Here is a 72089-nt window from a genome sequence, read left to right on the forward strand (position 1 = left end):
CAATACAATTTCAATGATTAATTCTTATTTTATTGTGATAATGGAGATTGGTTTCAATTTTTATAATTAGAGTTATTCAAATTACAAAATATTTTTTTAATTAAAAGGGGATAGTGGGATGTAACAGTTTTTTTGTCCCTTAAACTTTTAGAGGACACAAGTTGTGACAACTTGATATATTTAAGATTATTCCTCAATTATTTTTTGTTATAAAAAATTGAACTATTAAAAGATACTAGTCAATTGGATATGACATCCTAATAATCCTTAAAGCTCTAAGTCACAAGTTGTGATAATATGATGTCTCAATTTTTCTCTCTAAAATAAACATGTTGAAATCATATTAACTTGCTTTAGGAATCGACCTTGGTGTGACACCTCTATCGAGTCAATTTTTAGAATATATGAGTTGTGACGACTCAAAAACCCTAAAATAACTAAAACATATATCACAAAATCAAGAACTGCATGGACTTTGATGCTCTATATTGCATCGGGAGATACGTAGGACCAGAAGACCATCCCTGTGAAATCCTATAAAATAAAACAAAAAATTTCACCAAATGTAAATTATGGAATAAATTAATTCTCATTTTCTAATTCTTAATTGTGTTTTAGAGTGAGAAAAATATTTTAATAGTAATTAATAATTTACTTAATTATTTAAAGGTAACATTCTTTGAACGAACTTTGTAGGGAGCTAATAACTTTTCTATGCACAATCAACTTTTGAACCTAATTTTAGCTTTTGAAAACTATTTTCTTTAAAATGGATTTTCCAATGTTTTCCCAATAAAAAATATCGACAGCGACTCTACTTATTTTGCAAAACGTATTGATTTGAATTCTTGTCCTCCGTGATTGCAACACCATTATTATAAAATGTTTTTTTTGCTTAAAAAAGTATCTTCTACAAAGCATAATCTCAATTATTCCAGCAAAAATAATTTATAATCTAATAGTATCAAATTTTCTAGTAGAATTTATTTTTATACGCAAAGCTCAAAATCAAAATCTTAAAGAAATCAAGCAAGTATTACTGTCAAGTAAATGCATTGTTGAGCAAAAGATTCGCTCCCCTTCACCAACAGTCAAACTAGGTCAACTTGGATGCATGTCGCGTTCTAAAACGTACCTCATACAGATGCTTCCAAAGTGGTAGGCTGCTGCTTAAAGCTTTTCGCCAAGAGGCTCTGCATATAATTAGGGACCACTATAGTTTAAATCAATCTTAATATAACCAGTAATTGAATATTATTAATTCTAGTTGTAAATTGTCAATTATATATCACAGAGATTAGTTGAAATTATAAACATGTAGTCCGGTAGCTTTCACTTATGTACATACATTCAATTAAATTAGAAATACTTTATTTTTGTTTAGAGACAATCTTGAGACTAAAATATTTATGGCTATTATTTTTCACTTATAATTTGTTCCGCTTTTTAGAAAGGATTTAAGTAAGGACAGACATAAATCTTAATCTCAGTCTCTTCTTCCACAATTTATTTAAATAAAATTATATGAGTAAATTATACTTTTGAAAATTAAATATATTTGGCAGTGGCAGAGAAAAACCAAATTGAAAGGACCAAAATAATTAAATCTATAATGTACAAATTAAAATAATGATTTTTATAATCATTTCTTATAGTTAATTTTAAGCATTTAGCGATAATATTCAAATATTAACTATTTTCTTAATTAATCGGCTTTTATAATATTAAAATAGATTTCCCCTACTTTATTAATAGCACTCCTATGGGTTTTTTTTTACAATTTATCAGGTACTGAATATAAAAAAATGGAAAATTTATTTATAATTTCTTTTTTGTGGAAAATCTAAAAGAATCTTTTTTATAAAAAAAACTTTGAAAAAACTTGTGCAGAAAATTAAAAATTTTATTAGAAATTTTTAGTAAATTTAAGGAAATTTAATATCACTCCTAGGGTTTTTTTCACAATTCATCGGGTACTGAATATAAAAAATGGAAAATTTATTTGTAATTCTTTTTTTTTTTTTGTAAAAATCTACAAGTTTCTGATACAAAACAAATTTTGTAAAAAGTTGTGCAGAAAATAAATTAAATTTTCTACGAAATTTTTAGCATAATGAAATAATCATATTTCTTCCCAAATTATAGTAAATTTACTACTTCTGCTGCTATCGAATATTTTGTAACTATCATTAAACTTGGAAACAAAATACTTTATAACGTGAGGCCCATGCCATTAAAAAAAAACTCGGTGAGACCCTAAGCAAGAAAGGCTATTTCAATAAGAGCATCCAAAATGTCTATATGAACCCAATTCATTATTTCTCGATAATAATTAGAACCAAAAGACATCTATTAGTTAGGCATGGCAATGAGACTCGACGATGGCAAGTTTAGTCTCCCTGCCCTTCATCTCCAACTCCCTAAGTCCTCCTCGTCCATGCCCTCGCCCTTGCCCCTTATCCCCGATGTGTCCAAAAATTATACTCATCCCCACCCCCGCTTGGGGATCAAGTTTCCCAACCCCACCCCCGATCCTATCTTGTTTTCTTATTCATAAAAAAATGAAGAAAACAAGACATTTTTTTAATTGGACTAAATCTATTATAGCATGCTAAATTGAAATTTCAAATAAAAATTGGTTGATCTTATTTATTTTTGGATATCTTAAAGAAATAGTGATCATGACACCTTGTTTACAAAGGTTGAAATTCCAAGTGCTTAGCAACAAATTAAGTAAAAATTGTTTTCTCTCGTTTATTTTTTGAGCTCAACATAAAATTAAGTAAAAATTGTAGACAATTATAAGGAAAGTAATAGTTTCATGCATAAAACAAGCATTAATCCATTAAAATTCTAAGGTTATAATAGTAATTTAAAATATTTCTTATATCATAATAGCAGTGGGGCCAGGACCATCATACCCGACCCCATTCCCAAACCCAATTTTCTTAATGGGGAAAAACCCGAACCCAACAACGATCAACTCAATTTTTCCCTATCAAAGTTAGGGCGGGTCCGAATCGATCCCCGCGAGGACAGGTACACTTGTCATGCCTACTTTTAGTCATAACTAAACAATTTTTCCATCTATTCCTAACAATCCAAGGAAGAACCACAAAATCAGAAGAAAAGACTTGAACAACAAGCATAGAATCACACTCCAACCACAAACTATGCCTACCTTTTTTGAAAGCAATCTTTATAGCTAACATGGCTCCAATTAATTCAACAAAAAAAAGCATGCTCAAAACCCAACACTACTAAAAAATGGGCTTTCCACGACGCAGTTTTTACAACAGTCATGACGTACACGTCTTAAAAATATACGCAGTGGCATTTTCATAATTTGAAGCTGCTATACGAAGACGGTGTTACTCAAATCCGTCTTAAAATTACTTGTTCAACGACGGGTACTGCAACACCTTCATAGAAAGCTCAATGGCATTTATTTTATAAAATAAATAATTTAAGACGGTACGAATATGCACCGTCTTTGAAGCCAAGAGAGGCAATGACGGTGATACTATAAACACCATCTTTAATTGGTTTAATTAAAATTAAAAAATGACTTGTGGCGCATACATGCTCATCATTGTTGTTTTCATCTCCTAATCCCTCCTTCTAGCGCTAATCATTGTCGTGTTGACGGAAGCTCCACCCGTGCCATCTCCACTCGTGTGTTAACCCCTAGTTGTACCCAGGTATTTATATGTAATCATTGTTGATAGCTACTAACAATGATTTGGGTTTTATTCGTGTGTTGCTCAGCTGGTACATTTGCTTAGGTGTTCTTATTTCTCATATATGTTGGCTCTTTTTATGTAGAGTTGTCGATGTGGGTTTTGGCCTAAGGGTTAACCCTATCTAGCCTTGTTTTGAACCCATAGGTTACCACTGACCCTTCACTTACAGAAAGAACAAAATGGTTGAAACCATTTTAGCCCTAGAGTATAAGTGTGTTAGGGGGCGCTAATGCATGGCTCAGCTATGACTATGAAGTAGAAAAACCAAAAGGTTAAACTAAGAGAAGAGGAGGTTCTTCTTTCCTCCCTTATTTTCTTGTTTTTTGTGTTCTTTTCTTCAGTTGTCAATGTTGTTTCTTCACTTTTGGCTTGCTACAATGATTGTTTGGTGCACCAGGATTCTTATCCTCAAGCTTATGTTGCTCAAGGTTCTGGCTCATCCTTGCACTCTGCAATGCTGCCACGAACTATAATAATCATAATCAGACCACTAATTCCAATCAAACACAACAATCTCATTAATCTTAGTACAATCAGTATTCTCAGCACACTAATTTTCCTCAAGCCAATTTGACAAGTGTTCCTTCAACCCGTTCTTCGAGTTGGTATCCCAATTTAGGGGCCTCTCACCATGTCACAAATGTTTCTCAGAATATTCATCAAACCACTCCCTTTGAAGGACCAGACCAAATTACAATTGGTAATGGTCAAGGTTTGAATATGAACTCTTCAAGTTTATCCTCCTTCTCATTTCCTTTCAATCACAAAATTCCCCTTCTTCTTAATAACCTCTTATTTGTTCCTTCCTTTACAAAAATTTAATAAGTTTCAATCAATTCTGTAGGGATAATTTTGTACTTTTTGAGTTTCATTCTGAATTTTGTTTGGTCAAATCTCAAGTCTCTAAAAAGGTGTTCCTTAAATGGATGGTAGGTTGAAATGGCCTTTATCAATTCCCTAATTTGCTTCAGTCAGCGAGAAAACAACTCAAGCTCTCTATCATTGTCAATACCATTTTTGTTGTTGGCTCAATACCTATGCCAACTGCTTTTTCTCAAGATTTTGTTTCACCTAGTGTAAATAGAATCAATCCTAGTGTGTCTCATGTAAATACTCTTTGTAATAGTCCTCTTGCCTTGGCCACTTGCCAATCCAAATTAGGTCACCATAGTGGTGACACTATGAAACTTTAATCTAGATTATGTAATATTCGTATTATGAATAAAATAGGTTCTGATTTTTGTTTTCCCTGTTGCATTGGCAAATCTCATTGTCTTCCATCTTCCCCTTCTCTCACTGTATATTTTTATCCTTTTGACCTCATTTATACTAATTTGTGAGGTCCTTCACCTGTCTTGTCCAATAATGGTTACATCCATTATGTAACCTTTGTTGATGCTGACACTCGATTCACTTGGCTTTATCTGTTGAGAAATAAATTTGAGACTATTGATCTATTCAAATAGTTTCACACTTTAGTTAAAAGTCAATTTAATTTACCTATAAAAGTTATTCAGTCTAACTAGGAGTACAGACCCTTTACTAAATTTCTTGTAGAACTTAATGTGCAACACAAATTGATCTGTCCCCACACTCATCATCAGAATGGAGTTGTGGAAAGGAAGCACAAACACATAGTTGAAATTGCCCTCACTATTTTATTTGAAGCCTCTATGTCTCTTGAGTATTGGGATCGTGTTGTTACTTCTGTTGTGTATCTTATCAAGTGTCTTCCATCATCCTCTATTAATCAAGAGGTGCCTTATCAAAAATTGTTCAACAAACTCCTAAATTATAAGTTCCTAAAAGTGTTTGGATGTGCTTCTTATCCTCTCCTACCACCCTACAATTAGAATAAGCTTCAACCAAGGTCTCAAGAATGCCTTTTTTTAGGCTATTCTCTCTCTCACAAGTATAACAAGTGCCTGGCTGAAGATGGAAGGATGTATATTTCAAAGGATGTGATATTCATGAGTTGGCTTTTCCTTTTCCTAAGTTGTTTGGAGAAGCAAACTCAGTATCCTCCACTACTACTGCTATTGTTTCTTCCTCTCAACAGCTCTTAATTGTTTTTTCTACACATTGTAGAAGCAAATGACTTTGGTGTTTTGATGATGATCATGATGATTTAATTCAAATGATGAAAATGGGCTTTTAAAGTTTAAATTCAAGACAATGGTTCAAGAATACAAGCCACAACATCAAGATGATCACTAGTATTTTAGGAAGGGAATTCCTAATTGATATAGCAAAAGGTTTGGCCAAGTAATGCATGTTAAAAAGTGTTTTTCAAGAGATTTACTCTCTGGTAATCGATTACCAGAGGATGTAATCGATTACCAGTGGCCAAAAATGATTTACAACAGCTACTAAATATTTGAATTCAAATTTTAGACTGTGTAATCGATTACACAATATTGGTAATCGATTACCAGCAGTTAATGAACATTTTTATTCAAATATTAAAACCTGTAATCGATTACACAAATCCTGTAATCGATTACCAGAGGAGATTTTCAGAAAATAACTTCCAAGAGTCACATATATTCAAATGGTTTATGAATGGCCATCAAAGGTCTATTTATATGTGACTTGGAAACACGAATTGTGAGAGAGTTTTCATTGCCCAAAAAGTTTTATCCTCTCAAAAGATTAAGAGAGTTTTTCTGAATTGAAATGTCTTATCCTCTCAAAGATTCCTTGGTCAAACACTTGCATATTCAATAAGGAATTGTGATTGATCTTCATTGTACGATCTATCTCTTTCAAGAGAGATTTCCTCTTCTCTTCTTCTTACTTCTGAAAAGGGATTAAGAGACCGAGGGTCTCTTGTTGTAAAAGAATTTTGAACACAAAGGAAGGATTGTCCTTTTGTATTCTGAACTTGTAAAAGGATTTTACAAGAGAGTGGAAAATCTCAATTGGGTTGCTTGAGGACTGGACGTAGGCACAGGAAGTGGCCGAACCAGTATAAATCAAGTTTGCATTTCTCTATTCCCTTAAACTTCTTTTATTTATTACTATTTATCTTTGGCTTGAAAGAAGTTTATTTTGAATTGTCTTTTGAGTAATTCATGTTAAGGGTGAATTGTTAATCTAAAAAGAGAGAGTAAAATTTTAATTGGGGAATAGTTCTTGTTATCTTAATTCAACCCCCCCTTCTTAAGATAACTGAGGCCATTTGTCTAACAAGTGGTATCAGAGCAGGATTCTTGTATAAAGTTTAAAAACTTCAAGAATAGATATGGTCTCATCCAACCTTCCATTTCTTGAGGGAAATTCTATTAATAGGCCTCCTATGTTCAATGGCGAGGGTTATCACTATTGGAAAACCCGAATGCAGATCCTTATTGAAGCCATAGACTTAAATATATGGGAAGCCATTGAAGTTGGTCCTTTTATTCCTACAAAGGTAGTGGGAAATGCAACTATAGAAAAACCAAGAGAAGAATGGAATGATGATGAAAGAAGAAAGGTTCAATACAATTTAAAGGCCAAAAATATAATCACTTCTGCATTAGGCATGGATGAATTTTTTAGAGTCTCAAATTGTTAAAATGCAAAAGAAATGTGGGATACATTGCAAGTAACCTATGAAGGCACAACTGATGTCAAGAGATCTAGATTAAACATTCTCACACATGAATATGAACTGTTCAAAATGTTTCAATATGAGACCATAGAAGATATGCAGAAGAGATTTACTCATATAATTAATCATCTTGCATCATTGGGAAAAATATTTTCTAATGAAGATCTTATTAACAAAGTGTTGAGATGTTTAAGCAGGCAATGGCAACCAAAAGTAACAGCAATTGCAGAATCTAGAGATCTCACTAATTTGTCTCTTGCCACTCTCTTTGGAAAACTTCAAGAACATGAAATGGAACTTATGAGACTCCATCAACATGAAGAGAATGATATAAAGAGAAAAGGAATAGCACTCAGAGCCTCATCATCTTTTATTCAAGAAGAAAGTGACAAAGAGGACTTGACTGAAACAGAAGAAGAAGATGATGATTTCAGACTCTTTGTGAAAAGGTTCAATAAATTTCTGAGAAACAAAAGAAATAAAAAGGAATCAAACATCAATACAAAGAAGAAATAAGAAGACTCCTCCTTATCCCCAACAGGCTATGAAAGTAATCAACCTGGGCACATGAGATTCGATTATCTTGTCTTTGAAAGAAGAATTGAAAAATCCGACAAGAGGAATCTCAAAGAAAAGAAAGAAAAGAAATCATAAATCACTTGAGAAGAAAATGACAAAAATTCTTCAAGTGATTTAGAAAAATAAAATCATAAATATGGGTATCATGATGAAAGACTATGAAAATGGAGAAGAGCAAAGGCGATACATTGATAGCAATTTCTCCAAACACATGGCATGCATCAAAGTTTATTCATATTTCTCCCCAAGATAAATGGATATGTGATTTATGGAGACAACAAACAAAGGCCACTTGATCAACAAGCCCAACAAGTAATATCAAATGATACCAACAGGTCACTTGTCTTTGATTGATTACTTTGATGATTTTTGTCTAACCTTTGATGATTTTTGTCTATGATTGTTAACTTTTGATTGAGTTTTTGATGCTCGTTTACTCCTTAAATATTTGATTGTCATTAATGTTTTTGATTGATAGTTATGTTGATTGTCTTTGATAATTGTTTTTTATTATGTTTTGATTATTGCTTTTGTTTGATTATGTTTAATTGTAAGTATTTGATTATATTTGATTGGCGTGTGTTAATTGTTTGATTAATACTTGTTTGAATGAATTAAATACATATTAGTGATGATGATTGATAATGTTAGATGGCCTCAGCATAAACATAGGTTATTTTAGAGGAACTAGCCTATGTAGGCACCGTCCTTGAAAGCTACCTTTCTAAGACGGTGGTTACATAAGCACTGTCTTAGAAAGTTGTCAGTTTTCTAAGACGGTGTCTTCTTACCCGTCGTTGAAAGTGTTATTTCAATGATGTTAGATTCTACGACAGTCAACAATCATTGTTGTATGCTATTTTCGACCGATGTAGAAAATCATTTTTTTTTTGTAGTGCAAGTTTGCGGAGAAACAGTCCATGATTATAGCACTATTGTCCATAAATATCCCATTGTGGCCAGCTAAGCCAGGAGATCCTTTAGAGGACCCATTGGTATTGCACTTTATCCAACCAGGAAGAGAGGTATTCCATATCACTTTTTTGACTGAAATAGGCTGCCTAAGGTGACCAACAACAAAATAAATTGTTTAGAATGGAAAATTTTGTCATCAAAGAAGAAATTTTACATTTAGAAGCATTGGCCAACAAGCAAACATTGGTTGTCACTAAGCTTATGGAAGACATAAGCGGAATCGATAAATTCTCAAATTTGATCTTGTTCCTGCAATGTCATATGACCTATAAGATGTTGATGATAGCTGCTATGAGATCATGCATTTATTGAGACCAATTCTTAGAGAAAATTTTCATAACATTAGAGAAGGAAGATTTGCCTATGGGAGAGTTAAGTACATCTCCAAGCCAGTCCCAAAGCTTTGCATAGCCACAATCAAGAAACAAATGCTGAGTGGTTTCATAATGACCTCCACAGAGACTACACATTGAGATTATATGACATTGCTTTTTTCAAAGATTGTGGTCTATTGGCATTTGTGGTGAAAGATTCTCCACAAGAGAAAAGCTTTGGATGGAGGAATGAGAGAATTCCAAATAAACTCTCCCCATGAAATCTGGTTAGCAATTGGAGACAAGAATAAGAAAGTATCTTTGAAAGATGGAGTTCCAGAGTCATGTGAACCCCAAATCACCTAGTCTTTGTCGGGGAAGAGAGAAATTATAGTATCTTTAGTTTGAGCAGCAATAGCTGAATAGTTATTAGCAAGAGGAGAAGGAATCAGCCAATTGCCATTATGAATGAAGTTCTTAATGGAAGTTGAGAGAGAATTTTGGAGATGATCTGGAATTGACATCAATTTGATTGTAGAATCAGTGAGCCATTTATCATTCCAGAAATTAATATTTTCACCATCACCAATCTGCCAAGAAGTGTTATCCAAAACAAATTAGAAGAAAGGTCAAATACCAAACCAAATGGAAGAAGATATATATGTCATGGTGGGGTTCTTGTTTCTCAAAGATCTTGCTCAAATGAGTTTAGCCCAGGGAGAATTAGAGGACAATGTCTTTCATCTAAGCTTCAACATAGCAACATTTTTATAGAGCAGATAGACTTGATTCGATGACCTCCTTCAAAAGTGGAAGAACAGACCTTAGCCTAAGAAACAGTCACCCGTTTCCAAACCGAGTCAATGTCTTCAAGTAAAGAAACTGGTTTTACCAACTGAACTCTTCTCGTGATTAATATAAGGAGACCTTTCCAAGAAGCAAGCCTGGTTTTAATTCTATCGGCAATTGGTTCAAAGTATCTCTTCCTTGGTTTTCCTAAGAAAATAAGAACCCCTGAGATAAAGAAAAGGCATTGACCATTCGATTGCTCCTTGAAGCCCAAAAGGTTGGCAATCGCCCTCAATCTGGATTGGGGAATGGAGCCAGAGAAAAATTTTCATTTCTCCAAACTGAAGATTTGAGTAGAAGCCTGGTCATATTTAAAAAACTAGTCCATGAGATTTTGAAGGTTCCTTTTAGTTCCTCTGCAAAAAATCATAATGTCGTCAGGATAAAAAACATGGGTTGGGGTTTACAAATCTCTGGGGCTGGCCATAGGAATTTGTGGCCAAAAGCAAGGTAGTTTATACCTAATTACATAAAGATTAGTGACATTCAAAAGCTTATAAGACTTTTAAAATAAAAGCCCAATCCATGGTATCAAAGCCTTCATAATATCAATCTTCAAAGCAATCTTCCCACCAAAGACTCTTTTTTTCAACATGTTAATTGCTTCAGAAGTAGTACAAACACAATCAAAGATTTTCTTCTCCTTAATGAAACCTTGTTGATTCAAAGAAATAAACTTAGGATCCACCAAAGAAAGCCTGTCTGTCAATTTTTTTTTAATTATCTTGAACTGATAATTAGCTAAAGCAATAAGTCTGAAATGCTCTATATGATCAACATTAGGAATCTTAAGTATCAAGACCACCAAGTTAGAGTTCAAATTTGGAAGCAACTAGCCTTCTTTGAAAAATTGAAGAGTCGCTTGAAAAACATCTTGCCCAAAAATTTCCCAAAACTTTTGATGAAAGTAACCCCCAAAACCATATGGCTTGGGAGCTCCATTGGCATTCATGGAAAAAAAATTGCCTTTTTGACCTCATCAAAAGAGGGCAGATTAGTTAGAAAAGATGTTGAAATAGAGGAGGGATGACTTGGTTGAAGTGACAAAAACACCATAAGAAGGGGGTTGAATTGAGGTTTTATAAAATTTTAATTCTTCTTTTAAAAACAAAGAGATTTCTCATGTAAGTTCAGAAAGAACCAGCTCAGAATGAAGAACTCTTTTGAGCTCAAAATAAAAATGCAAGCAGTTCAAAATGAAACTGCAAACAATTCTAAAAATAACATTCTTGTACAGATCTAAGATATGGTTTAAAAGAAAGTTATTTATTTGAAAAGCCTTTGATAAAAAAAGTTTGGTTTTCGATGTATTTGTGAAAAGACTATCTGGTTTAGAGCTTAATAAAAACAGTTAACAAATCTTGTTCAAAATCAAAACCAAGAGAGGTAAGAAGAAAAATGCATAGTGATTTTTATACTAGTTCACCCTAACCTTGGGCTACGTCTAGTCCCCATCCTTCAAGATGAGATTTCACTAAAACGACCAGTCACTGCTGAACCAACAACCATTGGTTTTCAACAACCAACCAGTACTCCCACTAGACTTCAAATCTAGTATCAACAAGACCAGCAACACCACTGGATTTCGACTTTGTCAACCACTAATGGGCTTACAATAGTAAATAGTTTTTGTATTTTTTATTGCACAGACATAGATCTTTCTCCTCACAAAGGGATTCCTCTCATGAATATAGCCTCTCACTTCTATCTAGTATCTATTACAGAATACAAGCACAATACAAAAGTAGGTCACTCTCATAAGCAGAAACTACAGATTTCTCACTCAGCGATTTTCTCAAGTTGTTCTCTTTTGATTGCTTCAACTTGGTTTAAGATGCTCTTCGAAAAAACCTCATCAAGCTCGTCAGAAGACCATTGAGGTGGGCACTACTCAATAGACAAGCTTCTTGAGCAACTAGGTAGACTTGATAGTTGTCATGAGTTGACAACTTGCAGAACCATTCTAAGGTAGTCATTCTAAGGTTCCCATTCCGAGGAACCTCTCTGATGAGCATTCTAAAGTATCATCAAAATAGTCATTCTGATGTTTGTTGAGAAAGAATTCATTCTTGATAGATTTTGTTTATGAATTTCAAATTGATATACATTTCTAAAGTAGCACAGCTTCATCAAACTTAACACTTTTCACAGCTCCAAGCATTCTGAAGTAAATTGTTTCATAAACACTAAGTGAAGGTTCAGTTGTTGGTGTGTTAGTGTTTTGTCCAAGGTTAGACTATGTAATATCTTTAGTCTTCCATTCTAATGCTTCTCATCAGAGCTTTTCATGGACAAATTCAGCTTTCAACAAGTTTGCATCTTCTCATGGACTAAGTGAAGTGTTGTCAACCTCAGCCTTTTGATGTGCCCGTAGTATTTATGGCATCATATGGAAGACTTGATGTTGTCCCTTGAAAACCATTCTGAGGTGGTCATTTTAAAGTTCAGTCTTCAGAGTCATATTTTTCATCATTTTGATGTTTGATGCTCTCTCTATATAATCTTCTTATTTCAAGACCTAGTTGTTCAATACATTGTAATGAATGAGTACTTAGATAAAAGCTTTCTTCATCATGCTGATGGGCTTCAAGAAATCTTCTGAGTTCACAACTCACTAACAGTTGTTCTGAGCAAACCTTTCTGAGCGCCATTCTGAGTTACCTAAGAATGTACACATTTGTTCCATAAGAAATATATCACTAAAACACTTGAACCAAATGTTAGTAATCAGATAGACCCATCATCCTATCAATTTGATTATCTAATGATTTTTCATAATTAAAACCTGGAATGTGGATTCAACATTGGTCAATGAGATTGGATCTTGTTGAGTTGTTAGATTGAGCAAAGGGATCAGTGAAGTATTGGAGAACATGTTGTATATCATTTGTTTTGTCTAAAATCAAGTCTCATGTTTTCAACAAAGAGATTTGATTGGAAAAATGCATGATCTTGGACACTTTGTGAAAAAAAAAAAGGCAATGTTCCTATCACCATTTAGGTGCCAATTTAATCTAGAATTCTCTTGCCAGAACTCTTCTTGGGCTTGGACTGCATTTAGTAAAACTGTTACAGCTTCCTTCTCTTGCAGAAAAAGGTCATCAAAAACACCATTTTTACTAATTTGGTCCTGAACAAAGTCAAGGTATGTTCAGTCAAAAGGAAATTTACATCTAAAAGATGAATCAAGAGGAAGACATTCAGACTCAAAGGCTAGCATTCAGAATTAGGAAATTAGGGATTGAATTATAAAGATTAGAGATAAAATAATCTTTTAATAAAACATTAAATTAAAAACCAAAATAAAAAATAAAAATATAAAATTTACTATAAGGTCCTGAGATTTGAATCGCTAAAAAAAAAATCAAATTTGATTGGCATATGTAACTATGTAATCCAGATAATATGATTGGACTATACATAATACATACCAATGTGCGTGTAATGAAATCAACATTCAAAAGAACATACATGATATCACCAATTTTGGGGGGCAAGGGTTATGACTTTACAATATTATCTACTGTTAAGAGAAAGGGTGTGGCCACCGTTTCCAATAACCCAAAACAATTGATTTCAATTCAAATACTTGACTCCAAACTGCCTACTAGATCACATCAAATCAACTAGACTAAATCCTTTACAAAAGAATAAGCAGGGACCCTTCCAGTATTTCATTAATAACTGGCAAACAGAAGTGACGCTGCAAATAGCACCATAATGTTGCACAAAAAGAATAGTTTCCACTCTCCAATGCATATGGTACCATCTCTCATTAAATGATCACCTGTAAGACTATATATCCAAAAAGTAAAACCATATTCAAGAGCATGCAATCCACAGGACTTGCTCCAAGTAAATTAGTCAGTACTTGCTTGATGTTGATCAATCAAACACCTGAAGTAAAAACGAAAAAAAAAAGTCATTATCACTAGTTATATTAAGATACATTGTATAAAAAATTTAATATTATCAACTAATTAAAAATCATTCTAGATATGACTTTTAAAAGTCAACAACTTTCAATTATATGGCTATTCATATTGGATGACAGTGTAACTCAATACATTTTAATTAAATTCTCATAAAAAAATTAACAAGTGCAAAGTGCATACCTAAATTCAGTTTCAAAAAACATACAACTTGGTAAGGGAAAGATGAGAGGAGAGGGTGTCGTATTCAGAGGGGTCAGCATGCCATTAGTTTCAACAAGGGGCTTAGTGCTCGGACATACTCACTCTATCCCTAGATATAATAATCTTTTTTCAATTGTATTTGTTCCCTTCTTATAAGAGTCTTCTCAAGTTATCTTTTGTATTAATTATTTTTTGACCCAAATACCCATAATTATTTTACAATAAATGTTATATACTAAAAAGATAAATGCATTACCTATCTTATAAGAATTAGATAGGAAGACTAGCACCCATTAATTAATTAGGTGGGAAAGTAATTAAGTGAAAAGAGAAAAATTATGAGTTCCGATAATTTTAAGAATAATTTTGACAAAATAATACAAATAGTTAACAATTTAATGCTACTAACTATATTAATTAACTTTCTTAAAGGGTGTATATTTATAAGCTTGTAGTTTATTTTTTCCTTCCATTTATATCCTTACTATTTTAATATACTTTTACCCTCTGCTCTTCAAATTGTTCATATGTAACTATTTTTTAATTACTTTTTTCTTTTTATTAATTTTTGGGTTATTTATTTCATAATATTATAATATTTACTTTAACAACACTATTTAATTAGTTTTTAATTAAATATGTTTTTGTCTACAAAACAAGAATAGAATTCACATAAAACAGTTATACAATATGTTTATTATTTTATATTTACCAACTATTTCAATAATTTTACAAAACGCTTTTAATTTAATAAGCAAGCTTATAAACTTTTAGCTTTTAGCTGGTAGCTTATAAACTTTAAAGCATCTTATTAGTCAGTTTTGGCGAAAACATAACCATAACCTTTTTACTTTTTGTTTCAGGCAAAATTTTCAAATAAACAGTTAAGGAATAGAAGTCATAAAAACTACTGACATTCAATTTCTCAAATGCAATATCACTCATCTTTCTGTTGAATCTATGTTTGCTAACAAAAAACGGTTAGGGAAAACAGTATGCACAAACCTTCTGGACGTTCCAAATTAGTATACACAGATCTAAGTTTCAGTAGATAACTACTTTCAGCAAAATCATGCAATGATCTATATCCTCGTCCCCCACTATCATCATCAGATTCAGTAACATCCTTAATTGGTGATCTTCTAAAGTTATCAGCATCCTGGCATCAACAAATTGAAAAATGAACAACAACAACAACAATAATATAAGAGCTAAACAAACAAAAGGGATTGAGGAGACAATTTTCAGTGAGATACATGAATGGCAACATAAACAAACAAGGCATTCAAAGAGACCCATCATTGTTAGTAGTACACTCAAATAGGTATAAAATAGTTCAATTTATAGAGATTTACCTGTAAAAAGCCTAGCATTTGCTCTTCAATTGTACCACGCATTGCTAATGTTTCCACATGAATAGGACGAGAAGCACCCATTCGATGAGCACGACTAATTACTTGCTCCTCCATACTGACAAGATTTTGGTCAAGTTAGAAGATAATTAAATTGGACAAACATGCCAATTTCAGTCAAAGTAGAAGGATCCAGCAAATTGGGAAACCAAGAGATTCACTGCCAGTCACTTTATGCAACATGGTTCCAGTTTGCATGTTGAATAAAACAGAAAAATTCAGTATTGACAAATGATGCATATTAGCCACACAAAAAGTTCACAGAAAATTTTACTATGCTCAACTTGAGAAGAAAATTAAATAATGTAAAATTTTAAAATTTCTCAAAATCAATTTATCAAGCAATAAAAAAATTAATTTTATATTCTTGTTTGCAAATTATATTAGTTTGATGTATTAACCTTCTGTCCCAAATTGGCTCCATTAGAAATACATGCGTAACAAAACTCAAATCAAGACCCAATGCAGCACTTCCATCCATCAGAAGTGCCATACAATTTGAATCATGCTGGAACATGGCCAATGACTTCTTCTGAAAAGGGGAAAGGCAAATTAACCAACGGTCAGAAACCAAAAGTAAATTTTAATTTTCAGAAACAGTAATAGAAAATTTGAGCATTATACCTTGTTGCTGGAATGCATTGGGCTATACATTCCAGTATATTTGATACCAGCAATAGTCAACTGGCAAAGAGAAATCCAATTTAATAGTTTGATCATTTGCAAAAGAATCCACAGATGCCAAAAAAATAAAATAGAAACAATTCACCAAAGATCACACACAAAATGCAGCACAAAACTGTACCTGCTGTTCAATGACATGTATATGCTCAAGAAATTGAGAAAATATCAGAACTTTCTCAGGGTTCAAATTGGTCTTAGTGCTGCTCATAAAACATGTCTGAATTGATGATTTGTCATCACTTCTATGCAGACTATTCTCAATATGCATCTCATCAATGATATTTTCTGTATTGAAGTTTGTCCCTGATTTGGTTCCTCGCAAAGCTTTCAACCTCTGGACGAGATACGAGACTTTACTACTAGATGTAGATTGCCAATCAGGATCCCAATTATCCTGGGTATTAAACAATCAACAATGCATGTTACCATTGCAAACCAGAAAGAGGGAAAAAAAGATGAATGTTAATGCCAGCTGAGTTCTCCATTAACCATGCCTGCTTATATGAAGGTTGTAGCTCAATAAGATCTTTGGGTACAGGCCACTTCGGTTTAGGATTTTCAGGTCGGGCCTCTCTACTCTGCATCTCATACAATTTACTGCAGCCAGGATAAGTACACTTTGTATTGTCTATAGAAACACAATCTAAGCACAACAGATGCCGACACGGTGTAATGAGCGGAAGGCGGCACCATTCCTTGCACCTTCACAATTTATTTAGAAAGAAAAAGATTCATAAACAGCAACAACCAGAAGAAAAATAAAGCCACAAGAAAGAACAAAACCTGGGTACTACCTGACACAGTGACCACCATACAAGAGATTATATCTTATGGAGGTATACTCTCCTGAAGTAGGGTCCAGATCACTTTGAACTAACATATCCATTGTTTCTTGAATATCTTCTCCAGCATGTGTAACTTTAATATGTCCAGCAACACAGCATGAAAGCCTCACATTTTTTAAAGTTGCACTACGAAATTTCCACTGTTTTGGATTCAGTAGACTCTCAATATGAGAAGGATCATTCCAATCAGCCATCAATATATTACGCCGTACAGTGATTACCAATTCATTGTAACTTCTAGCATGCTCCTCATTAAAATCTAGATAAACAACTTTCTTCATGCATGGTGGAATGCTTTGTAAATCTATCTTTCTAGCACTAATCATGCATTTTTGAAGTAAATGTAACAGACGAGACCTTCCTTCCTCCATCTCTGCTTCAAATGGCCTAAGCACACCAGCATCCCATGACTTTCGATTCAGTCCATAAGATTCTTCATGAAGGAACCTTAACAATGGTTGTAAATGAAGTTGGCTGTTAGGAGTGTAAGGCGTTGGAGTTCCTGTTAGAATCCATCGATTTGAAGCTATCAATGAAATAGCCATTTGCAACTTGTTTGTTAAATTCAGGCTTGACCCAAGAGTGTGCCCTTCATCTAAAATTATCCTAAACCAATGCACTTGCATCAAAGCACTCCTCTTACGTGGGCCCCACTCTGCACTCAACCGACTAAAAGTAGTTATGACAACATCGTAATCCCATGCAAGACAATGCACAGATGGCTTTCGATGATCAGTCCAAACATAAACCCGCAATTGGCCAGGCCTCACATGCTTTTCTATTTGTGTTTTCCAATGATCAACCAAGTTTGCTGGAACAACTACCAGGGTAGCTCTTGACAAGTATAACCTAACAAAATCTAATGGCTCACGAAGAGCCATGCCAAGGGCAGACACATCAAAAGTCAAATTGTTAAGATGTTGAGGGTAGTACCACTTGCACACACCTTTCTCTACTCTCTTTAAGAGGCCAAATGCTTGAAATATTTTGTGGAAATGTCTACTAGATGCAGTACAGATGTTTAAAATAGGACCCCTGATGCCATTTGTTTCCATTCCTGCAAGGTTGTCAGTTGAAATTTCAGCCAACCACATCAGGGCCTTCTTTGTCTGAGAATTTATCAAAGAGTAGTGCTCCTTAAGCACGCTTGTGAAAAAAGAAACATTTTGTTCCTCACCTCCACAAGTTCCTTTTATGTGAAACCCTGGCAAGTGTGTTATCTTACAGGTATTATGAAAATATTGTTCAGGGACACTGCAACTTTGATACAGAGGGTCAGTATTCATACTACAAAACCATGCTGCACTAGAATTAGCCATACTATTGTCTACAAGCTTTCGCCACTTGTGACAAGCATCACACTGAATCCATGTATCACTGTACTCAAAACGATCACCTTTAGGCTTCCCGGGCAACTTGTTTTGAGATACATGAGATGTAACATCTGATGCATGCTTTGCTTTAATTAATCCTTCACCAATTTCTCTTTCCTTGAAAATCATAGCTTCCTCTTCAAATGTGAAATGTAGACTTTTCTTTATGCGACTCAAACTCTTAGTGAACTGATTTGAATGCATATATTCCTTGAAACATGCATCCACAGGTGATTTGTTTTCTTCCCTGGAACATGAATCGTGAAGTTTAGATATTTGCTGATCAGGATATGTCAATCTGGCTCTTTTGGAGGAGTAATCATGGTTATCATTAGTTCTACTGGTATCTTGGCACACATCCCTCTTACCCAAAGTAGTAACACCAGTGATGTTATTACCACTGATCTCGTAATAGCCACATTTCTGATTACCATTATGTTGACACCAGACTACTTGTGCCCCATTTGGCGGGTCTGCCAATGTACCTCGTGTCTTCATAATAAGAGAGAGAGCTGTTACAGTCTTACCCAAGCCAGGCTCGTCACAAAACATTCCTCCACGAAAATCCTTGATGGTGGGAGCTTCCCCGGTGACAATTTCACCAGTTACAGTATTTACATGGAAACTAAAGCCATCGTCAGTTGAGAGAACTACAAATAAAGGATGTGGCAAACGCTCCGCATTTTGCTCACGATGCAACATCCACTCAACTGCTTCCCTCTGATGAGGAAACAGATTTAACTTCGTATAAGGCATTACTGAAGCAGCCAAGGATCTTAAATGATGACATGTTGCAGAAACCCTAGTGAGGTCCATTGGGCCCAGGGAAGCTAAAATTTTAGTTAAAATATCATCAGATAACTCCCAAATGCCTGATCTGCAAATGTTATCCATAGGCATTATCTTGGAACTATTAAATGTCTGCCGTTTTCCTACACCAGGTAGTGTCTTAAAAATTTCATGAAGTTCAAATAGCCTTTTCCTTGAAGAATTTCTTCCACGGGAATGGAGCTTGCAACCAAGTACATGACAATCAGAAAGGTTCCAAATGCTCTCATTTTCTCCATGAGTCTTCTTACAATAGTCTGGATATGAAAGCATTGAACTTCTCTCGTTCCAATCACAGCTGCATAAACATTTAGCTATTAGCAAACTAAGACATTCAAAGACATCTGATAAGTATATTCACACAGGAAAATGAAGGCGATCAATTCAATTTATTTTTTACAGAATTCTGAGAATAAAACTGGTGAGTGATCTTGTATGATCATGTTAGAGATGGAATTAAGTTTGATAAAATGATCAATTTGTAGTGTAATACAAAACTAGCTAAGAATGCATATTTTGCCAATGCATCATACATATTCTTTTGAAACTTTCCCCTGAAGCTTCTGATAAAGAAGGGATTGTGGAGGAGAATGAAGCAAATTTAGATTTGGATGCTCCAGATGAAACTGTCTTAGTTGAAGCAAGAGAAGCTAGTGGTGGTGGTGGTGCACCTGTAGATGATTTGGAGGTTCCTCCAATTGTTGATGATGATGAAAGTGGAGGAGATGCAATTAAAGAGGATGAAGATCATCAGGAGGATGACTGATGACTATCCTGATTTTAATTTGAATGATCTCCTAGTCTTGTGTACTTTTACTAAGTAATTATGAACTTATTATGAGTTATGAACCTATTTTGAGTTGTGTTATGTACTGAATCTTAATCCTTATTACAAGTTAAGTATTTACATTTTAGGGAGTATCTTGTGACCCGAGATATAATCCTCAAGTTAGGATCTTCCCCCCCCTCCCTCTTTGATCCAAAATACAATCATCAAGTTATGATCTTTTACTCCTTACGAACCTTGAGTTTGACAGCAGAGCAATAGAGAAATCACAAAACAAAAAGCAAAAGAAAAAACCTACAAAACTCATAAAGTGCCAAAAACTTATTATCTGAAACAATCCTCATGAATCAGTAACGTTTTGTTTAGCAACATAGAAATATGATGAGACAAATAAAGAAATGTGTAGATTTTGTATTATTTTATATAAGAGAAAAATGAAGGGAAATGAAGAGAAAGAAATGTTGAGTTTTCTCTCTAGTACAAAAAGAGACAACAATGTTTTCTTTTTAAAACAAAAAAAAAATGCCACCGAAGTTAAAAAAAAAATGGCCAAACAACATTTCTACTGTTCAAAACAACCAAAAAATTATGAAAAGCTTTCCTACTGTTCCAAACAACCAAAAAATTTCTACTGTATGGTTAGAAATTTGTAAAGCTTTCCTCAAATTATGAAAATAACATTTCTACTGTTCCAAACAACCAAAAAATTAAACTTCAAAATCAATATTAGAGATCAAATGAAAATAACATCCACAATAATATTAGATCGACCATACTCGTTGTGGAATGTTGCCGACTAGTTAATACAGCTTTCTGAACTATCCAGATGCATGATGCCATAAGGATTAAGGACTCCTCACTCTCACTAAGATATTATTAAAACATAAAAACCAAGGGTAGATACAAAAGCAATTACTAATTTCCTCCGTCATTAAAATATAATCATATCTCCCACTGCTAAATACTAACAATGAAACACATCCATGGGTTAAGCTCATGGACTTGCAAATCAACAGTTCAACGCAATGCATCAATCATCGCCATGCTATTCATATAACCTGTTAAGCAATCAGCAATGAAACAACGACAAATTGCACTACCCCAACCCACCATTAAACCAACATCAGAGGAACTAAACCATTAACATATTCTTAGCTACCCCACATATAACTTACACTACTCCTCTTAGCATATGCCATGTGACCACAAAGTTACCGTGTTTGCGATGCAATAGTCTCTAGTATGCAGAGTAGCTAAACAAGCAATAACTATCTTCCATCATTGACCGGGAAGACAATAATAGCTGAGCTGACACAGCACACATTCCTCGCAGTAGAATAACATTATAGCATGTTTATAGTCTGTTCGGATTTACATTATATATGTCAAATCTCATGTCAAAATTGTAGAACAACATGAAAGCAACAATTCACAGCTTCTCAATTTTCACATAAATACACATCAAACACACATGGCCAAACAAGCAATAAGATAACCAAAGATTCAAAGCGCAGACAACATCACATGAAACAGTATCTCAAAACCAAAAAAAAAAGATATATATATATATATGTTCAGTTCTCCAGTAGTATGTACTTGTACTCCTTCAATTAAAATCACGACATCTAGCTAAAATAGTTATTTGTTAATTTTATTTTTTTAAATGAAAATTGGAAGAAGAAAAATGCCAAATTTAGCATGGTAACTGACTAACTGATGCAATCCTACCCCCCAAGGGCATTGGATAGAAGACTCCAAGAAGATTGGGTCAAAAATGCAAGAGAAGGCCCTAGGGTTCTCATGAGCCTTAGGGTAGATTTCGGGCCCATGGGCTAAGTATGAGCCCACTTATCTTGGTACATATTAGATTAAGGTTTCATTAATTTTGGGCCTTGTATTTAGGGCTCCATAATGTAGGTAGGGTACCCTAGAAATATAGGATTTTTCAGCCCTTGTATTTTAGGGCACCTAGACTAGTTTTTGTATTAGGGGTAGTTTTGTAATTTCACATGCACTAAGTGGATATTTGATGTGTGTGGTTGGAAATAAATTTAATTGAATTGGTAGAATCCCAATCCAATTAAATTTTAGAGGGGGAGGTGAGCATTTGCTTACTACACCCCATTGCCACATCATATAGTCACACTTTGTGCATGTCCTTCATGCTTTTCATGCCTCATGACACCTAAGCACACTTAGTGGAGAATCTTGGAATTGATCTTGGATTAGTGGGCTGAACCATAACTAAAATTCACTAATCATAATTAGTGAAATTTTGGCTCCAAAGTTTGGCTCCACAAATTCAATTTCAAATTCAAGTGAAATTTGAATTTCCCTCCAATTTTGTGTGACACTTAGGCTATAAATAGAGGTCATGTGTGTGCATTTTTTTCAACTTTGATGATTTGAATATTAAACTTCAGATTTCAAAGCTCATTTAGAGCACAAAATTTCGTGCTCTTCTCTCCCTCTCCCTTCATTCATCTCCTTCTTCCTCCAAGCTCTTATCCATGGCCTCCTATGGTGGTGAGCTTCTTCTAGACTCATCTTCTCCTTGAAGTGGCGTCTCCTCTCTCTTTCCCTTTCTCCATTCCGCTGCCATTCATCTTCCAAGAAGCAAAGGAATCCATTGATGAAGAAGATCCTAGGCCTACAAGCTCCAATGGAGCTTGCATCATGTGGTATCAAGAGCATCTTCATCTAGGTGATGTTCTTTTGCTTCCTCTATCTTTTTGTTCGGTGAATTCTCTTTAATTCCTTGTTCTTCATCTTATTCTCCATGTATATCCTCCATTGTCTTGTGGTTTGGTGCTGTGTAGAGTAGATTAAAAAAAATAAACCGATTAAATCTTAGATCTACACTTGTTCTTGCATTTCTATGGTTCAAATTTTGTAGATCTACTCTTGAATCTTGTTTTTGTGTTGATTTTAGGTTCTATCAATTTTCATTCATAATATTCTTGTGCTGAACCTTTAGATCTAAATTTTGTTCCAAAATATTGATTAGAAAAAAAAAACACAAAAATCTAAGTGTAAATCACTTAATCCATGTTGTCTTAGAGTCATGTTTTGTCATAGTAATTGTCACATTATGTTCTAAGTTTGTGTTGAATTTTATTTTGTTGATTGAATTCTAGATACATTTGTTCATGTATTCTTGTCATTCTTAGCCTATCTTTTGAATTTTGAGTCTAATTCATGCATGTTATTTAGTTCATAACATGTTCTAAATCAATTCCTAGAAGTAGTCTTGTTCTTGAACTTTTTTTTTTGCTTTCTAAGTTTCCTACATGATGCCTATGATGAAGTTGAGTTGTGGTGCTGAGTTGTGGCTGGATTTGTGAATCAAAATAAGTCTTAAGCTCTCTTTAATTGTGTTATTCAAGATAATTGAGCATAAGCAAACACAAATTGTAACTATCCAAGCCTTAAGCAACATAAACACTACTCTTGATTTCTAGGCTGAAATCGCTGGTGCTGGCAGCTTGAACATACGAACTTGTATAAATTACTGGGAATTGGTCTCTACGTTTTTTGAGCTTAAACTTTTACTGAATTTTCTAGACATCTGGAGCAAAATTATAAAAAAAGAACCAAGCGATTTGGATTAAAGGAAAAAATAATAAAAATCTCACAATTTGGCAGAAAAATCAGTGTCCAGGAAAAAAAAAAGAAAAGTGAAAGGAAAGTGTGCTTGTTGTTTTGGCTCAAAATTTGTTCTATAATTGGTGCCTATTTTATACCAATCCTAGTTCTGAAATTTCAATTGAAAATTATTGTGAAAACAAGTGCCAAAACTAGAGGTTTCTTGAGTCTTTTTTTTTTTTAGAGTTTTTCTACTCTACTCTAGAGCCATTCTAGGTTTCTCTTTGAGTCCTAGCTTGCTTTTTTGTGCTTTTCATTGCTTTAATTGTTGAATAATCCTTGGAAATTTGTCTTGTTAAAACTCTATTGGTTTAGCTTTCATTTCATTTTTTGTCTTTGGTTATTGCTTGTCTCTTTGTTTCCTTGCTTGTGAGTTGCCATATAGGGAATTGGAAAGGAGGATTGGTGCCATATCTTGAAGAATTTGAGTCAAGAAGCAAGGGGCCAACCACCTTAAGAGCTATTGGACTAAGAAGCACTCCAAATTGAGTGAAACACTAAAGAGATAATAGCCACCACAATTGAGGACTTTTTTCTTTGTAATTTTGTAATTGGCAATTTGCTTTGCTTTCAAATTTTGTAACAAAAAGGCCTTTCATTGGAAGTAAGTTGGGAGCCTCCGCTAGGTCACCCTACTTCCATTTTTTGTGTAATAATTTTAGGCAATTTCCCCTTAGGATAGAGAGTGTTTTGTTGGGAACCTTAAATGAGGTCATCCAAACACTCTTAGGATCCGCCTAGTTTGCATTTCTTGCACTTTAATTTCTTGCTTATTTTCATAGCTTATTTCTTTTACCCTCCATTGTCAAACCGCCTAGATAGCTTGCCTTTTACCAATTAGTTTTTACCTTATCTTTCACACCTCTTTTAGTGTTTATTTTGGCTAGTTTCAACCATAGTTTCTTTTACCTTTTGTTTTCAAACCCCCAACAAGAAAGAACCATAACTTAGGAACCAACATGAGTCTTCATTCTTCATCTAGTGTTAATGGTGAGGGTTCTACTCCTAAGGACCCCTTGTATAAGATATTAGATGAGTTGAGATCCCTTAAGTTGTGGAAAGAAAAACAAGAGAGAAAAGAAAAAGGTAAAAAAAGAGTGGAAGAAATAAGTCAAGATGAAAGAGAGAAAATAAGAGAGGAAGAAAGAAGAAAAATAATGAAAGAAATGAAAAGAGAAAAACATGCCTCCTATAGTAGTCATGACTCTTGCAAGAGTTTAAGTGAAGAACTTAGCGACTATTATAGAGGGCGTCATAGTTCACATACTAAACATCACTCCCAAAGAAGAGAAAAGGATAGAAGGCCTCAAGAGGTTAACATTAGCCTCCCATATTTCCACGGAAAAGATAATGTTGAGGCCTACTTAGATTGGGAAATGAAGGTTGAACAACTCTTTGCTTGCCATCATATTAGCGAAGAGAGAAAAGTTCCATTGGCTACCCTTAGCTTTCAAGGGTATGCCCTCTATTGGTGGACTTCCCTTGTTAAAGAACGAAGGATTCATGGGGATCCTCCAGTAGAGTATTGGAATGATCTTAAGAGTGCCCTTAGGAAGAGGCACATTCCCTCCTACTATGAAAGAGAGCTTATGGACAAGCTCCAAAGGCTTAGACAAGGGAGTATGAGTGTTGAAGAATATAGACAACAAATGGAATTACTCCTTTTAAGAGCTGGACTTAGGGAGGAGGAAAGAACAAGCATAGCTAGGTTCCTTAGTGGGCTTAATATGGAAGTGAGGGACAAGGTTGAACTCCTTCCATATAGGGACCTAAATGAGCTAGTCCAACTTTGTATAAGAGTGGAGCAACAACTTAAAAGAAAGTCTTCTTCAAAATCTTATGGCTCTCACTCTTATCCAAGGAAGGACCAAACCCATGGAATTTTAGGGGCTGCACCTTCAAAACCCAAGGAAGATAAAGGTAAGACCATAGAGAAATACACCCCTAAGACTAGTTCCCAAGAAAGGACTAGCAACATTAAATGCTTCAAATGTCTTAGGAGAGGTCACATTGCCTCTCAATGCCCCACAAAGAAAACCATGATCATGAGGGGTCAAGACATTTATAGTAGTCAAGAGGAGACTACTTCTTGTCCTTCCTCTAGTGGAAGTGAAGATAAAGTAAGGGGTGAAGAGTCTAGTGAGGAAGTCTACCCCCATGAAGAAGGTGACCTCTTAATGGTTAGAAGGCTCCTTGGAGGTCAATCTTGTGATCTATCTCAATCTCAAAGAGAGAACATCTTTCATACAAGATGCAAAATTTTAGATAAAACTTGTTCTCTCATTGTGGATAGTGGATCTTGTTGCAATTGGTGTAGCACAAGATTAGTTTCCAAGTTGAACCTCACTATCATTCCCCACCCAAAACCTTATAAACTTCAATGGCTCAATGAGCAAGGGGAAATGATAGTTAACCAACAAGTGAAGGTACCTTTCTGCATTGGGACATATAAGGATGAAGTTAATTGTGATATAGTTCCCATGGAGGCAGGACATATTCTTTTAGGAAGGCCATGGCAATTTGATAGGAAGATCATTTACAATGGCCTAACTAATGAAATTACCCTCACCCATCTTGGCACCAAATTTGTGTGGCATCCTCAAACACCTTCACAGGTGGCCAAAGATCAACTAACTATGAAAGATAAGAGGGATGAGGAAGAAAAACTAGAAAAACAAAAGAAAAAGAAGGATAGTAAGGCCTTGTGTTCAAAGGCCAAGGGGAAGGAAAAGGAGGAAAAGGATTCCTCCAAGAAGATTGTTAACAAGGAAAATCATTTTGCAACAAAATGTGATATTAAAATAGCACTCCTTCTTAAACAATCTTTCTACCTTCTCCTATCAAGGGAAACTTCCCTTAGCACCGCCTTACCTCTTGAACTTGAGGTTATTCCTCAAGTAAAGGAGTTGTTGGATGAGGGTTTGGTTCGCAAGAGCTTAAATCCTTGTGCTTTGTTTGTGCCTAAAATAGGTATTATTAGGCACCAAATCCTTATGATAGGTGGTATAATGAATGTGTTGAGTGGTGCAACACTCTTTTGTAAAATCACTCATGCACCCAACATCTTCATGATTTGTGTACATAGGGACTCATTAGGTAGGTTTGTTCTTATTTTTTGTTTCAATGCAAACCTAGGTGCTCATGTGGGACACCTTAGGTTTGTCGTAATTCTTTTTAGGAATAATCAACATGAAAATAAAGAAAAAGGTATGTATTATTCCATTACTTTCCTTAACTTTTTAAATAGTGATCAAGGGCTTTCCATGAACCCTAAGAGAATAAAGGTCATTCCTGAGTGGTCTACTCCACCAAGTATAAGGGAAATTTGGGGCTTCAATATCTTAACAAACTTTTACAAAAAGTTTGTCCCATATTTTTCTATACTTGTAGCACCACTCATTGAGTTGGTGAGGAACTATATTCTCTCATGGGAAGATGACCAGGAAAGGAGTTTTCAGTCCTTACCATACTCTAACATACCCAACATCACTAATACATATGTTTTCATTCTTTTTACAGGTGTTGAGGAAAGAATCCATGAGTTTCAAGAACCTCTGGATTTGAGGTCAAATCCTTTTCAAGGGGGAGGGAATGATGCAATCCTACCCCCCAAGGGCATTGGATAGAAGACTCCAAGAAGATTGGGTCAAAAATGCAAGAGAAGGCCCTAGGGTTCTCATGAGCCTTAGGGTAGATTTCGGGCCCATGGGCTAAGTATGAGCCCACTTATCTTGGTACATATTAGATTAAGGTTTCATTAATTTTGGGCCTTGTATTTAGGGCTCCATAATGTAGGTAGGGTACCCTAGAAATATAGGATTTTTCAGCCCTTGTATTTTAGGGCACCTAGACTAGTTTTTGTATTAGGGGTAGTTTTGTAATTTCACATGCACTAAGTGGATATTTGATGTGTGTGGTTGGAAATAAATTTAATTGAATTGGTAGAATCCCAATCCAATTAAATTTTAGAGGGGGAGGTGAGCATTTGCTTACTACACCCCATTGCCACATCATATAGTCACACTTTGTGCATGTCCTTCATGCTTTTCATGCCTCATGACACCTAAGCACACTTAGTGGAGAATCTTGGAATTGATCTTGGATTAGTGGGCTGAACCATAACTAAAATTCACTAATCATAATTAGTGAAATTTTGGCTCCAAAGTTTGGCTCCACAAATTCAATTTCAAATTCAAGTGAAATTTGAATTTCCCTCCAATTTTGTGTGACACTTAGGCTATAAATAGAGGTCATGTGTGTGCATTTTTTTCAACTTTGATGATTTGAATATTAAACTTCAGATTTCAAAGCTCATTTAGAGCACAAAATTTCGTGCTCTTCTCTCCCTCTCCCTTCATTCATCTCCTTCTTCCTCCAAGCTCTTATCCATGGCCTCCTATGGTGGTGAGCTTCTTCTAGACTCATCTTCTCCTTGAAGTGGCGTCTCCTCTCTCTTTCCCTTTCTCCATTCCGCTGCCATTCATCTTCCAAGAAGCAAAGGAATCCATTGATGAAGAAGATCCTAGGCCTACAAGCTCCAATGGAGCTTGCATCACTAACTGTCGAAGGACTAAGTAATGCAGAATTACCAAAACTTTGCTCAAACCATAAAACCACGCCACACCGTGATTGAAACTTTAATCAAAACATACAGTAACAAATGCCACGCAACCACCGTTTAAAACCTCAAATAAGTAATAACTACACTATGACCAACAATTAATTCGGCAGAAGTCACCAAAATTGTTCATGTATCTTTCTCTACCCATTGCAATGTTATTAGTAACTAAATCCCTAAACATAATACAAAGAATTCGAAGGCGAGAATGAAGAAGCGAACCTCAAATGGTGAAAAATGGCGCCGGCGACGGGTCCCGATCTTGGAAACTGCCAGCCACTCCACACCTGAACGGGGACATACACATCAACCAGCACCACAATCCTAGGAAGCGCCTCGACGCAGACCACGCGAGCGTCGATTTTGATGAACTTGCGGGTGACCATAGCGTGGAGCTGGTGGACCACGCTCATGCTCCCGTTCACCATCCCAATCTTGTTCCTCCTCTTCGTCTTGTTGGAGCCGCTGTCGCCGCATTGCGAGGAATCGAGCACCGGGTCCAAAACGACGCCGTTCTGGGTCCGGAACCCGACAACGCCCCCTTCGCCGAAGATTTCGCATCGCTCGGCGAAGGCTATGTCGGTGTCCGTGTCATCGCGGGGAGTGAGTGTGAGAACCGCACAGAGGAAACCGCAGAGCTTGTGGTCCGGGAAGGAGGTGTCGGTAGACATTGTGGTGAGGAACCGGAGGGAATTAACTAGGGCATTGGATGCGCAGAAGATAGATAGACCGAAGACTAGAAATTCTGAAAAGGATAGACCGAAGACTAGAAATTCTAAAAAGGATAGACCGAAGACTAGAAATTAAAAAATAAAAGGATAGACCGAAGAATAGAAATTAAAATTAAAAGAAAAAAATTGTAATTTTGACTCTGCAGTCTTTAAAATCAATGATTTTGATTTTTTTTATTTTAAATTGTAACATTTGACCTCTTAATTTTATAAACTGGTTATTTTGATTTTCTTGATAAATTATTAATTAATAATTATAATTAATAGAATTGTTAAATTAATTAAAAATTATTAATTATTAAAATCTTTAATAAAAGATTTTTAAAAACTTTAATCATTATTTGGACCATGGAAATGTGTTGGAAGAGATGAAGCCCAGAAGTCCATGAATATAAAAAGAAAATTATCAAAATATACAACTTCGTTCATTATTTACCAAAATATATAATTTTATTATTCACCGTGTAAATTCAGGTTGGGGGATCTGAATTTACACTGTGATTTTTTTTAAAATTTGCAATTTGGTGTTGAGAATTTGGGTCTCCAAACTTGAATTCTCAACATGATTTTTCCTTTTTTATTATATTTTAAAAAAATTAAATTTTTTAAAGAAATATATATAGATAAAGGAAATTAATAAAATTGGAGAAAAGTATGAAGTTAAACAAAATTAGTTAAAAATATTACAGTGTAAATCTGTTTTGAAGATCTACATTAGTATTAAATTGTACAGTTGAATAATGTTTTATTAATTTATGAATGATGTAAAATGAAATACATTGATAGTAAAAAAATTAATTTGCTTGACTTGAACTTCTGGGACGATAGGGGCACCTATTTTTCAAATGACCAACTAGCCTGCAGATTGAACACCGTTTTGGTTGACATCTTTCTCTCTCATCCATATTTGTTCGTATTCTTGTAGATTTTGGTCAACCTTTTTTGTTTCTCCTCATGGTTGGATTGACACATAATTGCGGTCCTTCATATGGTGGTTAGTAATCATGATGACGCATGTCAGTTAACATCTTATAGAAATAATTGAAATAGACACTTGACACATAATCCAATGTTTACACTTGACTAGCGTATTACAAGTAATCTATATTGATGTGCTTACATGCAGCAATGACATGTGCACATGGCATGTGTAGCTTTTGAGGTTTTCCACAATCACATGTTCTTTGATCCAGTCTGACAGTGAATTTTCCCATTTGACGTCTCTCTCTTGTATTCACTTTTTCCTCAACTTGAAATTGAAATCTTTGGCGGTCAAAATGTTGAACGAAGTGAGTGTTGGACTTAGTTTCTTCTTCGATGATGAATTTGGCTGCAATAAGTGTGTAAACTTGTCCGGAGGCGATCATTGCATCAGCCCAAGTCCCATGGTCAAAAAAATATTTGTTTAACTTGTCATGCATGGCTTTGACCAAGGTTGTGATTGGAAAATTTTGAATTTTTTTTAGCACCGAGTTTAGTGATTCTGCCAAATTAGTGGTCATGTGTCCCACTGTTTTCCGTCATCCCATGCCAAGGTCCATTGTTCCCTTGGTATTTGATCAAGCCATGTTGTGTCGTGCGGGTTGTCTTCTTGTAACTCCCGGTAGTGGCGAAAAAATTGTGGTTGAGTCATGGCATACCTTGTAGTTTAAAAAAAATGTAAATCGGAATGTTAGTTTAATGTTAAATAATTAAATATTGTGCATTAGAATATAAACAAAATATCTTACCCATACTCAAGACGCTTTTTCTTTCATCCTTATTTTTGAACTATTTTTTGTAGTTTTGGCCTATGTGCCGAATACAGAACACATGTGACGAGTTGTCTGTTGTCCATCCACTGTCATGTTGTCTCCATGCACTTTTGATTGACCCGTGCCTGTTAGAGATTAAACATATACCATGTTGTAGTGTCACATGTGTTCTCAAGTTTTGCAAAAAAAAAGTGTCACCCATCTGTTGTCTCACCCTCAACAATGGCAAACGCCAATGGGAATATGTTATTAGCGCCATCTTGTGCAACTGCAACTAACAGCATCTCTTTGTATCTTCCAAATAGCCATTTTCCATCGATTTGCACAATGGGTTTACAAAATGCAAACGCATCAATGCATGCCTTAAATGACCAAAAAAGTCGATGGAATATGACCTTGTTTGAGATTGGTTGGTTGAACTCGTCCAGTACTGGAATAGTTTGAATCCTGACAATTGTGCCAGGGAGGAAAAGTTGCAAAGCTTATAGGTATTTGGGAAGTATGTTGTATGACTCTTCCCAATTACCGTATACCTACTTGAGGGCCCATTGTTTTGCCAGCCATGCTTTACAATATGTGATGGTGTATCCGATTCTTGTCTTACGAATGTAGGAATGGTTAGTTGCTCGTTTCTTCAACCATCACAAGGATATTTTTGCCTACAAGTTTCGAATCCATCTTATTGTGATCTTGTGAAATGGTTGGCATAACGCATGTGTGAGGCCCTTCTATCATTCTAATTTCCCAAACTTTTAGATTTTTTCTTTCGGATGCTCTAAGTTTCCACTAGCACCCATGATTCTTAATGTGCCACATTTTTACTGTGTGTTTCAAGTCCTCCAATTGACAGAATCGTTGACCAACATACAACTTGTCATCGTGAGTCAAATTGTTGTTGGTGGTCCAAAAAATGCCTATAGTCGGGGTTGTCAAGCACTTGGTTGTCACCAACATCAGCGCTATTTGGATATGGACGATAGAAATTTTCAGTTGATGTTTGTTGGAAAAGGAACTGTATGTCATTATTGTCGTTGTTGTTGTTGTCCACCAAAATTTCGTCTTCATCGTCACTGAAGTCACCAACTACTTCATCCGACAACCCATTTTGAGCATGATAGTTATGTGACATTTCGTTGCTTTCAGGCTGAGCAACATGGATATCAGTAGTTGGGTTGACATTTAGTTGGGAGGACTCATTTAGTTGGGGATTCGTCTCACAGTAGTTTGACGATCCACCAAGTAGTTGTGTGTATGAAGTAATGTGGGTATCAAATTCGGTGGGTTCAAAATGATGGACGTAATAATCATTTGTGGTCGTGTATGGGATTGGTGTGTAAGAAGATAGACCTTCATGGTAGGTTTGAGTATGGTAGTCAGTGTATGGTGTTTCGTGAATTTGTGGTGATTGAATGGTTGTTTCGACATTGGCGGTAGCAGAAGGTTGTTGTTCATATTGTACGAGCTACTAAAAGCCACTTAAGCATTGATGTCGGTTATAGACATTGAACATGCCATCAATATCCTCATCGTCACTGATGGTAACAACTTGGTAATTGAACATGTCAGACCCAACAGAAATGGGGTATCGATAAATGATTGTGGTTATGGTTTGACCTCAGTTTAGGCCCATCTTACGTTGGATTTTTGTTTTCAAGGCATTGAAGGTCATGCCTCTCCTCATTAAAACAAGTACTTTGTTTTTGCCTTTAAACTCAACACCCTCATCACAATCGGCTACATAGGCATCAAAGTAGACTATGATAGGGACATTTTTGTTTTTACTTGCCATGGTGTCTAAGAGTGATTAGGTTTGGATACTGAGAGTGATTTGGTTGGATATTGAGAGTGATTTGGTTTCGAGACTAAGAGTGATTTGGTTTGGAGACTGAGAGTGATTTCGAACTTCTATTGTGAAGTGTTTTCTGTGTGTAGAAGAATAAGTTTGGAGACCTATTTATAGTGTCATGGCTATGGATAGATCCAACGGTCGCCATCGCATCGATAATTTTAACAGTCTAGATTGCCTCCACAGTGTCATGAAAAGTGCACCAACAGTTTTTGCGGTTAAAATTGCGTGAACAGTGCTGTGATCAATGCACTGACAATTTTTACAGTAAAAATTGATCTACAGTACGTGAACAGTGATGTGAATAGTGTTCTGCCGCGCACAGTGACATGAATAGTGACATGAACAGTGTTATGATGCGCATAGTGACGTGAACAGTGTGTTTGCAGGATTCTTGACGTGAATAGTGTTCTGACGTGCACAGTATCGTTGTAGGATTCTTGACATGAACAGTAAAGTGAATAGTCGTGAACAATGTCACACGCAAATTTTTTTCTGCCTATAAATACGTTCTCAGACAACTTATTTAGTTCACCTATTCTTTTTGAATATCAACAACAAAATTTTCAATCGTTTGATTGTGTTAAGGAAGAATGGAGGCAACAACATTTGTTATAGAAACAAGATTGTCACCGAGCTTCAAAGATACAAAACATGGTAAGTACCAATTAGATGATATTATAACCTTTTGTTGTCGTGACAATTATAAAAATGTAACTTTTGTTTTACGGGGACAACCACCAATAATCATTTTGTATTGTCATTCGATGCTCGCTCCTTGATGTGCCATTATTTTCTCCTATTTCTTAACCTTTTTTGCACCATTTTAAGTACTGATTAGTCTTAATTGTCAAATTAATTAGGCAGTTTTATTATTTGGGCCCATTCAGCTAATTTGATGTTTTTAATCTAATTTCAGGAATTAATGAAGCATTGAGCTTGAATCCATAATTGGGCTGGGATTTGAAGAGGACAGACTATTTTATTCTACAAAATTAGATCTTATCTAGATATTATTTAGATTTGATCTCATCTAGATCTTATCTTATCTAGATTTGATTTTATTTTATTTATGGGCTTGGATTTAAAACAGATTTATAAGCTTTGGGGCTGAAAAACTATATAACAGCACCAAGGTTCTAGTTTAGCCCTCTCCTCTCTTCTCTCTCCCCTATTTTCGTTTTCTAGTTTTAGGCTTTTTCTTTGAGACATTTTTTCGTTTTGCAATTCCAGCAGCAATAAAATTTCGTTCTTCAATTTATAAGTTCGTTATCTATTGATTAATGGAAGGCTAAGTCCCCAGCGTTGCTTTCTCTTGAGGATCAAGCGCGGTTCTCTTTGAGGTTCTATTATTACTGTTAAATTCTGTTCAGTTTTTCCTCTTCACTAATTACTCTAAATTTGTTGCTATTAATTCATGCATGCTTAGTGCTTGATTAATTGTCTCTGCGCTTAATTTACGTTCATGCTTAATGATCGTTTATGAGTAATTGGTGTATGTGTTGCTTAATCACATAATGAATGCCTTATGTTAAATTTCGCTTAGTAATTTAATTTAAGGTTGGATTAAGTGGTTAAACTGATAAAGGATAAATTCTCGCAACCTAAGATAAGAGACTTGCTTGTGAATCAATGGGAAGCAACGTATTTTAATTCTGATATTTTTCTAATTCAATTTTACTCGCTATTTAATTTACAAAAGCAAACACCCCCCCCCCCCCAATTTGTTACTATTTCCTACTATCTGTTATGAACATTTGGTTTATCATTGCTCATTGGAAAACGACCTAAGATCACTTCCTAGTTACTACATTTTAATGTTTATTTGATTCGGGTATGGCCTCGATCACTCCTCATCCTTTTATTTAATAGTTGCTTGCTTATATTGGGTTTACTGATGTGGCAAAATTACACCACTTCAAAATTGATCATCATCTAGTGATTGCACTTGCTGAGCGATGGAGACCACATACGCATACTTTTCATCTTCCCATTAGAGAATGTACAATTACACTAGAGGATGTAGCACTACAACTTGGCATAAGGGTGGACGGTAGGCCAATCACTGGTGCAACCTACTATGATTGGGAGAAAATGTGTGGACAATATTTGGGTGTTGTTCCGCCAAAGGGAGAAGCAATAGTAGGCTCTGCCCTAAAGCTTAAGTGGTTGCAAGATAATAAGTCGTCGCTTCCCTCGAAACTTACACGGTAGGAGTTAGAAGCACATTGTAGAGCTTACATTTTGTGGCTAATTGGCGAGGTTTTAATGCCAGACAAGACGGAAAATTGAGTTCATTTGATGTACCTCACTATGTTGGCTGATCTCAACCGAGTCAGGTTGTATAGTTGGGGCTCTACTTGTCTGGCAACACTGTACATGAAAATGTGTAGGGCCACTAACCTTGATGCCAAAACCATTTGTTGCGATCTTGGGCATGGTATTGCATGTCCTTCATTGCAGCAAGAGTTAATCGGACACCATCGTATCCGTTGGTTATGAGGTAATATGAATCTCAAATTCATTATTATATGATTAACATAGTATCAATTAAATTAATAATTTTTCATTAATTAGATGGAGTGGCGGTGGATTAAGCTTTAGTGGTACACCACATGGAGATGTCATCGGTTATAGAATGAGATTAGACCACATGACAACTGAATAGGTAATAAATAAACTATGTGTTACATAAAAATAATGTTGAGTTTTGTGTTTTTAATAATTAATTAATTATTCATTTTATATTATTTCAGTTCTTGTGTGTCATACCCTAATTTCGTCCGGGGACCTTTGCTTGATGACATGCGACCTTTGTTTGGTCCTTGTAAGGTGCTTGGCACCCATCATTAGGCAATTTGTGAAATTCCGGGACATGCCAAAAAACAAAAGAAAATATTGATGCATAATCCGTAAAGGTTCCGTGACACACCGGAAATCAAATGAAAGCATCGTTGCATAATTAGTGAGGTTCCGTAACATTCCGTAAGTCAAAAAGGGGATGATTATGTAATCCGCAAGGTTCCGTAAACATTACGGAAAGAAAACAAGTATCGTTACGAAATTCGTAAGTTTCCGTAACTTTGCGAAAAAAGAATCACCAAAAAAAAGGCAGAGAGGGGTGCACTTAGTAAAAATGGGGGTGCAAATAGCAACCAGGCCCACTTGGGCCCTCAAGAATATTCCTCCAGAAGGTTGTTGCTTCTGGAGGAAGCAACCCTGCTCGCCTGGGCGAGCTGGGCGGCAAGCATCTCCCCTATTTTGCTATAAATAGGGGAGGAAGTGAGAAGGAAAAGGGTTCAGCCCCTTAGGCAATTCTCTCTCTTTCGAATTTGCTTGGAAAAATTGTTTCCGTGAAGAAAATCTAAGCCGAGGCGCTTCCGAAACGTTTCCGTAACGTTTTCCGTGAGAAATTTCGCGAAGGTTTCGACTGTTCTTCGACGTTCTTCATTCGTTCTTCATCGTTCTTCGATCTTCAACGGGTAAGTACCTCGAACCAAGCTTTTCGATTCGTTCTATGTACCCGTAGTGGTCCACATTGTGTTTTGTGTATTTCTATTCTTGTTTCATTTACTTTTTATACCCCCTCTTGACGTGCTTAAGCCATTTTATTTAAGTCATTTCTCGCTTAACCTAAAAATAAAATAAGTTTCCACCGATCGTTTGAATTGTATTATCCGTTAACTTTGGTTGAAATGAATTCCGACCGATCGATCGTGCTGCAACCACGTTGGAAATCAAAAAAGAGGTAAAAAATAATATAATAATAAAAAAAACCTCTTTTAGGTAAAATAAAGCGGAAAATCAATCGGACGTTTTCTCTTTGGGGATTTCTCATTCTTAATCGAATTGACTAATAACTAAAGTGAAACTAAGGCTAAAATCAACTCGCCTAGTCAAGCTCGTCCATAAAAATAGGTTTTTGAAGTTTGTCATTTCAATTTCTTACTAAGTAAATGGATCATTTTCAAGGTCCAACGCCTTAAAATGATCACCTCTTAAGTAAAAAGAATCACTTGATAAGAAAGAACTACGTAGGTCTGATTTCCTCATCGCAATTGAGGAATACGTAGGAGCAAAGGGAAACACCCTTGTCGACCACAAAAAGAGAAAAATATAAAAAGGGTATAAAGGATATAAAGACATAAAAAGGGAACGTAAAAAATCAAAGTCATGTTTGCACATTCGATTAAAGGCTGCCGTCCCTTGGGACGGACGTGTGGGGTACTAATACCTTCCCCGTGCGTAAATACAATTCCCGAACCTTTCACTTAAAAGTTCGTAGATCGCGTCTTTTCCGGTTTTTCCGATGTTTTCCTCAAATAAACGTTGGTAGCGACTCCGCGCGTATTCCTTTCGTGGAACACGCATCCAGCGAGTCTCGCGTCGCCCTCCCGCCGAAGGGTAGGTTGCGACATTGTGGAATCCATATCTCCACTTTTTGGATGCTTTGGAGTCAACAACTTTCGTAGACTCCTCCATATGGACAGCCTGCACCCCTCTAATTTTTTTCTCAATAGTAGAATGACACCAAGCAAATAGAGTTAAACTTCAATTCCGCCTCCAACAAGACATACCAGATCCTTCAAGAAACATGGACAAACTTTACAAAATCGACATGCGAGGTCGGACTGACACAAATTGGGCGAAAAATATGCAAAGTGGATAAGGTATTGGAAACAACGTCAATTAATGGTTTTTACAAGGACAACCTATTATAGGGCATGCAAAGCATTCTCAAGAATACATGGCATGGTATCAAAGTAAAACTTTTTTTTTTAAATATGAAACCACCAAGTGGATCATCAATGAATTTCGAAATTGGTCAATTGTCAAGGGCAACAAACATCATGCAAGCAGAATGTACTCTTGCATACATACCAATTCCCCCCATCACAGATTACGTTCCACCCACATACACACCAATCCCCCCCTTCTATGACGAATTACATTTTTCCTAGTGCTTCCAACATGGACTACACTCCACTGATTATCCAACCAGATGATTTCCTGAGCAATGTTTTTGGAACTGATTATGGCACACTAGCATCAGCTCATGAATACATGCATAGCCTACAGAACAAAGTGGAACCAAGTTTCAATTTGATGTTTAGCCAATATGTTGAAGAGAATAATCCATCACTACATGATATACCAGATGAACACCCACGTCGAAATCAAAGACATAATAGGAGACACCCTCCATGTGGAACAGGACACCATTTAGGGGATTAAGTAGTAAAATTTGTTGTATGATGAAAATATCATTCTCCAATTAACTTGTGTTCAACTTTTTGACTTACATTAGCTTCATGCTCCTCTAATTTTACAATTTATTTGAGTACCCTCATGACAAACGAAATGACAACTGAACAACATCGCACAAACACATCAAACAAACGCCAAATATGTAATAAAAACAAACAAGTAATTAAAAGCATTACAATAACATATGTTAAATAGTTTATTCTAATTTCACGAAACTATTCAACTTCTACTCCATCTCCATCCAAATTAGGTCATTAGCGTGAGATAGTGGTGGTGAATTATGAACTTCAACTCTAAGTTCCATACATATTACACTTCACATGTTTGCGAATGTACTAAACATGCACCAAACATCTTCATCAGTAATTGGACATGTCGTATACTCAACATGTCCATTAATTTCATGTATAGGACAACGATACCAAATTGAAGTAATTGTAGACGAAACATCAGCGTTTGTAATTGATGATTGTATTACATTGGTTATGTCGACCAATATCATCATTGGATACAACAACATCGATCTTGTGTTGTCACTGGTGAAAACTGTGTTTCCAGCTGAATTACGGGTGATCTCACCATTAACATAAACAAACACACAAATTGGGGCTGAACTCATTTTTCATGCACTATTCTTTTTTGGCTCACTGACACTTTGATGTAACTATGCAAAGAATAGGGTGATATCATGCAGTTAAATATAGAGGTAGGCATGCTTTGAAAGCTAAAGGCATGACAATAAGATAGTCGTGCAGAGGGGTTTTGGAATCTCGAGGCGTTATAGTAAGGCTGTCATTTTAATGACAATTGGAATCACAAGGCATGACAGTAAGATGGTTTTTTTAATGGCCTTTGGAATCTTGAGGCCTCACATTTAGACAAAAGCCATGTGCAAGACAGTCTCGCATGCCAAGTATCATTGCATGTGACCGCATAGTGAACAACTACACACAACTGACGAACCTTATGCGATCAGTTAAAGGTGTTTTTTTATTAATGTGGATCTCCGCACATTATCAGTGCATGTGATTAAACAATGAATGCCTACACGCAACAAACAAAATCCCAATTAATTATGATTTGGACCTTTGCAACAAAGCTTAAGTGCTCATGTTTTGCATTTTTTTAAGTTATGTCCAACACATTAATAATATCCGTGACACATTTTTTCCGTAGTTTAAACATCAAAGAATCCAAAAACAAATATATCGTGCACCAGTTCCATGGACAATCCCCTCAAAATAGGAGAATAAAATTAAAAAAAATTATGATTTGGACCCTTGCAACAAAGCTTAAGTTCCCATGTTCTGTATTTTTTTAAAATTATGTCCAATACATTAATAATATCCATGACACATGTTTTCCATAGTTTAAACATCAAAGAATCCAAAAAAATAATATCGTGCACCAGTTCCATGGACAACAACCTCAAAATAGGAGAACAAAATAATAAAAAAAAAACTATGATTTGTACCCTTGCAACAAAGCTTAAGTGCCCATGTTCTGTATTCTTTTTAAATTATGTCCAACACATTACTAATATCCGTGACACATTTTTCTGTAGTTTGAACGTCAAAGAATCCAAAAAAATATATATCATGCACTAGTTTCATGGACAACCACCTTAAAATAGGAGAACAAAATAAAAAAAAAGCTATGATTTGGACCCTTGCAACAAAGCTTAAGTGTCTATGTTCTGCATTTTTTTTAAATTATGTCCAACACATTAATAATATCCAAGACATATATTTTCCATAGTTTAAACGTCAAAGAATCCAAAAAAATATATATCGTTCACCAGTTCCATGGACAACCACCTCAAAATAGGAGAACAAAATAAAAACAACTATGTTTTGGACCCTTGCAACAATGCTTAAGTGCCCATTTACCAGTTCATCTAAATGCACAATTAACTAGTGACTCACCCAACTATAAGCAAATTCTATAAATACCACTACGACTAAAGACATTTGTAGAGCTTTCAAATATTCATCTCAACCTTTACCACGCATATGTTTGTGTTTACTACAACGGCCAAATCTGCAACACTAATGAGGGCACCACCTTCGTTAGTAACAACACAAAAACTTTCATGGTCAACAATGTCATAACTTTTACACAATTGCTTGAACTTGTTCACCAAAAACCAAACATTAAACCACAACAACGTATCCAACATCTCCACTTTTGGTGCCCCATATTTGAGTCAAGACAATGTTATATGTACACATCTTTTATTCTGCGAGATGATGCTGATGTTCGAAAAATGTTCAACATTTTTTACAACAACCCACCACTACCATTTATGGAGTTATTTGCCATAATTTGTGACAATAATAATCCACCAAGCAACCAGCATGACTCAACCTCCAATCCTGAGGACCTATCAGATGAATATGAGAGTTGTTGGGTCAAAAATCATGGTAGTGATACTGACTCCTCTTCCGAGCCCAAAGGAAGTAACATGACTCCATCCCACGAAACAATATTCAAATGAGATTGGTAATCGGGGGATGATTCATATCTTAGTTGTTTCTGCTATGAGGTTTTCCTGTAGTGTCTTATGTTGGTGTTCAGTGATCACTTTATGTAATGAAATAAATTGTTTGTTTAAATTTAAGTTAACAATTTCTAGTTTACTCACTTCTACTGCAGTAGGTGGCATAGTAACATAACGGTTGAAATTCACAATACTTTGCAATTTACACTAGACTGTTAAAAAAAAAATGTCTCACTAACAAAACTGACATAAAATGGACAAGAATCTCTTTTTCACTCTGAAAATTATAATGGACGTCTGCTGCATCAGGTACCATGAAAAAATCATAGTCCAAATTAACAACACTCTGCAATTTGCACACATCTCTAAAAAAATAAATGTCTCACCAAAAAAATTGACAACTCAAAATCTCTTTTTCACTCTGAAAATTATAATGGATGTATGCTGCATCATTACCAGGAAAAAATCACAGTCTAAATTGACAACACTTTGCAATTTGCACACGTCTCTAAAAAAATAAATGTATCACCAACAAAACTGACATAAAATGGACAACTCATAATCTCTTTTTCACTCTGAAAATTATAATGAACGTCTGCTACATCAGGTACAAAGGAAAAATCAACATTGGATTCCAGAGAAGCCTTTAGTAGGAACACAATTCTAACCTTATGAGAGTCCAATACACATCAACGGGGCAAAATGCTCATACAACTATAAATAACATCAAACGCCCTCAATACAACCGCACAATTTCACACAACATACCTTCACAAACCAAATTCAATCTTAATACTATGACATTCTTGGGAGAAACAAGTAGTCATACCATTGCTAACTCGAGATTAGTATTCATTTTTCCAAATGGATCAATCACTCACAACCAAACTGATGTTTATTCTCAAAGTCCCACTCCAACACCAATGCAAGTTCCTAATGACTATTCTTTTGAGACACTCAAGAGTAGAATGCACAACACCCTTTAGCTAACCAACGATCAATTAGTGGATGAAATCTACCATCAACAGTCATTCATAGATGCAAGTCATCAATATTTTTTTCATTCTCTACAATTGAAAAATGATGATGATGTTTACACAATATTAATGTGCAATGAACAATATGTGTGTGTTGGCCCTATAGAATTATTATGCACCATCAATAAAACATCAGATGGTATACTCAATCTGCTTCAATCCACTATTACTCCTACTCATGATGCAATTTTGTATTACAACGGGAAGTGAAACATACCATGCCAAGGTGAGTTTTTGGGTTACTCCTTCACTGGAACAAATCCAATAAGATTTAACATTCCTTCGGGATGTAGCATGCACAAACTGAAGGATATAATCAAGCAAGTTGCACCTATGGGGGTTCCCCCTTATGGAATTCACGAATCACAAGTGGTCAAACGATTGTTCTTTCGACATCCAGGTTATGCGAAGTATTCAAAAAAAATAATCGAATATGAAATAATAGAGTTGAAAAATGATGAAGACGTGCTAAAAGTGTTAGTAGAATCCAACTACTGGAAATGATTTTGCTTAATAGAAATTTTACCTATTTTTTAACAAATAAGTAACTCAAATGGAACAAGACATATCTCTTGCACAACATCTTTCAGATTATCATTAGTTTCATCATATTTGCGTTGCAATTGTATTTTTTAGTATATTTCGTTATTTTCGTCTATCATCTCAGTCACCACACTGTTTAATTTTATGTCTATTATATAACAAAGATGTATCAATTATTTATTCAAAGTATTTTTTAATTTGTTTTAATATTACTAACTAATTTTTTCATTTTTAATTAACGTACATAACAAAACAAAATCGTCAACGATATATAAATTTATCTAAAAAATACCTACATCGTAACTAAAAAATTATATTATAATTTTCTCTAATTTTATTAATTTCCTTTATCTATATATATTTCTTAAAAAAATTTAAAAAAACCAAAAACCATGTGGAGAATTCGGGTTTGGGGGAGCCAAATTCTCAACACCAAATTGCAAAATTTTTTTAAAAATCACAGTGACAATTTAGGTCCCCCCAACCCAAATTTACACTGTAAATAGTAAAGTTGTATATTTTGGTAAATAATGGGGAGAGTCGTATATTTTGATAATTTGCTTTTGTATATTAGGGGGAAAATTCATCTCTGAGCCACAATAATGTGGAAGATTAGGGTTTATAACATTTTATTAAATTTTTTTAATAATTAATAGTTTTAATTAATTTAATAATTCTATTAATTGCACTAATTTGTTAATGAACTAAAATTACTCATTTATAATACCAAGGGATTAAATGTTATAATTAAAAATTAGAAGGATCAAAATTATAAATTTAAAAAATTAGTGGATTAAAATTATAATTAAGTCAAATTAAAAAAATAGGAGAGAAGAAGGAATGTTAGTTGGGAGGAAAGAGTTCGAAAAGAAAGTGCAATCATGGGTGAAAGCCAATAGATTAGAATTCATGATTTTGTTGGAACGTGGGGAATAAGAAAAATAAGACGACTATGTTTTAGTAAGCTTTACCAATTTAGTTATTGCATGATGTGAGACAGCAAGTGATGTGGTTATAACGAACTAAACCACCAATCAGTGGATGATTTAACTATCAGTCATCACACACCTTTGTTGGTAGGAATCATTGAATTAGGGTATTTGTTGTTTGATTTGATTTTTAGATAAAAAATTATTTAAATTAAATATAAAATAAAGATTAAATTTGGATCGATTTAAATATATTATTAAATCTAAATCAAACAAAATCAATTTCTTACGATTTGATTCAGTTTGGTAGTTTTTTTAATATATTATCATAATTGAAAATTTATTAACTATATAATTATTATGCTATATTATTTTAAAAATAAATTTTATTTTTTATTGATTGTTGTTCAACACATTTTAGTTAAAATTTATTATTTTCACTTTTATTTAGTATTATTATAAAATGATATTACCAACTCCTTTTATAACATAATAGTAATTTGGGTATCACTTAATATCTATTATTTATCTATCTATAAATTATACATTTGTAAGTGTATTTGAAGGAAAATTTTGTTTAAGTGTCAATCACAATTTAACAAGTGGCTTACCGTGGTATTTTTTCTTCCCTCTTTCTCAAAATATAAAGAATTCAAATTTTAAATGTGTGATGAATGCATGACAAAGATACATTTAAGTCTTTTGAATATTTTAAAAATTTATGTTTTATAATATTCTAATAAAAAGATTTATTTAAACCACTTTTGATCCCTTTCATCTATAATCTATAACAATATATAGATAACCCCTTTTGGTGTACATATTCATTTATACCTTGTTTTAACTAAAACTAAAATATTAGTATATGTTAAATGATAAAATGATTAAAAAAAGGACGAGGACACAAAAAACCATTGAAAGGTAATTAGAGTGTGTTTCACTTTCTTTCCACAAACGAAGTAACTAGAAAGCCTTTTACTGGCGGGTAATCACACACTCTTTTCTTAGCAGTTTTTGTCCTTCAAACTGATCAAAACAACTCCATTAACACACTCTCACTTCCCTACACATTTCCATCACCTCTAATTTCATCATCTTTCCCTTATCTCTGTGAAATTCTTTATTTGAATCTGCATTTTAAATTTCAAAGAACCTAAGAGAACAATCTACACAATCAAAGCAATTATTAGGAGATAAAACTTCACAGATTGATGCACCAAATATAACACCCCTAGTTACTATTATGATTTTTTTAATTCATTTTCAAAATTATGGAATAAAAGGATCAACTTAAAACACATTGTCCAACTATCATTTCCTTAAATCATGAATAACTTTGTTTCCTTTACTTTAAAACATCATTACTTGAGATCTTTTTTAAAAAATGATAAGTCATATTTAGATAATACTCTTTAAATGTAGCATTCCATCAACATCATATCTTTCAATAGGAAACAATTTAATTTATAAAAATATTTGATTTTCATTAACCAATTCAAAACAATAAAAGCTCATATGTACATTCTCAATTGTGTCTCGTCAAGCAATTATACTATACAATTATAACATAAGTTTACATTCCTAAATTTAGATACTTAATACATCTGAGTCACATACAAAAGAATGATATAACATAAGATTAAACCTAATATATCCTCTTTTGTGCGAGAAAAGACTGAGACTTGGAGTAGTGACTCAAAGAAAATCCAACCCTTATGTATCCATTTCAAAACTCCCAAGACATAATCAACATATCTTTCTTCTTCTTGAACAAGTACAACCACCTCTTCAATCCTTGTCGTAACTTTCACATTCAATCTTCGTTGTTGGCACCAAGTCCTTCATCTTTCTTAAAAAAAAAAAGATGTATGGAGTGAGTCACCCATTTCCTCTAAAATTACAAGCAAACGACCTTACTGTTACAAACAACATACTAACCACCACGAGGTTAAGTTCAATAGATTGTTCAGCTTTAAAGTTTGCGAGTACAAGAAGAAAGCTTATAATGAATTCATAAGGAGAAAATAAAACATTTGATCATCTAAAAAAATTCTAATGCAGCTACGACTGATCAAATTCTTTTTTTCATCAATTTTATTTTAAAAAAATAATTTCTTCCATTTATGTGTCCCATATACATGTCATAATATATGTCACAATTATTTAATCATTGTAGATCAAATATATAACTACAGTACCATTCTAATCTCCCAAAGTGAATTCAATTCAACGAAGAAATATTAGAATCTCATTATATAATGGTAATTTCATTTTTTCCTTTCAATTCAATACATTTGTTTATATACATGATGTGATATAATGTATATAAAAAAAAACTAATTTTGATGCAGAGAATGAAACCTTGAACAATGGGTTGCATTCGAATCATGATCAAAATTTGAACTCGTGCATAATTTTCATGGATTCTTCAATTTCAAAAGTTGCATGGATGAGAAGAAAGTTTATCATAATGAATTCAAAAGGAGGAATTCAAACAGGTTATGGATCTCAAACGCAATCTCTTGCAAGTCCAAGTATTACCAATTCCTCCATACCCACAACAAATGAAAATGATTTATTAGAAGTAATAGATGTTTCTTCTTCTTAGTCTTGTCGTTACAAAAAAAAAAGTTTAAGAGAAACTCAACTCAAATACTACATTTTAACTTACATTAATGCTTTTCATTTTTATGATACAAGATCGAATTACACAAAAAGAAACAAGGTTGGAGTTTGATTCTAATATGTATTCATTAGCCAAATATGAAGGTACTTTTTATATATTACTGACTTAAGTTAACAGTTTTTGTTTTTTTGGAAAGGCTTTAACTATTTTATTTGGTTTTATATTTATTGCAATTCATGTGGACTTTGGACAACCATCTTTCATTTGTATTGAAAAATTTTGGTATGGTTTGATGAAAGATCAAAGAAAACACAAACAGTTACAGAAATAGAGTTTTATATTTGTTGTCAGAAAGGAAAGGGTGATCTTCCTTTCTTACAAAAACCTTCCCCTCTATTTTTTGGCCTAATATCTAATGAAGATCCAAGGAGCAATCAATTTAAAGAAAATTTAAGGGCATATAATAGTATGTTTGCATTCACTTCAATTTGAGAAAAAATCCAATCTTCTGTTAATGATGGGGGAGGTCCTCCTCAATTTATTCTTGGAGGACAAAATTATCACTATATAGGAAGTTTATTATCAAATGATGAATTTCAGTCCAAATTTGTGCAGCTATATATTTATGTTACTAAAAATGAATTAAATAATAGAGCTAAACCTTTGGGTAAATACAAAATTACTTTTATAAATTCATTGTTATTATTCAATCATGTAACAATATTATAAATTTTTATAATTTAACACTTATTATTTGTTCAATTCACAGGTCCAAAAATATTAGTAACTCTTTTGACCACTCTTTAATTCAAGATTTGACAAAGGTGTTTAATGAAATAAATGAACTTGCAAAAACTTTCAAAGGTGTTAGAGATCTTGATCAAAGAATGATGTCACATCAAAATTTTATTTGAGATTTTGTATTAAGACAAATCCAATGATGTCAGGGTGTATAACTTACCAACTTCAGATGAGATTGTTGGTTTAATTATAGGTGATTTGAGTAGCATGGAGTCTAGGAAAGACATTACAATTCAAAAAAAATGGTGAATTAACTAAGTTGCATGGAACTCATCCTTCTTTCATATCATTGCAGTACTTCGTTTTGTTCCCTTTAAAGAAGATGGCTATAGAAAAGATATTCACATTAGAAATTCTCATACTAATTCTCAAAGTCAAAAAAGAATTCAAATATCCTTGAAGGAATTTATTGCATTCAAAATTCTGCAAATACATGTTGACTTTGGAAATATTCTTAATTTAAAGAGGTTGTTTCAACAATTTGTGGTTGATTGTTGTATCATAATAAAGGCTCAAAGATTGTCTTCTATCAGAGGAAATAAAAAATTGATCGGATATGATGTCCTCAATGAATTTTAAGAAGTTGTTTATAAAAGGGAAACATATACATCTTCTTCAAGAAAAACAAATAATATTGCTTGGATCATTTACTAAAAGAAGAAAATATAAATATAATAATTGTCAGGATGCTATGGTCATATGCAAAAGATTTGGTTATCCAAATTTATTCATAACAATAACATGACACAAATTGGCCTGAGATTCGTGAATTACTTTCTCAAAGCAAGCTACTAGCAACTAATATACATAATATTGTTTGTAAAGTTTTCAAAATAAAATTGGATCATTTGATGGATGACTTGAGAAAGAACAAAGTCTTTGGAAAACTTAATGCTAACAAGTGTTCTGTGCATATATATTTTTTTTTTAATTTTATTCTGACTGATAAATTTGCTTCTAATTGTTTTTTTTCCTTTTACTTAAATAGGAATGCACACTATTAAGTTTGAGAAAATGGGACTTTCTCACACTCATATTGTTATGTGGTTGGATAACGATAATCAATTAACTACTGCACGTGATATTGACAAAGTCATCTCAGTTGAGTTACCTCTTGCACACTTATATCTAAAATTACCAAAAGTAGTTTAAAATTTCGTGATTGATGGTCCCTATGGAGTTGCTAACTTTAAATATCCTTGCATGAAAGAAGACAAATACTCCAAATATTATTCCAAAAAAAATAATTCTTTTAGATGCACTAACAAAGATGGTTATCCAACCTATAGATATCAAGACACAAAAACTTTTGTCCAGAAAAAATGGAATGACCTTAGACAACAGAAGCATTGTTTCATATGATCCTTATTTGCTGATGAAATATCAAGCTCATGTGAATGTTGAATATTGCGATAAATTGAATTTGATCAAATATGTCAACAAGGGACCAGATAAAACTTCTATGAATATATCTAATGATTCAAATAACTCAGAAAAATAGTTTGTAGGTATCTATCCCCTTGCAGATCTGTTTCGTGAATTTGTGTTTTTGATATTCATGAAAGGTGACCTCCTGTTCAAAGATTCTCATTTCATCTTCACGAGCATTAATTCATTATGTTTAAAGATAAAGAAAACATTTAAACTGTTATATCCAACAATGAGGATCTCCAAACAATGTTTATAGCTTGGTTTGAAGCTAACAAAATGTATGAAGAAGGAAAAAATTTGACTTATGCAAAATTTCCTACAAGATTTGTTTACATTAAACAGAAAAGGAGGTGGAAGCTGGAAGCCAAGAAAACAAAGTTTTGTTCTTGGAAAACTTTCTTATACTCTATCAACTTCAAGAGAATTATATTATATGTAACTTTTATGGACAATCTAGAAAGGATGCACTGATCATAAGAGTATAGAACAATTGATGGTCAATAATTCAATTCTTTTCAAGATACATGTTATGCTTTGGGTTTGTTGGCAGATGATAGGAAATATATTAACTTAATTAAAGAGGCAAGTGAATTGACTTTTGGATTTCAATTAAGAAAATTATTTGCAACATTATTGGTTATGAACACAATGTCAAAACCTAATGTTTGGAATTCTACTTAAAAATTTATTTCGTGATGGGATTTTGTATCAAAGAAAAAAGTATTGAAATACCTAGGTAAAAACTCCTTTGATGTTCAATTAATCTTTTTTCTAATATGAGTTTTGTTATAACTATACAATTTTATCTTTTTGTGCATATCTTCAAATTGCAAAAAATGATTTAAAAAATCTTTGCTTTATTGAATTAGAGAAGCTACTTATGAAAAATGGAAGATCATTCGAGAATTATGGTTGTATGTCATTCCTTGATTTTTCAAATATGCAAGACTATGAAAATTAATTCATTGTTAATGAATTAAGTTATAATAGAATTGAATTAGTTGAAACTCATACTCTAACTAATGAGTAGAAATCTATTTACAAACAGATAGCCAATGGAGTGTTATTTGATTTTGGGTTTTTTTTTCTTTATACATAGCTATGAAGGAACCGAGAAAACATTTCTTTGTAAAATTGTCTACTAAAATCAAGTTAAAAGGGATGATCGTTCTTAATGTTGCTTCCAATGGAATTGCTTCATTGTTGTTACTTGGAGGTAGGACAACTCATTCAACTGTTTGTTTTTCATTACTTATTAATGAAGAATCAACGTGCAACATGAAACAATGAAGTCTTAAGGCCAAGCTTCTTCTGCAAACTAAATTGATAATATGGGACGAAACTCCCATGATAAATAGATATTGCTTTGAAGCATTTGACCGCACATTAAGGGACATTATGAGATCTAAGAATGATGACAATGTTAATAGACCTTTTAGGGGAAAGTTATGATCTTATGGGAGATTTCAGAAAAATATTACCAGTTGTAAGAAAAGAATCAAAGCAAGATACTATGTAAGCTATTATCAATTCTTCAGAAATTTGGAATTTTTGCAAAGTTTGCAAACTTACAAAGAACGTGCAACTTCAATCAAATCAAAATCCAGATGATATAAAAGTATTTGCAGATTGGATAATTCAAATTGGAGACATGGACATCAATGGAAAAACAAAAATATACATCCATGAAGATTTACTCATTTCAGAATGTGAATCCCCTTTGCTTTCTTTAGTAGAGTTTACCTATCCCAATATATTACAAAATGTAAACACCCCCACTTTTTTTGAAGAAAGAACAATCCTTCATAATTTCGAAACTATAGACAATGTCAATGATTTGATCCTTTCTTTAATACCTAGAGATGAAGTGCATTATTTAAGTTTGGACCCACCATGTCTGTGAGATGAAGATTATGGAAGCCAAGTTGAATGGAATACTCTTAAGTTTTTAAATGATATCTCATATTCAGGGATATCGAAACACAAATTAAGATTAAAAGTCAGAGTTTCTGTAATACTTTTGAGTAATATTGATTAGTCAGCTGGTTTATGTAACTAAACAAGATTGCAAGTAAATGATTTAGGAAATATTGTTATAATAGTAACTGTGATTATTGGAAAAAATGTTGGGGATAAAATTCTTATTCTGAGAATGGATCTGATTCCATCCAATCCTGGCATTCCATTCATGTTTAAGAGAAGACAATTTCCTGTGTTCTTATCTTTTGCCATGACTATTAATAAAAGCCAGGGACAATCACTTTCAAAGGTTAGGTTGTATCTTCCACGTTTTGTCTTTACCCATGGTTAGATTTATGTAGCTACATCTCAAGTGAAATCCAAAAAGGGATTGAAGATACTCATTTTAGAGGATGATGGACAACTATGCTTCTCCACAAAAAATGTTGTGTATAGAGAAGTATTTGAGAACTTTTAGACATGTAAGTTATTTTAAAAAAAAATTAATCTTTCAAATTGTTTGTAATTTGTGTTTTTCATTTTCATTTACGAAAATTTGATGGTAAAATTTTTTATTGTAATTTTGAAATTTGAATTGCATGTAGAAAGTTGATCTTATCAAAGAAAGGTGTTCCAATATGTTGAAGGATATTAAAGTACAATGTCAATAATTAACTCTTAATGTAATGTTCAAAAATCCAAGTTACAAAATTTTATTTTGATATACATTTTGCATATGGTGTATATTTGAATTATCATACTAGGAAAGATATCATTACCTTATCTATTTTATATAGATTTTGAACATTTTATCCAACTTTTGAATTGATCTTTTCAATTGATTAATGATTAAATTATATTTTTTTTTATAAATTGTTCAACTTTGAATCAAGAGATAAATTGAATTTTGATAAATAAAAATTATTTAATTGAATAAATGTTTTCGGATTCCCTTTTATACTTAATATTTTTCATGAAAAATTTGTTTTTAATCATTATATTGGCATAACTGATTAATCACCTTATACTTTAACATCCAACAAAAAAGAATCTCCAATCCTTTCATATTGATTTACAAACTTAAAAAATATAGAACAAATAATTAAGGATCAAATATAAATTTTGAATTTTAGATGACATAATATCTTTTACGTGAGAAGATAACTAAACAATAAACTATCAAAATGACAAACTTCTAATTCATGTTGCATGTAAAATTTCTTATAAAAAAAACTGAATCTAACCCTTTTTAATTAGTTTTGTTTTTTAATCAATTTTTAATTTTTTTAAAAAAAATATAGGAATAATAAAGAATGACTTTGTTTAAAACATAGTTGTTTTGTGAGACTAAAAGTTGAGAGACTATAAATAGAAAATATTCAACTCAATAGAAAAATATTTTTTTAATCTTTATATTGTCAATTATGATTAACTCCTTATAATTTGAAATTGATTTTAATTTTTCTAGACAAACAATTAAGGATTAAAATTCTGCTATACAAAAAAAAAAAACAAAGTTATAAAAATGTGTTTTAAGAAAACATACATTAAATATTTTTAAATATGGTTATTGTAAAAATAAGATAAACATTTTAAAATTATTTAAAATAGCTAAATTGGAAAAAAAGATAAATATTTAAAAAATTATATATTTACTTATTAAAAACCAACTCTTCATTTGCTAAAGATGACAATGGTTAAATGTGTCATTTAATAAAAATAACATTGGATTCAAAGAGACTACAACCAACAATTGTAGATATGCATTGTGTTGATTTAATCAACAATATCTTTTTTCAAAATTTTAACCAATCAATCACATAATTTAATTTATACTTCTCTCTTCAATTACCTTGAACAAGTTAATATCGTTCCTATTAGTTGTTCCTGACAAAAATATGGACATATTAATCTCCTTATCCAATTACCAAAAGATTATACGGTCAATACCTTTCTCTTATATCTTCAAAGCTTAGGGGGCACTTCGTTTGACAAAATATTTCTGATTTTCAGAAAATGAAAACAATTTTCATTTTTATAATTTCAAGATTTAGAAAATGTTTGTTTTAAATTCTTATTTTCTATTTTATGAAAGTAAATATATTAAAAATGTGTTTGGTTTAAGTAATTTTCAAAATGAAATTCATAAAATATTTTTTTGTATTTAATTTAAAATAATAACATTTATGTACATAAATTAATGAAAATGATATATGGTAATTATTATTCTTTTAAAAAATAAATATAATTAACATTTATATCATTAAATAATATAATTATTCCAATTATCAAATATATTCCATAATAAGACGGTTGTTTATTTGTAGTATTCCAATGATCAAATACTACCAAAAAGAAAATAAAAAAAGACAACTTTATAAATTATATCATTAAATTAAATAATATAATATGGCGAAATAGAAGGAGAGATGCCTCATAATCATAGATGATAGGTTGAAATGGTGGAGAATATGAGAACAAATGTTAATACTAGAATTTGACTTTTGCAATTCTTTGGATGTGTTGAATTAGGATAGATCATTGAATGAATGACTCCAAAGAAATGATTAGATAACACCCTCCCACATCCTTGACCTAATATTATCACATACCCAAATCAAATTATAAGGGAGAGATTGAAATGATGACCTTCTGGACTTGGAGATTATGAGAATGGAATTAGAGATGAACCCAATCACCCCAACCTTTGTGATACCAAATGGTTGTGAAGAAATGAAAAATAAAGACATTTATTATAATTACTATCTATTTTCTTTCTCTTTGAAAATGTGAAAAACAACATTATTTTGTTTTTAGTTTTAAGCATCTTTTCGAAAATATTTTCAAATGAAATGTTTTCTAAAATAAAAACAAACGCATTTTCAAAATCATTTTCTATTTTCTTTAAAAATGAAAACAAAAAAAATCAAACCAAGCACTACGTTATACGTTCAATTTTGAACTCTATTCAATTTTCATAGATAAACTTAAACATTGTAATCTCAACAAACTACCCCGTCATTTTACTTACTATTTTCATTTACATTTTTTTTAAATTTTTTCATGTAACTTTGTTTTTTTTGTATAGCAAATAGAACATGATTTTTTCCTTCATCATTCCAATTTTCCTTCATTTTACTTACTGATCAAACATACTAGTGTAATTATGAAACTTTTTTTCTACTAACATTCATTTTGTCATTTTCCCTATCATATATGACTATAATTTGATTATTTTTTTGTTCTCATAGGATATTACTCAGCTACCAACATAATTTTATGAGAGTTTCAAAAATGATATTCATAAACATTGATTTTAATCAATTTACAAATTATTAGTTATATTATTAATACTTAAATCAAATAAAAATAAATTAAACTACATCATACCCATAATATAATCAAATGATTCTATTAATTTATATCACTATTTTTAATAAATTGATTGTACTGCATGTAATATTTTAGTATATATGATAACTTTAACATATTTAATTAATTTATTTAATTTAAATTTCTGTTGTAAAAGAATGTTTTGTCATGTGGATAGATATCACTTTTTTTTTTTTTTACAAAAATTAGTCATTGATAAAGTTGTCAGATACTTTGTAGAACTAAATCATTTTTTAAAAGAAAGTCAAAAGGAAACATGCAAGACATCATCAAAGTGAAGGAATCCTACCTTGGACAACACCCTCAATAATAACTATTTTATGAAGTATGAATGCATATTAAAATATATTTAAATATTTATTGACATATATACTAACATACATTTATTAAATTTAAACTAAATTATTAAAATATATAAAAATTACTTCTATAAATTATAAAATGTGAATTTAATACACATGCAAGACACGAGACACTAAGTTAATTTATAACTATTTTTTAACAATATTGATATATATTTTTTAAATATAAAAATACAATATAAATATTGATTATAAATCAAAGAAAATGTAATGAATTATTTAATTTTTATTATTAATTACCACAACAAAAATTACATATTACAAATTATAGAAGGAATTACATTATAAATCACATACTATAACCATTATAAATTTAAAGTATGACTAGCTATATAATGCTAAATGTTCATTAAATAAAATCAATATAATTATAATATACGATTTGATTCAGTTTTATTCAGTTTTTATAAATAGATACGAAAATTGAGTCAAACAGCAAAAAGTATGCGATTTTTTAGATTTTTAGTTTTTGTGATTTGTCGTTTAAGCGGTTTTCAATTTTTCTTATCAATTTAATGGTTTATAAATGGTTTGGTTCAATTTTGAACAACCCTAGAAGCAACGAGAAATTCATACTTTAACCAAAAAGTATACTCAAGTTCTTATCTTAAGTTTTCTATTTTCCTTGGATTCCTGGACTGATAACACTTAGGATTCTAACTATGATGAAGTAGTTAAAAAGTGATGCATCGTTGCACAATGAGTTTTGCCAATTGGATATATTATTAAATAATTGAGTGACAGATTTTTAATTGGTCCCTCGAAAGTAATGGGAACAACATTTATTTAATAATAGGATTATATGTGTTATTATGGATCTGCAAGGAAGTGCAAAGCATGTGTTTATTATATAAATCCATAAGATTATACTAGAGAGTCAATTTGGTGAGGTGATTTCTACACCTAATATCTCTCTCTTCAAAAGAAAAGACAAGTTTAGACAATCTGTTAGCAACCAAATTATACTTCTTATACACATGGGCAAAGTTTGTTGAAGCAAAATCTTTTGATACAAACATCCAATCATGTACTAGGGTTCAAAGTATGTAAGTCAACTTCACAAGTGTTGTTCCATGTTTGTTTCAAACAAAGACAATCTATCTCAAAGACCTGGTCCATAAACATTGAGTCAACCAATTTCAAAGACTATCTAAAGCATAAGGCTTCTACTTCATGGACCTAAATACAGTTAGGTATAGTTTTTGTCCCAGCAGCCAGGACTAGATCAAAATATAGGCATAGGGGATAATGATGCATACAAGGGAAACATAAGGGACAATGTGAAGGCAAGTAACCAAAGTGTGATTGATAGATTCATGTTCCACACCACACCACACCAAGGACACATAGGGTCGACACCTATCATGCACAAGGATTAATTTGAAATGTATGTTTTTGTTGTTAATGATGGTACACTTAACATTGTAGTTTCAATTTTGTCGCAATGAATGAATTATTTGTTGTTATTGTCTTCTGTGATAATGATGCACATTGTTGAGGGACCTTTCATATTATTACCAACTTTTTATTGATTAATCTAGAATAATGTATTTAATCAAATTATTGTATTTTCTGCTGAAAACAGTTGGAAAGAACTACGGTAAATTTTTCAGTCTAATGGTTGTATTGTCCTTCATCGATTGGTTGTGGTCCTCTCTTATTTTGTTTGTTAGAGAGATTGTGTGATGCTAAAAATTAATTGTGTTGTTGTTATTGCCCTTTGTGGTATGGTTGTTACATTTTCATCCAAGGCATATTTGTGTTATGTTAGTTATTTTGTCATGTAGTTTGGTTTCATAAACTCCATTTATGTATAGTGCACGTTAGGTTCTTCTAGAACCAATTTGGTTCATTAAATTTATACAATATTTATATTTTCAACAAGCTGTCAATTTGTGACAACGACATTGTGTTTGCCTTTATTTGTGCGTTGAATTCAAAATTGATTTAGGAGGGAAAATACCCAGATTAAGTTGTTCTCCATATTGTTTGTCCATGAAAGGCAACACTGGATACATGTGCAAACACACGACCTTTTCATTAGCTCCTTCTTGCAACCTATGTGTGTTCAATCAGAATGTGCTGCTCATTTGTCTCTCCCTCTCTCTCTCTCTCTCTCTCTATTGTGGTAGTTCTTGGCCTTTTTTCTCCCAAATCTCAAATATATTTTCTTTCTCCTTCAATGTTTATGGGTTTATGTAAACATAACAAACTAAATGTTCATTTGTGCAGATCGGGATAGGACACCGAGGTTGTGATAGTGTTTGTGATTTTGAAATGGTTGTGAGTGTGTTGAAGGGGCATGTGATAGTAGCATTTTGGTAGGTGGCATCGCTTGGTGTGACAACCTTTGAGATGATGGGTCACGGTGTGTAACATCAACATTACAAAATGATGGTAACACAAAAGAATGTCTGAAATCATGAAGACAAGTTTATTCTTTTTTTTTGCATTCAAATTTTTATATATGTTATATTCTAATTCTTTTATATGTTATTAGCCTTTTAAGTATAGATTACTGACAAAATGGTTTCATGTGGTAGAAAAAATAGTACCTTTAACAAAGAGGTAAAAGATTTGTTAGTTATGCCTTTTCTATTTGCTTTACATTTTAATCTTGACTTTTGTTTTTCTTTATTTTTCATTATTGGAATAGAGTTTGTTCGATGTGAATGCTTGGGAAAAATAAACATGAAAACACCAGAAAGGAAGTTCTTTTCCTTGCCGTTGGAGGTACATGCATTTAGTGTTCTCAGTTTCTACTTGACATCTTTTCAAAGTTATAATTTTAACTATTCATATTTTTGTAAAAAAAGAAACTGAGGTGTCTTTATTGTAAAAAAGAAGAATCTAAACTAACACACTTTTCTATTTTATTTTAAATGTTTTCATTATTACCTTGTGTTGGGCATAGATATTTTTTAAGATTTTAGTTTCTCTATTATAATGTATTCTACTTGACAAAAAAAAGATAAGGAAGGAAACCATTGAAAATAACCTATGAACAAGTGCAAAAGTTCTTAATAGCTAAATAAAAAATGGATGGTTTGTCTTTTGAAGCTACATTTTGTACACACAAAGCTAATATTGCACTCGATTGCTTAGTGTGTGTTTTTTCAATCATTGCGAGTTGGTACGGACTTGAAATTTGTGTAATTTAAATTATTCTTTTAATTAAATTTCATTGCTCCCTTATGATTCTGTTTTCATTATATACTTTGGCATCTACAATGAAAATTAGTTGAGACTTAATTGGATTAGTTTATTTTAGAGTGAAAAATGAAAGAAACTTAAAATGTGTTTGAATTATAGCCTATATTGAAGATTGTGAACTGTGAAGTAAAAATGATTTTTCATTTTCAAACATGCACAATTTGAGAAATTTTTTAATAAAAAGGAGGAAAGTTATATTGAAGTGTGTGAACTGTAAAGAGAATTGGAAATGTTATATGAAAGATGATCATTTGGAAAATTATCTTAAGATGAAGTTATTTATATTATTCTATTTCATGAAACTTTTACCATGTAGGCCTCTTGAAATTGTATTTTAGTGTTATGACATTATGTATCATCATTAGGATTGAAAAATATATGCTGCTTTGGCTAAAGTTTCTATAAGATGATGTCAATGAGTGTTGCTATTGGTTCTAAAATGTTATCTTCTCTTTTTCTCTCTCCAAATAATTTATCTAAATGGGTGATTAGCAAGTTTAAGAAAAGTATTAAAATTTAATGGTTTGCAATACTTTTTCATATTTGGAAGGAATTAATGTGTGGTTATAATACATTTTTTATGCTTATAGTTTATTGCTTTTACTAATAAACATTAACATAGGTTTTTACACAAAATGTAAACATTCTTCATGTAATACTTGACAAAAAGAGAAAAACTACACGGGTATAGGGGAGTGAAGACAAATAATCCTCCTTGTCTTTGGATAAGATAGTAAGATAGGTATGGGTTATTTAGAATGTTATGGCCATTTGATTTTATTTATAAATTTTATCTTTATGTCTTGATTGTATATATAACGATAGCTAAACTCAATTAGTTCATCATGGTATTTTTTTGTTCCTCTTGGATACGTCTTCCTAAGTGGCATGCTTGATATGGATGAGGTAAAATGAGGCTCTACAAATGGTGCCATAATTTTTACATGGGATGGATATCATCAACCTATAGAGCGAGAACTACACTAGGCCTTCTACCAAGGTAAGTATCTTGCTGAAATAAGAAAAAATTAAAAAGCTAACTTCTCTGCCTAACAAGATACTATAAACTATGAAGTGCTACACTATGTAGAACTTTTGATTACATAGACACAAGGATTATTGACTTTAGCATTGCCTTAATGAACTATGTGAAGAGTTGAACGAATACCTCTAGATCAAAACAAACAGATTGCACAAACACTGACTATGCATGCTATAGCATATTAGGTGACCATTTCATGACTCTTTTACTTAGTTATTCCTTGTCAATTTTTGCCTGTTATTTCTTCTTTTGATTTTGTCTCTTCTTTCACCTCTTTTAGGATCATAAAACCTTTTTAACTCACTAATTTCTCAAAAAATCTCCTGATATACTATTTTTTTTCTTTTCAGTTTTTTATTTGAAATTTATTTTCAAACAAAAACATAGGTGAAGAAAAGAATGAGGCAAAGGTTATTAAGATTCAAACTAAACATCTTAACATCTGGAAGCCTTGAAGAGATTTACACAATAGGATTGGAACTTTTGTAAGGAATATTCAACATTTATTTTCTATTTCTGATGTCCAAGTTATAATGAGTACACTGAAAGTTGTTTACTTTTTCACTATGAATCATTTAAACAAAGGTAAAAGCGCATTTTAATTTAAAGCGTAATTGAAAACATTGATAAATTAAGTTTGGTTGATTATGCCTTTTGGCATATGGTGTAAGTATTATGGAAGAATTGGGTGGGTGGGGTAAATGGGAGAGAATGATAACTTCATATCTCACAATTTATATATCATAATGTAGAAATTTAAAATAAGAGATATAGAAATATCATTTTGTAATAAACCACGGGCTTTTTGGTTTATCAAGCATATCATTCTTCATATCTGTGTATTTATAAAAGCTATTTTCCTAGAAATATCCATTTTTTGTCTTTTATTGGACACATCATACCATATTGACAAATGGATTGCGCAATCCTTTCCTCTAAGATTGCATATAGATTTACGGGATATTGTTATTCAAGGCGTAGGAGCCTAAGGTATTAAGCTCAGTTAAAAAGTTAAACAGTTTGTAAAATAGAGGAATATATTCCCCAAATAATTATACCTTTTGAAGAAGTTGTAGAGAGATGCATCAACTTTGTTTTAGATTCTAAGGGAAGTGAGATAATTCTTGCCCTTGATGACATATTGTTACAATACATTTGCACTCTGCTAGAAACTCTTAAGTCACTAATAACTATATGTGGTAATGGTATTGCAAAGAAGGAAACGAGGAAAAATGATGGAAATCATAATGCTTAAAGAGTTGATTTAATCTCAAATGAGGAGGAATGATCCATTGTCCAAGGTGCACTGAAAATCCTTGCTGATGTAGATAGTCTGACAATCTAGATTGATGTGACTTGCCAATGATGTAGGGGAAACTTAAATATGAAAGTGTTGGGCATAATTAGTTAGTGCTCCGAAATGTGATCTTTTGAACCTTCTTGAACATCGTAATATTTTAGTTCATGCATCTAAAATGGTTTTTCTAATAATGTGCTATGTTGTAATCATAAGTTCCATTAACTGAAATGTGGTACCCCTTCAATGCATGACATTGTTAATGATGTTTATTTTATTGTTGTTTTAATATTTGATACTATTTTTTTCTTCGATGGAAAAGTTACGAAAAGCAAAAACTAACTAACACTTTCCTTGAGCAGAATAACATGGAGAGAAGGGAGGATCATGATCCGAAATACAAAAATCATGGAGTTGACTTACTCTAAAACTAGTTAAACAATAAGGTATGCCATTAGCATATCTGTCAATATGCGAAAAAAGAAATATGCAAAACATAGTTCCTAATAAAGTATAGAATTCTCTAGACAATAGTTGCATGTGGGTGCTTGGTGTAACATCCCATTTTTTGTAAACTAATTTTAAAAAATTGTTATTTATAAATAAATAGAGTTTTAGAAAAATGATGAGATTTTTGTAATTAAATAAATGAGGAGAAATAACTGTATTAAAATAATGGTTTGAAGAAAAAAAATATATTTGATTTATTCATTTGATAGAAAATAAAATAGTGTTCCTTTTTTATTATTTAGGTCAGTTTTGAGACTGACGATACCCTTTACGCCTCCTCTCCTTCTCACTTTCATTTTCCATTCTCCTCCCAAAATCCTCTCATTTTTCCGCATACCACCAAACCGGTCCTAGAAAAACGATGATCCTAGACTTATTAACCGTTGGATCATTATGAAATTTGAGCACCAGGTTTCCAACTCAACTCCAAACATTCTCACCGTTGTGAATTTTAAAAAGATGGCTGAGCTGAGAGAAAAACCCTTTTTCATCACAACTTTTCCTTTCCCGCAAAAACTCAGAGCCATCTCGGTAAAATTATGATACCGAACTCGTTAACCGTTGGATTGTCGTGAAATTTTGATATGTGCTTCAAGGTTCATTTATACATGTCTTCACCTTTGGGATTTGTAAATTAATGTTGAGGGGGGGTGAAAGATGTATCGCACGTAGGACCATGGAATGGAGGCTTTAATCCTTTCTCCTTTTCTGTAACGCTTGAAAACTCTATCAGAGAAATTAGAGGAAAAGATTGAAGAATCATAATAAATTGATAGAGATGCCGCTATCACCGTCGGAATACACACGTGTGCCCGCTTAGAGGTAAGGGATGCGTTTATCGCAATTGGAATTATAATGAATATGTGTAGGGATCCTTAGAAGATTAGATTGAGATTTATTTTGGGATGTTTATTGAATTATAATTTTTCCTATAAGATTATAAATACAATATTGTTATGTTTTACGTACCAATTGATGTTCTTATGAGAATTGATTGATAAGTTTGAGTGTTCTTCATGTTTTTATGTTTTGACCTATGATTTTGATATAATTGTGTGAAATTATTTAAGGGGTTTTACTCCCTATGTTGTGATAAACCTTTTGTATGGATTGTTATATTGAGATTATGAAATTTTGATTCAAATAATGAATATGTGATAAATTGAACCTATGATTAAAGGTAAAATACATGTGTATTGAGTTGTGAGCTATGAACTGCGCAATCACACAATTGTAAGACCCTTTAAGGGCGACGAGTTAATGCTAAGACCCTTTAAGGACGAAGAGTATTGTGATGGGATCCACTGTGGGAACCCGACGAGTTAAAATGATTTTGAAAACAATTGAGTAGTTGTGTGTATTGCATAGTTCATAGGTAAAGTGTATATGATTTAAGAGGTGTGATAACGTGTTAAATTGAGATTATACCTTTGTGATTTAGATCGAGTGTATGTGATAAATTGAGTATGTATGTGATTGAGATGTTGTGTGCATTGAGTTATGAACTATGAATTGTACAATCGCACGACTATAAGACCTTTTAAGGGCGACGAGTTAATACTAAGATCCTTTAAGAGTGACGAGTTAATGCTTAGACCCTTTAAGGGCGACGAGTTAATGCTAAAACCCTTAAAGGGCGACGAGTTAAAACTATTTTGAGAATAATTGAGGAGTCGTGTATTTTGTACAGTTCATAGATAGAGTCTATGTGCTAAAATGTTTTCTGGGTTGGACCTGAATCAGGAGGGAGAGGCCCTGACGGACTCTTTGGAGTGTAGGCCTTGAGGGTAAATACACCTGGTTTGAGTGCTCCTTTAAGTCTGTGCCGATCCCACATGATTGGAGCATTCTCGCAAAACAGTGTGACCCTGACTGGTCTCCCTATGATTTTACCTAGTGAGAGTGACTTGACTTACTAGTGTGTGGTTTGTCTTGTCATGTACTCCTAGGTGCCCGACGAGGTTTTTCACTGACATGGTACCACATTACATATAGGATTGAGTCTTAGTGTAGATGTTGCATAACGCTTGTGTATTGATCCTTGAGTACATGAATGTTGTGAAAATGAATGAGATGTGTTGTGTTGTGATGTGATGTTAGGCGATAAAATGGTGAAATGACGTGAGCTATATTTAAGTAAGTTTTATTTTGTTTATATGATATTTATACCTAAATGTTATCTTGTTTCTCTCCATTAGTTAGGAATATGATAACTCACTCCCTATGTGCTATTTGTGTTTGGATCCTGTGATGATCTTGAACTTTGTGTTCGGGGGAGTAGATGACTAGGTAAATTGCTTTAAGGAACCTTGTGTTGAAGGACATCGGGACACAATGCTCTGATAGGATGTGACATTGGGGTATAGGTTTCTATATTAATTGTATGAAGTCTTAGACGACCTTGTTTGAGCCGAGATGACTATTATTTATTTGGACAAGTTTGAATATGATATAAAAGAAAGTGAATGTGAGCCTTTTACCCTGTTGAAAGGATTTTTTTTAAATGTGTTTTAATTTTTTTTAATTAATTATGATTTTCTTTTCCTTTTATTAGTACATATATGTATGGAGTAGAAGGTGTCACACTTGGAGGATAAATCCCTGACTTTACAATATCAACGAGGTCTTGTCTATTACTTCCCACATGAGATACCAAAATCATTTCTCTCCATAATGAAAAATCATGCAACAATGCCATAACTTCAGCTTTCTTAGCATCCCACATCCTTCAAATGTAGAGAAGCCCAACTTCCAATTGTATTTGATACTAATTTGAGATTGAAAACTCATTGTGTGTGAAATATAATTTCAAAATGGGGTCAATAGATCAAGTATATTCTATGAAGTTTATGTTTGTTTTTTTAACATGAATTTTTCTTTAACAATTAACAAAATATTAATCATATTTATCCTAGCCTTATTGGAAAAAATGATATTTAGATAGTATTTGGAATTTGACTATTTTAGATCGAGTTTATATAAGTAGTTTTTTTTTTGTGGTGTATTCATTTTTTTTGTGTGTATATGTAATAGTTACTTTAAAGTCAATTCTATCTAACCAAATTATTTAAACTTAAATATTGATAATTTTATAAATTTTCAACCTTACAAAATCACTGTTACATGCTTTTTTTTTTGTAGCATCATATTCCACGCAGACAAACGAATCATTAGTTTCATTTAATTATATATCATTGTTGAAAAATAATCAAGATAAAAATTTTAAAAAAATTATTTTATTCATTTTAAATTATTATTTTTTCTTTTCAAAATCTAATTTTGAGTTGAGTACAAAGGATTTTTAGAACAAGTGAGAAATGATGTAACACCCTAAGGGGTATTACTCTTAGCTTTACATTTTAGTCATCAAATGCAAATAATAAAAACATATATGATTTCATTGCTCAAGAATTTCAAAGTTATGTGTCATACATCATGTCGCAACCTACCCTTCAGCGGGAGGGCGACGCGTGCCTCGCGGGATGCGTCTTCTAAGAAAGGAATACGCGCGGAGTCGCCACCAACGTTTATTTGAGGAAAACGTCGGAAAAACCGGAAAAGACGTGGTCTACGAACTTTAAGTGAAAGGTTCGACAGTTGTATTTACGTACGGGGAAGGTATTAGCACCCCACACGTCCATCATAAGGGAGGACAACCTTTAATCAAATGTGCAAACATGACTTCAATTTGTGTTATCTTCCCCTTTTTTTGTCTTTTTATGCCTTTTGTATTTTTTATCTTTTTGTGGTCAACGAGGGTGTTTCCCCTTGCTCCTACGTATTCCTTAATTGTGATAAGGAAATCAGACCTAAGTAGTTCTTTGAGAACCAAACGGTGGTTAATTTGTTTTTATCCCTTTTTTGCAAAATATGTTTTTATTGAATGAAAGGTCATTTAAGGCGTTGGACCATTAAACAATCTTTCAATTTTTTTTGAAAGGAGAGAAAACATTAAGGCATTGGACCATTAATGATCTTTTGTTTATTTTGAAAGAGGTAATAAAACTACGTGTTGATTTTAGGCTTTTTAAAAATCTACGTTCAAACAATAAAGGTGGAAAAAATAATTTTAAGGCGTTGGACCTTAAAAATGGCTTTTTTAGGTAATGACAAAAATTTGATTTATGAATTGATTTTAGTCTTAGTTTCACTTTGGTTATTAGTCAATTCGATTAAGAAAGGAAAATCCCAAAGAAAAAACGTCCGATTGATTTTTTTCGATTATTTGACTAAAAGACATTTTTGATTATTATATTATTATTTTGCCTCTTTTTGGTTTTAAACGTGGTTACGGCACGACCGAACGGTCGGATTTCATTTTAACAGAAATTAAAGGATGTTATAATACGAATGATCGGTGGAAATTTATTTTATTTTTGATTAGGAGAAAAAATGACTTAAATAAATGACTAAAGCACGTCAAAAGGGGGTACGAAAAGTAAATAAAATAAAAATAAAAGCACGCGAAACAAATGAGGACCACTAAGGGTACATAGAATGAATTGAAAAGTTCGATTTCGGGAACTTACTGGTTGAAGACCGAAGAACGATGAAGAACGAACGTAGAACGACGAAGAACGGCAGAAAATCTTCGCCAAATCACTCACGGAAACATCTCGGAAGCCTTACAGAAGCGCCTCGGTTTGGATTTTCTTCACGGAAACAATTTTTCTCACTAATTTTAAGTGATTCTTAGATACCAAGAGGGTTGAACATTTTTGTTCTTCCCTCCTTCCCCTATTTATAGGGAAAAGAAGGAGAAGCTTGCCACCCAGCTTGCCCAGGCGAGCTAGGTTGCTTCCTCCAGAGGGCACCGCCTTCTAGAGAACTTCCTGGAAGGCTCAAGTGGGCCTGGTTGCTATTTGCACCCCTGTTTACTAAATACACCCCTTGCCTTTTTTTGATGATTCTTTTTCCGTAACGTTATGGAAACTTACGAATTACGTAACGATACTTGTTTTCTTTCCGTAATGTTACGTAACCTTACGGATTACGTAATCATCCCTTTTTTGCCTTCCGGAATGTTATGGAACTTTACGGATTGCGCACTAACACTTCCTTTTAACTTCCGACATGTCACAGAACTTCATGGATTGTGCTACAGTGCTTTATTTTGACTTCCAGCATGTCTCTGAACTTCACGAATTGCCTAACGATGGGTGCCAAGTACCTCGAAGTGGTCAAACGAGGGTCGCATCCCAACAACGGATGGTCCCCAGACGAAATTAGGGTATGACAGTTGCCCCTCTTTACTTGTCTTTTATTGGAGATAAAAGGGAAGTAAAAATAAGACACTAATTTCGTTCGGGCGAAACACCATTCGGCCGGTGAATCTCCCTGCCAGCGGAACTTGCAAAAATTTTGAAAGTGATCAGTATCGACACATCATCCTGATACTGTCGAATTCGTTCCTCTTGGTTGACACAAGGTGCAGAATGACCATAATTTGTCTCTACGTGCCACCGGACACGATCGCCTCTGGATGGAGAAAAGGTGTGGGGAATGATCATAATTTGTCTCCGCCCACCTCTCGACTTTTTGTCCCTGAATGAAAAAGGGCGTAGAATGACCATAACTAGTCTCTGCGCGTTTATCACTCAACTTGCTGCTCCTGAATGACAAAGGACGCAGAATGACCATAACTTGTCTCTGCGCGTTTATCACTCATTGAGTCTTACAGATAGCAAAAGCGTGCGGATGACCATAATTTGTCTCCGCATGTCATCGGGCCCGCCGCCTCTAGATGACAAAAGTAAAAAGTGCGGGACCAAATGGTTCCCGCATGTCATCGGGCCCGCCGCCTCTGGATGACAAAAGGTGCAGAAGACGATGTTAGTCTCTGCGTGCCATCGGACACGACTGTGTCTAAATGGCGAAAAAGTGTGCGGAATGACCATAATTTGTCTCCGCATGTTATCGGGCCCGCCGCCTCTGGATGACAAAAGAAACAAAATGACCATAATTTGTCTCTACGTGCCATCAGACACAACTGTGTCTGAATGGCGAAAAAGTGTGCGGAATGACCATAATTTGTCTCCGCGTGTCATCGGGCCCGCCGCCTCTGGATGACAAAAGACGCAGAAGACGACGTTAGTCTCTGCGTGTCATCGAACACGACTATGTTTGAATGGCGAAAAAGTGTGCGGAATGACCATAATTTGTCTCCGCATGTCATCGGGCCCGCCGCCTCTGGATGACAAAAGGTGTAGAAGACGACGTTAGTCTCTGCGTGCCATCGGACACGACTGTGTCTGAATGGCGAAAAAGTGTGCAGAATGACCATAATTTGTCTCCACATGTCATCGGGCCCGCAAGGTCAGTATGACAGAGATTGTGGGGTGGCTGAAAAAAGCGAGGCTCTTGCTCCTATGTATCCTCAATGAGGAACTCAGACCTACGTAGTTCTGGATAACTCGTGAGACTAAAAATAGTCTCGGTGTTTTCTTCACTAAAATTCGAACATACTTTAATAAAGAGACAAAACTTCCAACTAATCAGAGCAACATATGCTTTTAAGATGAAAAACAATGTGTCTACCGGCGAAGGGGAGTATGCTAACCACAAATGAGATTTTGGATGTTAGCTTTTTGTTTCTAAATGACCATTTAGAGGAAACACTGGGTTCAACAAAAATAGAAGAAAATCACTCAAAGTGTATCAATCTCACACAAGTAAGTGTTTCATCCTAATTCCGAACCATAGATATGTCATGACTTGGCTTCGCAAATCATTTCCTATCAAATCAAAGATTACATGCGTGATTATGGATCAATAGGACTTTTCCTTGGGAATGGTTTGTTTCTTGTGGGAAATTTGGCTTTGAGTGTTCTTGGCCTTTTCCTTCACTGACACACAGGATTTTGGTTGGCAATCAAAGGGAGAGGACCACTTTAGGTCGTGGTTTCCTTTCTTTTTGATGTGCCATCATTTTCTTCTATTTTCTAAACCCTTTTTGCACCATTTTAATTATTGATTGGTCTTAATTGTCAATTAATTAGGCAGTTTTATTATTTGGGCTCATTTAGCTAATTTGATGTTTTTAATCTAATTTTAGGAATTAATGAAACATTGGGCTTAATCCGGATTTTAGTTGTGGACTTGAAGAGGGCAAATAAAGCAGCGCTTACCTTAGTTAATTTCTAATTAGGAAATTTCGCAATTTTATTTTATGTTGTTCAGTGTTTATTTCGTCTTGGGCCAGAGTATTGTAATAGGGCCCAGTGACTTTGAGTGACTCTTTTTAAATAGCTGCCTTGGGATTCGTGCAAGGCATTATGTTATGCTATTTTCATTATTCAGAGCTTTGGTTTTTGGTTTTCACGTTTTTCTGTTCCCTTGTTACAGTTTTCGTTCTTAATGCAAATTTCCGTTTTCTGCTTCTAATTACGAGTTCATTCGTGCTTCTTCTTCTACTTTCATTTACGTTTCTGTTCATTTACGTTTCTGTTCATTTACGTCTCTGTTCATTTATGTTTCTGTTCATTTATGTTTCTGTTTCATGTTTCATTTGCGTTTTCTGTTTGAATCCATGGAAGGCTAGATTTTCTGGTGTTTTTTCCTTTTGAGGACGAAGCCCAACTCTCTTTGAGGTTTCGCTTGTAATGCGGTTTCCTGGCAGTTTTCCCTTCACCAGTTATCCCAATTTCGTGAATATTAATCAGTGCACGCTTCGTGTTCGATTAATTGCCCCTGAGCCTAACTTGCGTTCATGCTTAATGGACGAAGGGCTAACTGGTGTATGTGGTGCCTAATCACGTATTGAAAACCCTAAGTTGATTTTCGCTTAGTAAATTGAAATAGGGTTGGATTAAGTGGTTGACTGTTAGGGACGAATTCTCCATAACCCAGGATAAGAGAATGGCTTCTGAATAAGAGGAAACAACCCGTTTTTAATATTAGTAGTTTCGTATTCCAGTTTACTTGTTCTGCTCTTTAATTACCAAACAACCAAACCCCCCCCAATCGTTACTGTTACTGCAAGTATATTATGAACATTTGGTTTGTCACTGCTCGTTGGGAAACGACCTAGGATCACTTCCTAGTTACTGCATTTTCATGTTTATTTGATTCGGGTACGGCCTCGATCAAATTTGGCGCCGTTGCCAGGGAGCAGTGTCCAAAGGTTCATAATAGCTAGCTAGTGTTGTGTGTTTAATCCTTTCGTGTTTTATGTTTAAATTGTTAGTATTGTGTTAGTATGTGTGTTAGTGTTGTTTAGTGTCGTGGTATTTTGTTTAATGTGTATTCTGTTTCAGTTTTCCCATTAAGCTTTTCCCCTGTTTCAGTCTTGGGTGTTTTGCTGTGAAGATTGTGCTTGCGGCAAAAACAGAGTAGTAGTAGAAATCAATTAGAGACGGATTTTAGCGACCACCCATGCTGAATTATTTGAGATTTTTTGTTTTAGTAGCTAGGGTTGTTATTTTTGGCTGAATTTTTTTGTGGTAACTTCTTTTAATCCATATTTTGTGGGAAAAATAGCTAGAGCCTTTAAGTTGGTCAGATTTGAAAGTTCCAAAAAACTAGCAACTTTTGTGTTTGTCAAAACTTCAAACGGCCATAACTTTTGCTCCGGTTATCAGAATCGCAATTATTATATATGCATTTGGGGTAGAAAAAAATTTCCTACGCCGTGGCAGCCCGCCATAGGCTGGCTGTGGTCTCCATCGTCCAAAAAAAGCGATTCTGTCAAAAGTTTTTTATTTTTCAAGTTTTATTCACTTATTTTTCTTAACCTACCATTTTTAGCTTTCATAGTTAGACTTTGAATTTTTGTCTGAAATTTTTTGTGCTATCTTCTCATCATTTTATAGGGTTGCTCACAAAATTTCAAGTCATTTGGATATCATTTGAGGGTAGCTGTAGTTCAAACCTACACCTTTATTTACATGACAAGGCAACTAGTTGTGTGCATGCTGAATGTAGTGTATGACTAGAGGCAATCCATATGACTTACAACCCTTTGATCCTGAGATAGATAGGACATTTCATAGATTAGTTAGGCATCATTTTATACCTTTTGATCATTCTGAGCATTCCATAACTGGTGAATCTGTGCATTCTGTTATTGGTGATTTTGAACATCCTGATCTTGAGCATTATAATTTTGAGCATTCTGATTCTGAGCATTCTGATTTTGCACATTCTGAGAACATGGCACAACCTCCACCTCGTGAGAGGACTCTAAGGGAAATGGCTGCATCTGATTTCACCTACGAAAGCTTGTGCATCCAATACCCTGATGAGGATGTCCCATATATTCTTAAAACTGGACTGATTCATTTGCTTCCAAAGTTTCATGGCCTTGCAGGTGAAGACCCGCACAAACATTTGAAAGAATTTCACATTGTCTGCTCCACCATGAAACCCCCAGATGTCCAAGAGGATCACATATTTCTGAAGGCTTTTCCTCATTCATTAGAGGGAGTGGCAAAGGATTGGCTGTATTACCTTGCTCCAAGGTCCATCACGAGCTGGGATGACCTTAAGAGAGTATTCTTAGAAAATTTTTTCCCTGCTTCCAGGACCACAACCATCAGGAAGGATATCTCAGGTATTAGACAACTCAGTGGAGAGAGCCTGTATGAGTACTGGGAGAGATTTAAGAAACTATGTGCCAGTTGCCCCCACCATCAGATTTCAGAACAACTTCTTCTCCAATATTTTTATGAAGGACTCAGTAATATGGAGAGAAGTATGATAGATGCTGCCAGTGGTGGAGCCCTTGGAGACATGACTCTTGCTGAAGCTAGAAATTTAATTGAGAAGATGGCCTCCAACTCCCAGCAGTTTAGCGCCAGAAATGATGCCATAGTCATTAGAGGAGTGCATGAGGTAGCTACAAACCCATCTGCATCATCTGAAACTAAGAAGCTTGAAGGCAAACTGGATGCATTGGTTAACTTGGTAACCCAGCTGGCCTTGAATCAGAAATCTGTACCTGTCGCAAGGGTTTGTGGTTTGTGCTCCTCTCTGACCACCATACAGACCTTTGCCCTTCCTTGCAGCAACCTGGAGCAATTGAGCAGCCTGAAGCTTATGCTGCAAATATTTACAATAGACCTCCTCAACCTCAGCAGCAAAATCAACCACAGCAGAGCAATTATGACCTCTCCAGCAACAGATACAACCCTGGATGGAGGAATCACCCTAACCTCAGATGGTCAAGCCCTCAGCAACAACAACAGCAGCCTGCTCCTTCCTTCCAAAATGCTGCTGGCCCAAGCAGACCATACATTCCTCCACCAATCCAACAACAGCAACAACCCCAGAAACAGCCAACAGTTGAGGCCCCTCCACAACCTTCCCTCGAAGAACTTGTGAGGCAAATGACTATGCAGAACATGCAGTTTCAGCAAGAGACCAGAGCCTCCATTCAGAGCTTAACCAATCAGATGGGACAATTGGCTACCCAATTGAATCAACAACAGTCCCAGAATTCTGACAAGCTGCCTTCTCAAGCTGTCCAAAATCCCAAAAATGTCAGTGCCATTTCATTGAGGTCGGGAAAGCAATGTCAAGGACCTCAACCCGTAGAACCTTCCTCATCTGCAAATGAACCTGCCAAACTTCACTCTATTCCAGAAAAAGGTGATGACAAAAATTTACCTAACAATTTCTGTGCAGGTGAATCTTCTTCCATAGGTAATTCTGATTTGCAGAAGCAGCACATTCCCCCTCTTCCATTCCCTCCAATAGCAGTTTCCAACAGAAAAATGGAAGAGGCAGAGAAAGAGATCTTGGAAACGTTTAGAAAGGTAGAGGTAAACATACCTCTGTTGGATGCAATAAAGCAAATTCCAAGATATGCCAAATTCTTGAAGGAGCTGTGCACTAATAAGCGGAAGCTTAAAGGAAGTGAACGAATTAGCATGGGCAGAAATGTCTCCGCATTGATTGGTAAATCTGTTCCTCAAATTCCAGAAAAATGCAAAGATCCAGGTACATTCAGCATACCTTGTATTATAGGGAATAGTAAGTTTGACAATGCCATGCTAGATTTAGGAGCCTCTATTAGTGTTATGCCTCTGTCGATTTTTAATTCATTTAGCTAATAGAAGTGTTGCCTATCGTGTTGGTTTCATAGAAGATGTCTTAGTTAGAGTTGGTGAACTGATTTTCCCTGTTGATTTTTATATCTTGAATATGGAAGATGGATTTTCTCAAGGATCAGTTCCCATCATTCTAGGCAGACCCTTTATGAAAACTGCTAGAACTAAGATAGATGTTTATGAAGGCACACTGTCTATGGAATTTGGTGACATAACTGTTCATTTTAATATTCTGGATGCTATGAAATACCCATCTGAAGATCTTTCTGTATTTCGTGCTGAAATAATTGACCATGTTGTTGATGAATACATGACTGATCTTTATTCTAATCTGCATGCCTCTCACTCTTCATGCATTGAGTCTGAAATTGTACTTGATCATATGTCTGAATTTGATGCTGAGAGTGAATCTGAGAGTGATATTGATTGCATGTCTGGTGGTGGTGTTTTACCTCTCGAGATTGATTTTATAGAGTCAGATAGGACTAACCATGTTTCAGGAAGTACACATACCTTTGACTTTCTTTATGAGGTAAAGGCTGAGAAACCATCTCCTTCTACCACTGTCCAGCCGACCACACCAGAATTGAAGCCTCTGCCATCAAATTTAAATTACGCTTACTTGGATGATAGCAAGAGTTTTCCAGTGATTATATCTGCCTCCCTTGCTGATGAGCAAGAGGAGAAGTTGTTGTCAGTTCTCAAGAAGCATAAGAAGGCTATAGGCTGGACCCTGGCGGACATTCCTGGTATTAGCCCATCCACATGTATGCATCGAATAAATTTAGAGGATGGAGCTAAACCAGTAAGACAACCACAGAGAAGACTCAACCCGATGATTCTTGATGTAGTGAAGAAGGAGATAACCAAGCTTTTGCAAGCTGGAATCATTTATCCTATCTCCGATAGCCAATGGGTGAGTCCCGGCCAGGTAGTCCCGAAGAAGACTGGCCCTACAGTGATCAGAAATGAGAAGGAGGAGCTGATTCCTACTCGGCTGCAGAACAGTTGGAGAGTCTGCATTGACTATAGGAGGCTGAACCAGGTTACCAAAAAGGACCATTTTCCCCTGCCATTCATTGACCAGATGCTTGAACGCCTGGCAGGTAAATCCCACTACTGTTTCCTTGATGGTTTTTCTGGTTATATGCAAATTACTATTGCTCCTGAGGATCAGGAAAAGACCACATTCACCTGCCCCTTCGGCACTATTGCTTATAGGAGGATGCCTTTCGGCCTGTGCAATGCCCCTGGTACCTTCCAGCGGTGCATGATTAGTATTTTCAGTGATTTTTTTAGAAAATTGCATAGAGGTGTTTATGGATGATTTCACTGTATATGGATCCTCTTTTGATGGTTGTTTGAATAGTTTGGAAAAAGTTTTGAATAGATGCATTGAAACTAACCTTGTTCTAAAAT

The 72089-nt window shown here is 33.9% G+C and overlaps 1 protein-coding gene and 1 non-coding gene across 2 annotated transcripts; both read right to left on the bottom strand.

The window, feature by feature from the left end:
* Positions 1-13401: 13401 nt before the first annotated feature.
* LOC114409505 (F-box protein At3g54460-like) lies at positions 13402-29143 on the bottom strand. The gene is made up of 9 exons (XM_028372984.1): positions 28603-29143; positions 17079-19628; positions 16779-16986; positions 16406-16678; positions 16225-16284; positions 16002-16132; positions 15544-15658; positions 15194-15347; positions 13402-13949 (listed from the first exon to the last, which is right to left on the bottom strand). Exons 1-9 carry the CDS (start codon positions 29049-29051, stop codon positions 13942-13944), a joined length of 3948 nt encoding a protein of 1315 aa, XP_028228785.1. The 5' UTR covers positions 29052-29143; the 3' UTR covers positions 13402-13941.
* Positions 29144-69150: 40007 nt separating this feature from the next.
* On the bottom strand, positions 69151-69257 carry LOC114411012. The gene has a single exon (XR_003666399.1). It is a non-coding gene; the product is annotated as a small nucleolar RNA R71 (small nucleolar RNA).
* Positions 69258-72089: the final 2832 nt, after the last annotated feature.

Source organism: Glycine soja, chromosome 4 (assembly GCF_004193775.1).
Source record: "Glycine soja cultivar W05 chromosome 4, ASM419377v2, whole genome shotgun sequence".
Taxonomy (NCBI): Eukaryota; Viridiplantae; Streptophyta; class Magnoliopsida; order Fabales; family Fabaceae; genus Glycine; species Glycine soja.

What these genes read in the sequence shown, in the direction of transcription:
- LOC114409505 (XM_028372984.1), bottom strand. Translation starts at nt 29,051, where the DNA reads ATGTCTACCGACACCTCCTTCCCGGACCACAAGCTCTGCGGTTTCCTC. An exon ending in GCCATTTTTCACCATTTGAG is followed by an intron (nt 19,629 to 28,602) that starts GTTCGCTTCTTC and finishes ATGTTTATGCAG; the next exon opens with CTGTGATTGGAACGAGAGAA. An exon ending in TACATGTCATTGAACAGCAG is followed by an intron (nt 16,285 to 16,405) that starts GTACAGTTTTGT and finishes TCTCTTTGCCAG; the next exon opens with TTGACTATTGCTGGTATCAA.